The sequence below is a fragment of the Cetorhinus maximus genome, chromosome 34 (assembly GCF_964194155.1).
Source record: "Cetorhinus maximus chromosome 34, sCetMax3.hap1.1, whole genome shotgun sequence".
Classification (NCBI taxonomy): Eukaryota; Metazoa; Chordata; class Chondrichthyes; order Lamniformes; family Cetorhinidae; genus Cetorhinus; species Cetorhinus maximus.
Genome location: NC_135912.1, coordinates 1,875,105 through 1,947,193, shown reverse-complemented (window position 1 = coordinate 1,947,193; position 72,089 = coordinate 1,875,105). Strand labels below are relative to the sequence as shown.

Sequence of the window (72,089 nt, the reverse complement as noted above, 5' to 3'; positions counted from 1 at the left end):
GAACGTAAGAAATAGGCGTAGGAGTAGGCCTGATGGCCCCGTGCACTTGTTCTGCTTTTAAGCGTGTAATTGATCCTCAAATTCAATTCCATTTTCCTGCCCAATCCCCATACTCCTTGATTCCCCTCGAGCCACAATTAATCGACCATCACCTTGAATATATTCAACAGCTAAGCCAATGTAAAGAATTCTAAGCCCTCTGCGTGAAGAAATTTCATCTCATCTCAGTCCCGGATGGCCATCCATTATCCAGAAACTATGTCCCTTTAGTTTTGACCCCAGCTAGGGGAAACAGTTTCTCAGCATCTACCCTGCCAAGCTTTCTCGGAATATTGTATGTTTCAATGAGATTACCTATCATTCTTCTAATTCCTAGAGAGTATAGGTCCTCACTTTATAGAGTTAAAGATATAACTGAGAAAGGCAGAAAAGGGTAGTTTGTGAGAGTGAGTCTTTCATGAGCGTTCACTACCTAAATTCTGTCTCCCCTTTCACTAGTATATCCTCCAGTACCAACAATGCTAATACACTGCCAGGTCCACCGGTCTGTCTTCACAAAACAGTCCACAGCCTTGTAGCATTATCCTTTGCCCCAGTCCCTCAGCTTTTGCTCTGGCAATTAATATTTAAGCTCATCTATTAGCATCTTGCATCTCCCACTTGATTGTTTTGTTTGGTCTTTATGTTCCACTGGAGACCTCCTGACTGGACACAGTCCTCAGCTCAGTCTTATTCATCAGCATTACGTGTCAAGGTTACAATGAATTTCAATGCTCTTTTGTGTTGTAATATGATTGAAATGCTACTCAGCTCTTGTTATATAGCTTGATAAACGGTCTCCTTTAGTCTAAGGTCCAGCTGAATGCAAAGGGGTAATGTAGATCATATTTCACTGGAAACAATCCTTGAACAAATGTATTGCAGATAGATTAGTAAGAGTGATGCATTATTGAAAACTTGAGCAATATTTTATGATATGCTTATTTGGTGAATATTTTGCTCAACAAGATGAGGAATCTTGTGCTAAGTAAACAACCCTATATATTGTATCAAACACACCCAGGGCAGGTACAGCATAGGAGAGCTATAAAGTTCCCACTACCCCCGTCATATCAAACATTCTTTGGGCAGGTGCAACATAGGGTGATACAGTATAAAGTTCGAACACTAGCCTTTTGTTTCACTCTTTATTTCCGCATCTGACAAATTTACAACAATTTTCACCAATTCTAGAACAAGCATTACCCATCCATGAAAAGGAATTGAGAAACAAGATTGAACAACGAACAAGGTAACTACAGACATAAGAAGCTCAGCTTCTTCGAGGTACCTCTTCCTGTCCTCACTCATCGAAATTCCGTTGCTGGGACCCTACATTTTACATTGGATTGTAAGAATTTAAATTATGAATCTTTTCAGGCATTCTGGGGCAAGTTTTGTGATGTTGGCAAACAGCCTTCCTGCAATGCGAGCATGTGCTGAGAAAACAGGCTGTGAGTTCAGCACACACAATTTATGGCAAAAACTGACTTGCAAGGCTGTGAATTTGGCAATCTACTGTCTATTCCCCGCCACCTCTAGGAAATTCTGGGTAGGCATAGCCACTCACCAAAGCTCACCATTGGGATTCCTGAATAGTGACATTCACTATAGCTGTCTTTGCCATGTGTTGGTGGACAGCACTTTCTGCATAATATGCTCTGGGTGAGACAGGGGACTTTCTGCACTCTACTGGGGGTTGGAGATCAGTGTTGGTAACAGGTAATTGAAGGGAAATGGAGGGTTACAGGCATTTTTAAAAAATACATTCACTTGATGTGGGCATTGCTCGCAAGACCCTCTATTATTGCCTATCCTTAGAAAGTGATGGTGGATCTTCTCCTTGAAGTGCTCCAGTCCACATGGTGAATGTGCTTGCACAGCGCTGTCAGGAAATTCCAGGATTTTGACCCAATGATGCTGAAGGAATGATGATATGTATCCAAGTTAGAATGGAAATGACTTGGATAAGAGCTTTTGAGGTGGTCAAGTTCCCAAGTGCTTGCTAAGTACATAAGAAATAGGAACAGGCGTAGACCTATTCCGCCGTTCATAGTTGATCTTCTTCCTGCACTTTCCTGACTGCTCCTCAAATCCCTTGATTCCCTGAGAGTCCAAAAATCTATCTATCTCAGCCATAAACAGACTAAACAATGGAGTACCCATAACCCTCTGGCATTCTAACCTCCTGACATAAGAGCCAACATGCCATTTGCCTTCCTAATGCTGGCCTAGCCAGTGAAGCCCACATCCCTTGAATGAATAAAACATAAAATAATTACTTGCTGTACCTGCATACTAAATTTTTGTACTCCTTGTAAATATACCTAAGTCTCTCTGAAAGTCAACATTTAGAAGTTTTGCACCTTTTAGAAATATTCTGCTTTTCTATTCTTACTACCTAAGTGAATAACCTCACGTTTCCCCACATTATGCTCCATCTATCACCTGCCTCTTTATGTCCTCCTCACAGCTTACATTTCCACCTAGCTTTGTGTCATCAGAAAATTTGTATACATTACCCAGGGTCTCAATTGGCTAAGCCATTAATATAGATTGTAAATAGCTTGCGGCACTCCACTGGTTACAAACTACCAACTTGAAAATGCCCCATTTACCCCTACTCTTGGCTCCCTGTCCATTAACTACTCTTTCATCCATGCTAATATATTACTTAGATGGAGTCAAGCTTTTTGTGTGCTGTAGCTGCACCCATTCAAGCACTCATTTGGGAATCAGGCAGGCAGGTGGGATTAGAAAAACTGAACCAATGTAGGCTGGTTAATTCTTTGTGATGGGAAGAATGGAAAAGATTCATCTGCCAGGTATGGGAAAATGCAAAAAAACAAGTTAATGCCTGTGATAAAACAGCAGAGATATTAACTGGAATTGTAGCAGGGATGAGGGATTTCAACTATGTGGAGAAACTGGGATTGTTCTCCTTTGAGCAGAGAAGGATAAGGGGGGATTTAATAGTGATGTTCCAAATTACAAAGGGCAGAATTTTGCCTTTGATGGGCAGGCGGACCCGACCGACTTGGCAGCGGGTGGACAGCCGATCACCGCCGCCGAAACGGGCCCCACCGCTATGCGCTTCCTGTGCGGGCTGGGTGGGGGGGGATTCCCCAACTATGAGAGTGCGCTCTTTCACGCATGAGTGCAAAAGAGCGCACATCTCCCCGAGGCAAAGTGCTGCCTCAGGGAGATCGCGGAAACCCTGTGAAACTCTAAAAATAGAAAAATTAAAAAATTATTAACATGTCCCCCTCATGTGAAAATGTCACACGAGATGGGACATGTTAGTGAAGAACACAAACACTTCATTAAAAGTTTTAAACCTGATATCAAACCTCAACCCGCCACTGGATGAGGTTTGTAAAAAAATCACTTACCCGCCTGCCGTTGGGCCCATGCGCCGACCCGAAATTCGCACGGGCCCCTCAAAATCCTGTTCGATTGGAGAGTTAATGGCCTTAACAAGGCCTTTAATTAATGGCGGGCGCGTGTCCCACTACATAGCGCGCCCGCTGCCCGAAATATCGCGATGCTGAGCGCTGACGTTGGAACGCTCGCACGACACCAGCGCACAACATTTTAAGTGCTGGCGTGCGGACTCCACCATCCACACGCCAGCCAGAATATTCTGCCCAAGAAGTTTTGACAGAGTAAACGGGTAGAAACTATTTCCACTGGCAGAAGGGTTAGCAACCATAGAACACAGATTTAATATTACACAGGAAGTTGTCATGATTTGGTTCTGCGATTTTGCAAATGCTTTGAGCAGTCATACAGTTAACATCACCAACTGATTGCTGGCCCCATTTGTTGGCGTCATTGTGACAATAACAAGAAGAATTCCCTCAGGATCAGGTTTTGACACTGACTTTTCTCTCTGCATCATGGCTGGAATGTCTTGGGGTATCTGTGTTCGATTGGCACGCTCAGTTATCACGCTCCATCCAGCCTTTAGAAACCAGGCTTTCATTCAGAAGAAGCTTCCAGTTGTGCAGAGCTCTCAGTGCCAGACCAAAACCTCAGGAGCAACTGAGTTTACTTTTCCACAAACCTTTTGTTTCACTCTGGCTCAATGTGCAAAAATTGCACTTTACAAAGGATTTCTGAAGGTGTTGTTCCCAAGTGTAGCACAGAACAGAGCAGCTAATAGCCCCAGTGCAAGAAGAGGAGGAGAATGCAATGCAAGGGGGGAGACTGAAAGTTGTGGGGAAAGGGAGAGTAGTGTGAGGGTGGAGAGGGAAAGGTGCAAGGGGAGGAGAAGGAGCGTTGTGAGGAGGGAGAAAGCTGTGTGTAGAAAGGGAGAGACAGCGATGCGAGGAGTAGGAGAGAGCAGTCCAAGGAAGGGAAGAGAGCATTCTTAAGGGTGCACTGGGAATGGAGGAATAGTACATGGAGTGGGAGTTGCACATTGTGTACATTAGCATTACCATCATAGGAACATTTAGCTTATCCATGTTTAACTGATATAATAAATATCCAAAATCATAATTATGTAGAACAGAAAAACATCTGATGGAATGTAAACTTTGCCCCTTCTCTCTCAATACCTTCTCCTTACAGGAGGACTATGGGGTGAGATCAGAAAGCTCAGGTTTATATCACAATCTCTTGATATTTGAAAACTCCCCAATACTGACCCACACAGGACAGCAAAGTGCCAGGCTAGGCCTCAGCTGAGCCAGGCCAGCACAAAGGGGTACTAAAGGTGGTTCAGTCCCAGGGGTAAGGAAAGGAGCCCCTACTCATACTTTCTATCCTGTGTTCCACTGTAGGAATGTGTAGGAAGCCCCTTCTCTCCATTCCACCAATCTCAGCTGTGACAAGTCCTGTTGAGGCACTGCAAGATACATGGGGCTTTTGACCCCATGGATCTTCACCCAGGCTTCCTGACGTTGAGGGCAAAGCAAAATGTGAGAACTAATCAACCATGCTCTTTTTACTGGAATTAACTCTAAAGAAGAAAAACAAATCGAAACACAATGTGATAATCAGACTATTGCAGTCTAGTTCAGTTTGTTAACCCAAAGCATGAGAAGTTAATCAGATCAGTAGAAGGAGATTGTAGACTTTAGACAGCATGTAATTCTGTGATCTGCGGCCTCGGGATTTTGATCTGCAGAATAAAAAATCAGAATAATAAATCTTTTTTTGCCTGGTTATTTGAAGGGGATTAGATTACAAAGTGGAGAAAGTTATGCTTCCCTTTAATAAAGCTCTGGTTAGATTGGCATCAGGAGCAACTGTGTTCATTTCTGGGTACCAAATATCAGGAAAGAGATATTGGTCTTGAAGGGGGTGCAGCACAGATTCATCAAAAAGATACTCGGGTTATAAGGATCAAATTATGAGAACAGGTTACGTAGACCAGGATTGTACTTCCTCGAGTATGAAATTGCAACAACTTACATTTACATAGTGCCTTTCGTGTAATAAAATGTCTCAAGGCATTTCACAAGGGCATAATGAGATAGAATGTGATATTGAGCCACAAAAGGAAAATTAGGACAAATGGCCAATAGCTTGGTCAAAGAGATTAATGTGTGATATGATTGAGGTGTTTAAAATGTTGCAAGGATTTGATAATGGGTAGGTACAGAAAAATTATTTCCTCTGGTGGAAGAATTAAGAATGAGTAGACATAGGGCAGGATTTTTCAGAAGACAGGGTTTCCTGTCCAGCCATCGAAAAAGTCAATGGGGATATGTGTCCAGTTGCCATTTAACACCCTGTGGACCATTAATTGGCTAGAGGCAGTCTTCCACCCTTCACTTGGGGGGAAGTCTGCCTCCAACAGCTGCTAGCCAACTGATTGGCCAGCAGCTCTGTAGTGCCAGCAGCACTGCCAGGAGTGGTGTCCACTACTGGGACCAGACCTAGTCCCATGGGTCTATGTTCCAGGAGCCCCAGAACAAAGGTAAGTATGGAGGTTGTGCGGTGGGGAAGGGAAGGACGGCCGCAGCGCTGTGGGGTTGGGGAGTGTGCAGAATGGGATGGGGAAGAGGGGTCGGGACGGTGGTGGTGGTCGGGTAGGAAAGGCCTGGGGGAAGGGCCTGCACCCCAGGTCAGACCTTGGGGTGGGGAAGGGGAGGCTCCCAATTAGGAAAAGTGGTACCCATGAGGGTTCCCGAGGACTGAGCGGCCTACCTCCCATAAATTGGTCGCTTAAGGGCAATTGGGAGAGGCCTTGCCCGCACCCCACCCCCTCCATAAAATATCAGGTAGTTTGGGGCAGGTGGCTAGATGGATGGCAGGTGGCTAGATGGATGGAAGGCCGCCTGGGGAATTTTACAAGCCCACCCCCTCTAAAAACCTGCTGTCAGGGGCTATAAAATTTTGTTTTCAATCTTAAAGTTAAAACAAGTTCATACAGGAGTGAAACCAGGAAGCAATTTTGGACATAAAGGGTAGGGAAAATCTGTTACATTTGTGATCGATGTTGCTGTTGAAACTGGGGTTAATTGGCACAATAGTGAGATTGATTGAGAGATAGGAAGCAGAGTAGGGGTAAATGGAGCATTTTCCAGTTGGCAGGCTGTGACTGACGGAGTGCCACAAGTGTAGTGCTGTGGCCTCAGCTATCTACAATTTTTATTAATGTCATAGACGAAGAGACAGAGAGTAATGTATCTAAGTTTGATGATGATATGAAACTGGGTAGGAATGTAAGCTGTGAAGAGGACACAGTGGCTGCAAAGAGTGAGTGAGTGGGCAACAAGGAGGAAGATTGAGCATAATATGGGGAAGTGTGAAGTTATTCGCCTTGGTCATAAAAATAGAAAAGCAGGATATTTTTTCAAAGGTGTTAAGCTTGTAAATATTGATGTTCAAAGGGACTTGGGTGTACTTGTACAAGGAACACAAAGTTAGCATGTGGGTACAGCAAGCAATTAGAAAGGCAAATCGAATGCTGCTGGGCTTTATTGCAAGGGGATTCGAGTACAAGAATAAAGAAGCATTGCTATAGTTGTACATGGCTTTGGTGAGACTGTGTGCAGGGTTTCCATATTTAAGGAAGGATATATTTGCATTGGAGGCGGTACTGTGAAGGTTCGCTCGATTGTTTCCTGTGATGAAAAGGTTGTCCTATGATGAGAGGCTGAGTAAATTGGGTCTATATTCTCTGGAGTTTAGAACATGACCATATTAATGAAACCATGGACAGATTCCTGCTCCATTTCTGTCCAATGGAATCCTAACATTCAGATTATCGAATGAAGTCTTACCCCAAAAGATGAGTTCACTGCCTCCATTCTGGGCAAGAAGTTTTCCAATTCCTTGTACCTGGAAAGACCTGAAAATTTGAACACAGATGTAAAAAGGTATTGTAATCTCCTTATCATTGAAAGGTCTACACCTGCTTCAGGTCCACAGCACTGAGAAGGTTCTGTAGCCAGGCCTCCCCTGAGAGATGCGGGAACCAGCCTGCCCACCTCCCATACACCGATTCAACAGCATCCCAGCACCTAGAATCCGAGTGATGCAGGATCCCAGCAGCCAGGATCTGAGTCCCGCAGCATCTCAGATCCCAGCACCCAGCATGTCTGAGTCCCACAGCATCCCAACACCCAGACCCCAAGTGAAGTAGGATCCCAACACCCAGATATCTTTGCTGCTTTCAGTTCATCAGTTCATTGGGGGAAAGTTTCTGTTAACTTTTGATTGTCCAAAGTCGATTGTTAAGCAAAGCTTAAATCAATTACCTTTCTCTGTCACTTAGGAGACAGCTTCTCAGACTCTCCTCACTGGCTGTGCCAATCTAACTTCAGGCACATCCCAACAGTTTATCAATCACACAGCACGAAAGCCATTGAGTCTTACCATGGAAATTCGCAGGCCAGACGCAATCCTCCTCCTCCCACCAAGCTGATATCTGTTTTCCTCTCTTCTCCTTGTTGGATTACAAAAGTTTTGCCCTGTGTTAGTGGATGCACAGACTCAGGGTGATACTGATCAGATTTGTCCCTTGAAGGATCTCTTGGGTCCAATTCTCAGAGGAATACTGGACAGGGGAGCAGGAATCACACTCAATTTTACTTCTTATTTGTTTATTATTAAGCAGGCTTCGCTGACAAGGCCTGAGGGCAGCTAAGAGACAACCCACATTGATGTGGGATTGAAGTCTCAAAGATCAGACAGGGTTAGAATGGCAGATTTCCTTCCCTGGAGCATTAACGGATCAGCTGGGTTTTGCAACCACCCAACAACTCCATATGGTCACTGTAACCAGCTGTTTATTTTCATATTTTTTTAAACAGAATTCCAATTCTCAAACTGGCACGGTGAGATTTAAACTCAGGTTCTCTGGGTTATTAGTCCATGGATGCTAAGCCAAAGAAGGAGACATTAGAAGAGGTGACCAAAGGACCTTTTTGTTGGGCATTACTTATCCATGTGCTGGTATCTTTTGCAACATAAAATCAACACTATCGGCACGACTATGATTATCAGGGCCACCACTACCATCACCAGGATCAGCTTCAATACGTGGACTGGAAATTGGCAGTTTCCTCCAATGTACCAGTAATCCTTCAACGTGTCACAACTGAAACCAAAAATAAATGGTCAGGCTCATTGAAGTTACTGAACGAAAATACAGATCGAGAGTAAAGTTCTCTCAACACTGTCTCCAAACACTCCCAGGGCAGGTACAACATGGGTTAGGCACAGAGTGAAGTACCATCTGCACTGCCTCATCAAACACTTCCAAGCCATGGATATCATGACTAAGATGCAGAGTAAAATTTGTTGTAGAATGCTTCCTCAATTTTGTTAATCTCCAGCCTCAGATAAGTAACCACTATGGCTTGTGTGACATTTCTCCATTTCATCAATCTGCCATTTTGGTCCCTCTAAGTGTGATTGCCAATTTCAGTTTGATTGCATTGCATGTTGGGTATGTCTGACCTATTTGAGAATCCAGTTCCATGTCAATGTGATTGACATTGACATCTTAACTATCGTCTGAAGTGGCTTTGCAAGCAACTCATTTGTATCACCATCCACTCAGGGAAAATAACGATAGGCAGTAAGTGCATCAAACAGGGTACTACGGGTGGATAAAAAGTCCTTGGGAGGACTTGATAGCAGCACCTTCATCCTGAGTTTCAATGAAAAAAAGCTTCTCAGTCTTTGCTAGAACCAATCCTTGGCCAAGAGAAGTGACAGTTCAGTACCAACCCATGACTCCTCTTTAAGTTTTGGCTTTCCCAAGCTGATCATCATTTTAGCCAGAAGTGTCATGAAAGGCAATTACCAAACAGAGATCAATGCATCAACAGCAGCAAATAAAAAACTATGAGGTAAATTTTTTGAGGTCCCACACCTGGGCTGTAAGGTGTAGGGCTTTCCCAATTCTGTAGCCCACATTCCCTTCTGATGGAATTTTGGGTGTTACCAGGGTTGCCAACGTTAGTTGGACATAGTCCTGGAGGTTTCACCATATGACATCCAACCTCCCCACCCAAACAGCTTTATTCCTGTATTCCAGCATTTTAAAACTAATAAACGAAAGTGTTCAATGAAAATAAGAAAAAGCACACAGTTCTTTTTAATACTGCAATGATTTTTCTTCTTGGTTTGCTCGTGGCATTGTCCAGGAGATTAATCCTTAAATCTGGAGATGCCAAGACAATTCTATGGGGTTGGCAACCCTAGACCTCGCTAAATTAACTGCTATGAATCAAATACAATAATATCAACTGAATCTTACAAGCACTTGGGGCCTTTCCTTGAGAGTTTGCATTTTCCATATATGCACTTTAAAGCATCTTTACTTTCTTTGTGAGACCTCGACACACAGACCCATCCTGAGGGTGTACTTTCAGCTGTATAATAGTCCTTGAAATTGTCTTCAACATTCGCGGTGCAATTAACTGTTGAACAAAGTCCGTTAGTGGATAACAGTATCATCACCTTGCTAATATATCCTGCACTGCCCGTAAACGTTTCCTCTAAGCTGCACAGGTGTGCAGCCCTGCAGCAATAATGAATGTACCACGGAACACAATAAACAACCTCGCGCACAATCGATGTTCCCTTTATGCATAAGTTACCCACATGATCAATAAATATGTACCAAGGAAAATGTATTATATAAAATAGATGTCATTGGATTAAATCATTTGATTAGTTTCAGATTCTTCCAAAGTGTAATTTCCAGTTCATGTGAAACAAATTTCTAAGTTTTATAACAGAAAATGAGCGAATGTCATTAATTAACTAATCACATTAAGCACTAAAGTCTTGTACTCTCTGCACAATTGTTTTGTAACCTGTTCTCTCTAGTTATACATTCAAGAAATACATGTAGATGGCCCAGTATGAACTAGGCAGGATATAATGATCCCACAATACTCTTAAAACAATATCACCAACGCGTTGGGCTCTACAACCTGGTAATCTCCATCCCCCCAAAACTATGTCTAATTGCCTCTTTAACTAATTCACAATATTAATTTCAGGGGTCTTCCAATTGTTAAGTAAGAGTAAAGCAAATGTGCAGTAATCATACATAATCACTGTGAATGTCCTGAAGTCATGACTTGGATTTGTTTATATAATTGTGAGTTACATATGGTTGATTCAATATGGCTCAGCAACAAAGAGCATGGGGTTGAATTTCCACTGGGTCAAGGTTAGGGAATAGCTCCCAATCATCCACCATAACTCTCGGAGAGATCTGATAAATTCCTGGAGAAATAGCTTATGCGTTGTATAATCCATTTCCTTGGCGATTCAGTGGATCTTGATATTAATGCAATTTGTAATTTTGAGTGAAAATTCTTCCATGACCTCACCTCTCCCCATGCCTTTCACCTCCTCCAGCTATCCAATCCTCTGAAAACTCTGCTTTCCTCCAATTCTGGCCTCTCGTCCATCTTGATTTCCTTCACCCCACCTTTGGCAGCCTTCAGCTGCCTGGGCCCTAACCTCTGGAATTCCTTCCTTAAACCTCACTGCCTCTCTCTCCTCCTTTTACTCCTTAATAATTTAAGTACATAATAATTTAACCACATAATTTTCCTGTGAAGTACCTTGGGATGTTTCTCTTTGTTAAAGACGCTATATAAATGCAAGCTGTTATAGCCCTAAGAAAGAATTTTTATGGATAGAATATCTTTTATTATTAGTCCTTATTTTACATGTGAAATTTGAGGAGGACATCTTGTATGTGGGTTGACTTATACTTGAGTATTGTTTTAAATTATTTGTTTTCAGGACATGACCAACGCTGGCATTTATTGTGTGTCCCTGTTTGCCATGAGATGGTGATGCTGGGTCTTTTCTTTGACCTGCTGCAGATCTGTGGAGGTGCTTCCTCAATGGTGATAGACAGGTAATCTCAGAATATTGGCCCAGTAATGATGAAGGAACTGCAGTATAGGCCTATGATGGATATGGAGGAGAACTTGAGAAGAGAGAGGTGATCTTGTTTAAACTTACATGATTCTATGGAGGCTTAACAGGATTTATGCTGAGGGGAATCTAGAACTAGGGGGCACAATCCAAAAATATGGGGTCTACCGTTTAAGACAGAGATAAGAACAAATTTATTCTCTTAGAGGGTCGTTAATCTTTGGAATTCTTGTCCCCAGAGAGCAGTGGAGCCTGGGTCATTGAATGTAATCAAGGCTTATGGGGGGCAGGCAGCAAAATGGAGTTAAGGCCATGAACAGATCAGCCACATCTTATTGAAGGGTGTAGCAGGCTCAAGGGGCCAAATGGCCTACTCCTTTCCCTATTTCTTGTGATCTTATGGAATCTCCTGTGGTTCTTACTTAACTCCTCTCCTGTGGCTCCCTGGTTCTCAAACAACCGGCTGATTTATGCCACATTGACTCCTGTTCTTGCCAACTGTAAATTGCACCACTGATGTTGTAAAGGTGACATGGGTCAAGCTGAGCACTGTACCGGGGGTATGCAGTGCTGAGAGAGAAAATTCTGCTGTAATTGCAGACTGAAGCCAAATGGACATTGAACGGATGGTCAGAGGAACATCAAGCTCATGGAAGCAGGTGCCTGAGGAAAGAAAGATGAGAATTGATTAAATTGCCTGTATGGCAGAGAGACAGAGCTGGAGGGTGAAAGTACCTGGAACCACAGTGTGGGCAGTGGAATTCCCATGTGAAGTTGGAAGAAATGGACAACAGTACTAGAATGACAATGTGGGAGAGAGGGGTAGAATGTTTGGAAAATGTTACCGTGAAATTACACTTGAGAGTGCAGGGAAGAAAGGAGGCATCATGGTGGGAGTGGATAAAGCAACTTAAGTAGCTGGCAGTGAGCGAAGGTCAGGAGGCCGAGGCTGGAGAGACGTTAATTAATGCCCCAGAAGCAACTGGCACTTTAAAAAAATGTAAATGACTGGTAGGACCAAACAAGGGGAAGCAGCAGGAGCGAGATGGTGTTGAAAGACCCCGGAGGAGAACAAGAGCAGAAGAGGAGGCTATGTCCAAAGTAAAAATTTTAAAAACTAAATCGTCAGTACAGACAACTGGGAGGTCTGTAAAAAAGTGAAGGACAAACGGGTTTCAGGGAATCTAATATTGGACAGATGGATACACCAGCAGCAACTAAAATCATCGATTGAAGAGAGAGAATGCCAAGTGAGAAGAGTAGGGCAAAGAGTCAGCATTGTCCGGGAGGAAGAGCTGCTTAGGACAAGGGCCAGAGTTAAGGCTCCTAGAGGCATGTGGAGGTCAAGAAGGTAATATTAAATAAAAATCATCCAGAAACAATGAATTAAATACACAATTTAAAGAAGTACAGATGTATATTTAACCAGGAATTTACAGTTTTAAAATTCAGGTTGTACTAACCTGTACAAGCAGAGGGAGCTCCATACAAGAGGCCTAGCAGGTCAACAGGATCCTGAGGTGACAGTATCCTGGTGTGAACTGATCCTGAAGTGACAGATCCTGGCTTTATCGATCTGGGCCGCCCACTCCTAGTGTGACCGATCCTGGTGTGACAGCATTACTGCGAACATCTTACATTAAACTTGAAATTCCGATTGGAATGTCATCTATTGGTATGACTGGGAATTGCCAATAGTTAAGAGCAATTGCCTGTGGATATTTAAATATGAACATCTCCACAGAAAAATATTAATAAAGGAATGTTAACGTTCTGCAGTGTCCCAAATGGTTCCTTCCTGCATGAAACCTCCCACTCTGTTCTAGTTTGAAGGGCTGCTACCAGGGTTTATGGAGTGTGCATGCACTGTTCCTGTTCGGCATAGAGAGTTAGAGTGAATGATCTTGCTCTATGCCTGGATACATTCTGATACACATTTTGCTATCTTCCTCTGCTGGAGCCTTTCTGTATTTAGTCATGCCTTTATCACTGGACTGTGTCTCAAAAATAAAATTTGATACCGAATCACAAAGGAGGGCATTACGACCAGGGGAGAATTTTTCTGATGGCGGGGTGGGCTGGGCGGGGGCCGGCGAGGAGCTGATCGCCGCCCGTGATCAGCTGCGCGCCGCCATTTTATGCGGGCGGTCCAATTGAGGCCCGCCCAGCGTAACGCGAGGCCGGTAGAGCTCAGCGTGACCTGTGCGACGGGGGGGAGGAGGGAGAGTCGGGGCCTGTGCTCCTTCGCACATGCGAAGGCTGCCTCAGGGAGATTGAATGGACAATAAAAAACTTTAATACATGATGTTAAGATTTATGTCACATGAGTTGGGACATGTTTGTGAAGTTGGAAATTTATTTAATTGTTTTATAAAAGCTTCAAGAAACCTCATCCTGCCCATGGATGAGGTTTCCTGAAGAACGCGAAGGCCGCTTGGGCTTTAAGCCTGCCCGCCAACCTTAAGTTTGGATGGGCAGTGTTCTAAAATACTTTAATTACTTTCTTAATGGCCTTCATAGGCCATTGATATTTTGGCGGGCACACAGCTGACTCTGGTGTGCGCCCACGGAATGAAACATCAAGATGACGCATGCATGGCTGACGTCAGCGCGCATTATTTTATGAGTTACTGTGTCGGACCCACCCCCGCACGCTGACCGGAAGATTCAGCCCCCGGTGATTAAATGGTTAGTCAAAGAGGAAGGTTTTATGCATTGTCTTAAAGGAGGAGTGAGCGGCAGAGATATTTGGAGAGGGAATTCTAGAGCCAAGAGGCCAGGCAGCTAAAGGCATGGCTGCCAATGGTGGAGAGATGGCATGCCAAAGACCAGAATAGAGTGGTACAGAAACCCAGAAGAGTTCTAGCACTGGAGGAGGTTACATAAGTGGAGGGATGGTGCCATGGAGTTGAAAACAAGGATAAGTATGTTCAAATCGAGGCATTGCCAGAATGGGGGCCAATGTAGGTCATTTAGTACAGGGATGATAGGTGACTTGATGTAAGTTAGGATATTGGTTCAAAATTTGGATCAGTTTAAGTTTATGGAGGATGGAAGCCAGCCAGGAGAGCATTTGTAAAATCAAGTATGGAGGTAAAAAGGCATGGAAAACAGTTTCAGCATCAGATGAGAATATTTTGTGGCCATCACTGGCAAGGCCAGCGTTTATTGCCCATCCGTAATTGCTGTTGAGAAGATGGTAGTGAGCCACCTGCTTGACAGCTGAGTGGCTTGTGAGGCCATTTCAGAGGGTAGGTAAGAGTAAGCCCCATAGCTGTGAGTCTGGAGTCAGACACAGATCAGGTAAGGACAGTAGATTTTCTTCTGTAAAGGACATTAGTGAACTAGTTTCCTTGCCACTATCGCTGATCTTAACATTTTATTCCAGGTTTATTTAATTAAGTGAATTTACATTCCCCAGCTGATGTGATGTGATTTGAACTAATTGGCAGGAGTTTAAGGTCCTGGTGGGGAAGGCAATGGAGGCAGCTGGGCTCTAAAACTACAGTCACTGGCTGGCGTACTGGTTTCCTGCCAGCGTTTCTGCCACAGTGATTTTCCTCAGGGCAGGCAAAGGTGGGACCCAGAAGCCTTCCCAATATGGAATTAAGGCCAATTATTGTTCTTAACAAATGCATTGTCAGCTCGTTGATGGCCAGTTTAGGATTTAGTGGGGTGCACAGGTTGCACTCTGGATCAGAGGCAGACCAGGTGCTTGGAGGTGGAAATACAGCAGAGAGCCAGTCATAGCTGCACCATCAGCTGAGAGGGTATTCAGCCATTGGGTGTGCACAGGTTTCAGGGAGAGTGGTCTGTAAGCATTCGGTAAGTGCAGAGGGTTATGATTCTCCTCGAATCGTAAGGGCATAGGCAAAGGGTTTAGGCTTTCAGACGTTATTTGAAGTTGAGCCGAGAGCAAGAAAGACAGCGCATAATGGGAGCATGATTCTCAAATCTTGGATCTAGTTGCAATGAGAAACAACATCCTCAGCAACAAGGGCAGAGCCTCAGGCCTGAGGAAGGCAGAGGAGAGGCACAAGGGCACAGCAGATTCCAAACCGCCAAAGTCCGAGCTACCTGGACATCGGAAAACCAGTGCTGCACAGCCTTCATCTATCCAGGACGATGGTCACTGAGCTTAGTGCCCTCATCCTGGAAGACTTCCTAACTTGCAGCGCTGCTCACCAAGTCCAGGCAGTCGCTGTAAAAACCACTGTGCCCTTGAACTTCTTCGCTCCTGGCTCCTTCCGAGGATTAGGTGGGGACTTTGGTGGCGCCTTGCAATGGCTGTGCACCACTGCATCTCGCAGCTCACTGATGCTTATGTGAGAAAGCTGGATATCAGGCATCAGACAGATGGTGCCCCACAGGCACAGATGGCAGTATGTTTTCTCTCCATTGATGCATTCTCCCCTGGTACAGGGCATCATCATAGGGTCAGAGTCATAGAGGTCTACAGCACAGAAAAAGGCCCTTCGGCCCATCGAGTCTGCGCCGGTCAAACAAGTACCTAACTGTTCTAATCCCATTTTCCAGCACTGGGCCCATCGCCTTGCATGCCATGGCATTGCAAGTGCATATCCAAATACTTCTTAAATGTTATGAAGGTTTCTGCCTCTACCACCCTTTCAGGCAGTGAGTTCCAGATTCCCACCACCCTCTGGGTGAAAAAATTCACCTCACATCCCCTCTAAACCTCCTGCCCCTTACCTTAAATCTATGCCCCCTGATTATTAATCCCGCCACCAAAGGGAAAAGTTCCTTCCTGTCTACCCTATCTATGACCCTCATAATTTTATGCACCTCAATCATGTCCCCCCTCAATCTCCTCTGCTCCAGGGAAAATAAGCCCAGTCTATCCAATCTCTCCTCATAACTAAAACTCTCCAGCCCAGGCAACATCCTGGTAAATCTACTCTGCACTCTCTCTGGTGCAATCACATCCTTCCTATAATGCCTTCCTTCAGAACTGCATGCAATACTCTAGCTGTGGCCTAACCAGCGTTTTATATAGTTCCAGCATAACCTACCTGCTCTTATATTCTATGCCTCATCTAATAAAGGCAAGTATCCCATCTGCCTTCTTAACCACTTTATCTACCTGTCCCGCTACCTTAAGGAACCGATGGACATGCATACCAAGGTCTCTCTGACCCTCGGAACTTCCTAGGGTCCTACCATTCATTGTGTATTCCCGTGCCTTGTTTGTCCTGCCTAAGTGCATCGTCTCACACTTATCTGGATTAAATTCCATTTGCCTCTGATCAGCCCATCTGACCAGCCCGTCTATATCCTCCTGTAATCTAAGGCTATCCTCCTCACTATTTACCACCCCACCACTTTTCATGTCATCCGCGAACTTACTGATCAACCCTCCTACATTCAAGTCTAACTCGTTTATATATACAGCAAGGGACCCAACACCGATCCCTGTGGAACCCCGCTGGACACAGGTATCTAGTCACAAAAACACCCCTCAACCATCACCCTTTGCTTCCCGCCACTTAGCCAATTCTGGATCCAATTTGCCAAATTGCCTTGGATCCCATGGGTTCTTACCTTCATTATCAGTCTCCCATGTGGGACCTTATCAAAAGCCTTGCTGAAGTCCAAGTGGACTACGTCAAATGCATTGCCCTCATTTACACACCTGGTCACCTCTTCGAAAAATTCAATCAAATTGGACTGACGTGACCCCTTAACAAAACGATGTTGACTGTCCTTGGTTAATTCCTGCCTCTCCAAGTGTAGATTAATTCTGTCCCTCAGAATTACTTCCAATAGTTTCCCCACCACTGAGGTCAGACTGACTGCACCCATGTGACCATCAAGGCACCAAGTGACTGCCCAGTGAGATTCATCAACAGGAAGGCCTTCCGCTCCCTCAACGTTCAATTGGTCTGCGACTACAACAAGAGCTTTCTGCCATGTGGGTGCTTGCTTTCCTGACAGCTGCCATGGAAGTTCAGGATGCCATAGCTCTTCATTCCACCCCTCAAAGCTTTTGGATGGATTCTAGGGACAAGGGTTATCCCTTGAAGAGATGGATATTTACCCGTTTACGTGACCCTGCGACAGAGCCACAGAGGTGCCACAACTGAAGCTATCTGTTCACAAGGCCCACCATCGAGCCGCCCTGGATGGCTCTGGAGAAGGATTTCATGGTTCCCCCCTCCCACCACCATATGGTACACTTGAGACCACCCACGATCAGTGAACACCACAGGGATTGGAGTGTTTGTTGGACATGAGCAAAATATTATTATTTAAGCTATAAGTTTCCCTTTTTATGATTTAATTTTCATTAGTTGTGTCCCTTTTAAAGGGGGCACTTTTACACAGAATGATATAGAACTTTATGGCACAGAAACAGGCCTCTTGACCCATCAAGTCTATGCTGGACAAACTTCCTTCCAACTTAGTTCATCTCACTCTTGTGTGTTTTTGTTTGATGAACTTGTTGCTACCCAGTCCTCTAATTGTTTAAATTGTGAAAAGACACACACCTAAGATTCTCAAAGAAATAATTCATTACTTTAATGGTAGAGCCTCCTCATGGTATTACACCAAAATACAATTTACAAGACAAAATGAAAAATGTACATATCAATAATAAACAAAAGTAGGCAACATGAATGTATTATAATTGAGAAATGTAATCATACGTATTAATCTGTGGCCTCTGGATTTTCACCTGCAAAAGAAAGAGTTAAATCTTTTATTTCTCTCTAAATGAAAAATCTTATACTGACATGCAGTTCCTGTCATCTACAAGATCATGTGTCCATATTTATAATGGGAACTGGACGTGCAAACTTTTCATTCTGAAATTACTCTCTTCCTCTAGTGAAGGTGCTGCAGGACTAGCACAGGCATAGAAACAGCGGACTTAGGAGCAGGAGTAATCCATTCAGCCCTTCAAGCCTGCTTTGCCACTCAATAAGATCATGGCTGATCTGAATTAGATTGTGGTCTCAACTTCACTTCCTGTCTGTCCCCTATAACCCTTGCTCCCTTTCCTGAATTTTCCCGTTGGCGATTTGGGGGCGGGGCCCACTCGCCGACGGGAAGTGACGTGGGATGACGTTTGGAGGAACCCCCGCCGTCATCCCGGTCCCTTTAAATTTTTAGGAAGGCAGGCGGACAGCGAAATTAGTTGTCCGCCTGCTGACCTGTCAATGGCCAATTGAGGCCATTGACAGGCGAATTAAGATAATTAAAGACCTGCCAATCCAACCTTAAGGCTGGCGGGCAGGCCAGGAGACCCAGCGAGCTTCTGATAAAGCATGAAACCTCATCCACTGGCGGGATGAGGTTTCATGTTTGTTTTTAAAAAGTCTAATAAAGTTTACTTTTTATTAATATGTCCCATCTCGTGTGACATTGTCACATGAGGGGGACATGTGAATAATTTTTTAATTTTTCTATTTTTTGAGTTTTCTTACCTGTCACTATTCTCCCTGAGACAGGACTTTGCCTCAGGGAGCAGTGTGCTCTTTTGCCTTAATTGACCCGCCCACTCAAATGGCGGCGGGCCCCGTTTCGGGGATGGGGGTCGGCTGTCCGCCAGCCGCCGAGCTGGTGGGGCCCGCCCGCCATCCAAGGGCAAGATTCTGCCCCTTCTCTATCAAAAATCTATCCATCTCAGCCTTCAATAAATTCAATGACACCGCCTCCACTGATTTCTGGGGAAGAGAATTCCGCAGACTAATCACCTCCTGAGGGAAAAAACAATTCTCTTCACCTCTGTCTTAAAAGGGAGACCACTTATTTTTAAACTGTGTACCCAGGTTCTAGTCCTCCCCAGAAATGGGGACATGTCCCCAGTATGCTCTTTCTTTATTTTTTCATGGGAAGTGGGCATCATTGGCTAGGCCAGCCATTTATTGCCCATTCCTAATTTCCTTGAGATGGTGGTCGTGAGAACCTTCTTGCATCGCTGCAAGCCATGCGGTGTCAGTATACCTACAATGCTGTTAGGAGGGGAGTTCCAGGATTCTAGGGAGTTCCATCCTATCAAGTCTCCTTAGGATCTTATACGTTTTAATAAGGTTACGTCTCATTCCTCTAAACTTCAGTGGGTATAGGGCCGGCCTGAAACCATAAGATAAGCCCTTCGTTCCTGGAATGAGTCAGATGAACGTTCTCTGAACTGCTTCCAATGCAATTATATCCTTTTTCAAATAAGGAGACCAAAACTATACACAGTGTTCCAGGTGTGGTCTCACCAAGGCCCTGTACAGCTGCAGTAAAACTTCCCTATTTTTATATTCCATTCCCCTTGCAACAAACACCAACATTCCATTTGCCTTCCTAATCACTTGCTGTACCATCATGCTAACTTTTTGTGATTCATGTTGCAGGACACCCAGATCCCTCTGTGCCACTGAGTTCTGCAATCTCTCCCTATTTAAATAGTGTACTGCTTTTCTATTCTTCCTACCAAAGTGGACAAGTTCACATTTTCCCACACAGTTCCACATCTGCCAATTTTTTACCCACTCACTGAACCTATTTATGCCCTTTATGGACTCTTTACCCCTTCTTGACAACTTACTTTCTTACATATCTTGGTGTCATCGGCAAATTTAGCTGCCATATGTTCAGTCCCTTTACAGGTCATTGATATAAATTGTAAATAGCTGAGGCCCCAGCACTGATCCCACAGGGCCTTGGTGAGACCACAACTGGAACACTGTTCTGATGACGCTACCTTCAAAAACAGCTCCTCTGACATGTCCTCCTTCTTCCTTAACCGAGGTTTTCCATCCACGGTCGTTGACAGGGCCCTCAACCGTGTCCGGCCCATATCCCGCGCATCCTCCCTCACGCCTTCTCCTCCTTCCCAGAAACATGATAGGGTCCCCCTTGTCCTCACTTATCACCCCACCAGCCTCCGCATTCAAAGGATCATCCTCCGCCATTTCCGCCAACTCCAGCATGATGCCACCACCAAACACATCTTCCCTTCACCCCCCCGACGGCATTCCGTAGGGATCGTTCCCTCCGGGACACCCTGGTCCACTCCTCCACCACCCCCTACTCCTCAACCCCCACTTATGGCACCTCCCCATGCCCACGCAGAAGATGCAACACCTGCCCCTTCACTTCCTCTCTCCTCACCGTCCAAGGGCCCAAACACTCCTTTCAAGTGAAGCAGCATTTCACTTGCATTTCCCCTAACTTAGTCTACTGCATTCGTTGCTCCCAATGCGGTCTCCTCTACATTGGAGAGACCAAACGCAAACTGGGCGACCGTTTTGCGGAACACCTGCGGTCTGTCCGCAAGAAAGACCCAAACCTCCCTGTCGCTTGCCATTTTAACACTCCACCCTGTTCTCTTGCCCACATGTCTGTCCTTGGCTTGCTGCATTGTTCCAGTGAAGCTCAACGCAAACTGGAGGAACAGCACCTCATCTTCCGACTAGGCACTTTACAGTCTTCCGGGCTGAATATTGAATTCAACAACTTTAGATCTTAAACTCCCTCCCCCCATCCCCACCCCGTTTCTCCCCCCCACCCCTCCCCCGCCTTTTTTTTCAATAATTTATATAGATTCTTCTTTCCCCACCTATTTCCATTATTTTTAAATCTAAAACTAAAACCTCGTTAGTCTTTCCACCCCACCCCCACTAGAGCTGTACTTTGAATATCCTGTCTTCCATTCTTAATTAGCACTTTTCTTAGACAAATATCACCAACTTCAACACCTCTTTGACCCTTTTGTCTGTGACATCTTTTGATTATCTGCTCATCTCCACAATCACCACACCCTCAATGTCTCTCTCCTCCCACCCACCACCCCCCCCCCCCACCCACCTTAAACCAGTTTATATATCTCCCTTCTTCTAACTATGCTTCAGTTCTGCCGAAGGGCCATGAAGGCTCGAAACGTTAACTGATTTCTTCTCCGCCGATGCTGCCAGACCTGCTGAGTTTTTCCAGGTAATTCTGTTTTTGTACTGGAACACTGTGTACAGTTTTGGTCTCCTTATTTGAAAAAGGATATAATTGCATTGGAAGCAGTTCAGAGAACGTTCATCTGACTCATTCCAGGAACGAAGGGCTTATCTTATGGTTTCAGGCCGGCCCTATACCCCTATACCCACTCCAATACTCACAGCTGGCCAACCCAAAAAGAACCACTTTCCCCTAATCTCTGCTTCCTTTCAGCTAACCAGTCCTTTAATCATGCTAATATGTTAACCCCTACACCTAATCCTATTATGATTTAAGTGCCTGCTAAATGTTCCTTAGTAATGGATTCGAGCAATTTCCCTATGACAGATGTTAGGCTAACTAGCCTGTACTTTCCTGCTTTCTGTATCCCTCCTTTTTTGAATAAAGGTATTCCATGTGGTATTTTCCACTGCTGGGACCCTTCCAGATTATAACCAATGCATCTACTATCTCTGTATCCACTTCTTTTAAGACCCTAGGATGCAGGCCATCTGGTCCTGTGGACTTGTCCACCTTTCGGTCTAAGAGTTTTCCCATACCTTTTCCCTGGTGATGGTGATTGTTTTAAGTTCCTCCCTCCCTTTCACCTCTTAATTTTCATGTATCTTGGGGAAGTTTTCTAAGCCCTTCTGCTGTGAATATAAACACAAAATACCTGTTCAATAGTGCCACAATTTCATTATTTTCCATTATGAATTTCCCAGACTCACTCTCCAGAGGGCCAACTCTCACTTTAATTCACTCATAGGATATGGGCATCGCTGACAAGGCCAGCTTTTATTGCCCATGCCTAGTTGCCCTTGAGAAGGTGGTGGTGAGCTGCCTTCTTGCATCGCTGATATCCTTTTAAAATACTTCCAGAAGCTCTTACTATCTGTCTTTACATTTCTAGCTACCTTTCTCTGATACTCTAATTTCTCCCTCTTTATTACTTTTGTAGTCATTCTTTGCTGGTTTTTAAAATCTGCCCAATTTTTTGCTGAGTTATTAAATATCTCTTTAAATGTCTGCCACTATGTCTTTACTGTCCCGCCTTTTAACCTAGTTTCCCAGTTCATTTTAGCCAACTCTGCCTTCAGACCCTAATAATCACCTTTATTTAGGTTTAAAATACTAGGCTTAGACCCTCACTTCTCACCTTCAAATTGAATGTGAGATTCTATACTGCTATGATTGCTATTGACTAGAAGCTTCTTTACAATGAGGTTATTAATTAATCCTGTCTTATTGCACATTACCAGGCTTGAATAGCCTACTCCCTGGCTGGTACAAGAAAATATTATTCTACGAAATTGTCATGAATACACTGTATGAACTCATTTTCCAGGCTACCTTTGCCAAGCTTATTCACCCAATTTACATCTGGATTAAAGTCACCCATGATTATTGCGGTACCTTTCTTACATGCCCCATTTATTTCTTCCTGTATACTCTGTCCTACTATTCGGGGACCCATGAGGTACTCTTGTGAGTGATCTCTTACATTTCCTAATTTTTATCTCTACCCAAACTGATTCTACATCTTGCTAAAAGCTACTGCGGATGCTGGAAATCCAAAACAAAAACAGAATTACCTGGAAAAACTCAGCAGGTCTGGCAGCATCGGTGCAGAAGAAAACAGTTGGCGTTTCGAGTCCTCATGACCCTTCGGCAGAACTGAAGTATAGTTAGGAGAGAGGTGAAATATAAGCTGGTCTAAGGTGGGGGGTGGGGGGATAGAGAAGTTGAGGGTGGGGTCGTTGTAGGGATAAGCAAGCAGTGATAGGAGCAGATAATCAAAAGATGTCACAGACAAAAGGATCAAAGAGGTGTTGAAGGTGGTGATATTACCTAAGAAAAGTGCTAATTAAGAATGGATGGCAGGACACTCAAGGTACAGCTCTAGTGGGGGTGGGGTGGACAGACTAACAAAGTATTAGTTGTAGATTTAAAAATAATGGAAAAAGGTGGGAAAAGAAGAATCTATATAAATTATTGAAAAAAAAGGGGGGAGAGGGAAGAAACGGGGTGGGGATGGGGGGAGGGGGAGTTTACGATCTAAAGTTGTTGAATTCAATATTCAGCCCAGAAGGCTGTAAAGTGCCTAGTCGGAAGTTGAAGTGCTGTTCCTCCAGTTTGCGTTGGGCTTCACTGGAACAATGCAGCAAGCCAAGGACAGACATGTGGGCAAGAGAACAGGGTGGAGTGTTAAAATGGCAAGCGACAGGGAGGTTTGGGTCTTTCTTGCGGACAGACCGCAGGTGTTCCGCAAAACGGTCGCCCAGTTTGCGTTTGGTCTCTCCAATGTAGAGGAGCCCGCATTGGGAGCAACGAATGCAGTAGACTAAGTTAGGGGAAATGCAAGTGAAATGCTGCTTCACTTGAAAGGAGTGTTTGGGCCCTTGGACGGTGAGGAGAGAGGAAGTGAGGGGCAGGTGTTGCATCTTCTGCGTGGGCATGGGGAGGTGCCATAAGTGGGAGTTGAGGAGTAGGGGGTGATGGAGGAGTGGACCAAGATTCTACATCTTGCTCTTTCAAGCTAAGACCATCTCTCACTACTGTACTAATGTCCATATTAATTAACAGAACTACCCCACCACCTTTTCCTAGCCTTCTGTCTTTCCAAAATGTCAAATACCCTTGAATATTCATGTCCCAGCCTTGGTCACTTTGCAACCATATTTTCATAATATTTCATCTCATTTCTATATGTCTTAGTTCTGATGAATGGTCTCAAAACGTCAACTGTATCCCTCTCCGCAATGTTGTCAGACCTGCTGAGTTTTTCAGGTATTTTTGTTTTTGTTCTGGATTTCCAGCATCCACATTTATTTTATCTTTCATAGTGGCTGTCTGATCATACATATTTATTTCTGTGCCAGCAACTCATCTATTTTATTTCAAATGTTGCGCACATTCACATACAGAGCCTTTAACTCTATATTTTACCATTTTTGCAATCTCTGTTCTTATCTGCTGGCGTACTCTTAAGTTTGTATGCTCTGTCCGTTCCTGCCTTTAATTTACCATATCTCGCCTCACATGATCTCTTCCCCCCATTATTTAGTTTAAAGCCTTCTCTACAGCCCAAAGAATGACATTAGTATATGACTCGCCAGAACACTAGTCCTAGCACGATTCATGTGAAGACAATCCCAATGGACAGGATGGCACTATTAAAACCTGAGATGTTTATGTGGGCAGTTCCAGGTATAAATGTGGACATAAGAATTGATAATAGCCATATAAAAATAAGGACAGCATGTGCATCTTTAAAATGGGAAATGAATTACACCTGTATGCCAGGGTGTACTTATCCTCTGCCCTCTAACCCCAATTCACCTGAAGCCTATACATGGTCTGCACTCTCGTTTGCAGCACCACTGGAGATCAATTAGCATTATATTAAAAACCATGTGTAAGCATGCATTTCCTGTTTACAACTTCACTTCCTGTTGTCACAATTTTTCAGTCACATTTTTATGTTAACATTTAACATTGTGAATGCCCATGTAATCCTGTACAATGGAAACTCTCCATGTGGTCCCAGTGATACTAGGAGCAGACTAGTATCTTACTAGTCTTATTGGACCTAACATAACTGTATCCTCTGCCACAGCTAGAGAAATGTCACAGGATGTCTGACAACCAAGAGAACAGTTTTGGAACGCATCATTGCACATGCAAGTTTTTGTTCCTGAGTTTTTGAGAGAAAGGAAAGCCAATAATTTTGTGCTGGTTTTTCTGACCTTAATAACCTGTCCTGTTCTCAAAGAGTTACTAACAGTGGTCAATTTCTAGATCACTTACATTGGTATGGCAGTGGTATTTTAACTGGCCATTATTTTATCCTAGCCAAACAATGGTTCAAACACATACCTCCTTAGTAAAGAAGGCAGATTCTAGTACCGGTCTCATATTTATGATGGAATGGTCGCACGATTCTCCTCCACCTGTTGGGTCTGTATTATAAACATATACAAGGATATTAAATCAGGAAAGAATAAAATTTATATATATATATATATATGACAAATTTCTCATCCTGTGTGTCCCAAAGTGCATCACAAAAGGGAAGTACTTTCAAAGTGCTGCAAAGTAGGAAACACGAGTCAACATGTACATATTATGATCCCACAAACAGCATGTGATAAATGACCAATTAATCTGTTAATTTTGATTCAGGAAGGAACATTTGCCAGGACATTAGGGAGAACAGACAGCTCTTAGAATAGTGCCAAGGGATCCTTTGTGCCACTTGAACTGTTGGCTGGGACCTTATCGTAAAGTACCCCAAACAGGGTAATAACATGTAAGTAAAAATCATTGATCTGCAACAGTGAGATGTAAGATTGGTGATGAGATCCATTCATCTCTCTTGTTAAAATAGTGAATGAGGGAACGTCACCAAATGTGCTGCTGTATTTCACTTCCAGCATTGCGCAGTAGAACATCAGCTGCAAGGCCTCTGTCAAAGCATCTATTAGGTTAGCAACTGAATAGTTCATTGCTTTTTCAGCTTCTTGAATACTATTTGTATTTTGCTGTCGCCATCACATTCAGGGTGAACAAAACTGGTATGCTGATGTAACCATCCTGGTCCCTGAAACCTGTGGAAACAGGGTCAGTCGTCTTTTGTTTCATTCAAAATAGAAGAAACTAGAAGCGATTCTGGAATTAAATTATATGCCTAAGGGGGCCACATACACCACTGGGCATCGGTTTCACAGTAGGCTCTGGAGTGAGGAGCAGCTGGCAATGCAAGTTATACTACCAGTTGCGCACTGTCCTCCACCGAGAAAAAAAAGGAGCTGGCAAGTAGAAACAGAGAAAGTGGACGGACACGTTACTCTCTCCTTCTGTTTTAAATATTTCAATTAAAGGTTCTATAAATGTTGCAAAAGCAAAATACTGCAAATGCTGAAAATCTGAAATAAAAACAGAAAATCTGGAATATTCAGCAGATCAGGCAGCATCTGTGGAGTGAAACAGAGTTAAATGGCCAGATTTTCGCAGAGTTGGAGGTATTCGTAGCCATTTAAAAATGATGGCAGGACCCGATTGCAGGATTCCTGCCCCCATTCCTGGTGCCCCAAATTTTCACTGGCATGGGATAAAGTTGCAGGTAGAAAGCACACATCTTGCACTCCTGACATGACCCGCTTCATTGTGAATCCTGCAATTATCATAGAGTCGGGCCAGCTTTTGGTTGATTAATCATCATGCTTGGTTTAGAGCCCAGACTAAAAGAAGAATTAACTCTGTTTTTACAACTGGAGAGAAGTATTGACATTGTTTAATTGACAGCTAGGTGAGGTTGTAATAAGTTTTTTCCTGTGTCCTCGTTTGGCAATGTCTCAGTATATTTTCGCACAAAGTTAAGAGGCATCAAGTGCTTCTAGCTCCTATTATTAATACTTTAATGGATTTTGATTGACACTTTTCTAGAGTTATAGGAACACCAGTTTTTAAAAATTCAAAACAAATTATGGATGGCTGTTTTTAAGCAGCTTCACGCATACCATTGTCCTAGAGAGTTCCTTGATTCTGTACATTCTGTATACTGGGTGAATAGGCATGAAAAGATCATGAGTAGTCATGGAGGATATGAGGACCCATTGAGGGTGGGTGGGAGGCATGAATTAGCATTGAGTTGGCATCTGGCCTTGAAGCAGCCTTCGGGTGGTTGACATATGAGTTGGCTTAGAGGGTGCATGTGAAGTGTGTGGTGGGGGTGATGGGGTGTGAGAGGTGAGGAAAAGAGGGCCTAAAGCATAATCAAATAGCTGGGACAAAGTCCCAGATTTCCCAGGTAGGCCTTTAGTCGGCCACCCCTGTGGCTGCCTCCTATCTGCTTCCTGGAGCAGCGGGCCTGACTGCATCCTGCAGCACCCACCTCCCTCCCACATCGAATACCCCACCATTGGAGACTTGCTGTCCAAATTATACCCAGGTGGGTCTGCCGAGTTGAGAAATTGCCCAACCCGAGCTACCCACCTCAGTAGCGAAAATCCAACCCAAAATCTCAGATTGATGATTCTTCATCAGAAATGAAGAAAGGTAGAAATGTCATAGGTTCTGAGAAAGTGCAAGAATGAAGGGGAGGAGGAACAAAAGGGAAGGCCTCTGATAGGTTGGAGGGCAGGAGAACTGAAATGACAAAAGGTTTAATGGAACAAAAGGTAAAGGGTGTAAAAAAGCAACAGCACATCTTTCCAGGTGAGCTGTGAATGGCTGAATATCAGCCGTCCAAATGCAAGTGAAGGAATTAAGAAAGAAATGAGAAAACTGATCCAGATCATACCTCTGCCTCTATTTTGTTTCTTTTACTCTTGCTAATTCGATTTTATCTCATTTCTATTCTGACAGATTGAGAAATTGGCACCCTGGCAGTTAAATCCAGAATTGAGGATTAAAATAGATCTAAATTGGCTTTCTAATTTAATTTTTTCAATTTAATTGCTTTACCAACAGATCTAAAGGAGTACCCTGCTGACTTCAATCCTGCCCAGATGACACCTGAGAGAGGAATATCCCAATCCGACTTTAATTTCAAAGGAATTTAACACACTGCCTGCACCCAAACCTGCTTCACCATAAGTGGGAAAGTTCTTCCCACAGAGTCTAAATCAAGATGTGTAAGTTAGAAATCATTCATTCAATGGAAAGTCATGTACAGAAAGTGAAATAAAGGGAGGGAAGGAAAGGTGGGATTAGGAGGGAGTGATAAAAGTGGCAGGTAGGAAAAGTAAAAAAAAAGTTTATTTTAGCTTTTTATTTTTTAAAAACATCCAACAATCATTAAAATCTGAAGAAATGAGAGTCCATACCTATTCACGTTAGTTTTCAGTGTCAGAGAGTGTGTTTGGCAATAATTAAGTCTTAGCATGCCATTAAAAAATTACTTACAGTTGAAGGGACAAGACCTAACTTTTTTGGTATTTTCAGTGGGGATCTATCACGTAAGTATCCCAAATTCACCTGTGTTTGAATGCTCAGTCAGTCCACAAGATACTGTTACAGCAAAGCTTGTGCAGGAGCTGGACAACCCAAATAACAACATCCTAATTTTTACATTCAACTGTATATATGCAGATATTGGATTTGCTGTCCAAATTACTCTTTAATACTGGTCTGCGCTGATGATAGCTCCATTATTCTGATGAAAATCCAGAATACTTAATCCTTCACGAAAGTTTGGCCTCAGTGCTCGAGCGATTGGTTTATAATCTACTTTTGTGTTGTTGACCCATTAACTCGAATGATAATCTCCAAGCTGCTGTTTATTGTCAGTGAGTATTTTTTTTTCAAACCCATTCCCTCAACATGGCCAATGTTTCAATATCAACCAGTTCAAATTTGATAAAAGCAAAATACTGCGGATACTGGAAATCTGAAACAAAAACAAAAATCGCTGGAAAAACTCAGCAGGTCTGACAGCATCTGTGGAGAGGAAGACAGAGTTAACGTTTCAAGTCCGTATGACGCTTCATCAGATTCAAATTTGACACGTTCTTGGCCATTCTATTACAAGTACTTGCTTGTGTAAAATCCCAATAAAGTTAAAAGATATAATAAATACCAGCATTAGTGTCAAAGTCTGTGGTCTCTGTGTTAGCTACAATGATTGCCTCAGGATTGTGCCATTCAAAATCGTCATCTTCCCACGTCTCCGATATAATTTTGTTTCTTTCATCCTCCCTGTTAAAAGTCGCAAGTATCAGAGAATTGCACTTTGAAGAAAAGGGAAATTAAACTACTTTGCAGAGGATTAGTTGACCAGATGGGTTGGCACCCTGTTCTTCTGCTCCTCACATCATCTTAGCAATTTGGTTCAAGAGGCCACAACAATGGCTGGTGTGGGAAATGGAATATGCAGCATACTTCAGTCCCACTGGGAAGTATATTAGCAGCAATGACATGGGAAACATCATGGCCTCTGTGTTCCCTGCAAAGTCATACACCATCCTGATTGAACATAGATCACCATCCCTTCACTGTCACTGGACCAATATCCTAGAATTCCCCATTCAACATCAAGGAAAGGTCCAGTGGTGGAGAGCTTTGGGAACCCTTGGTCACCGATTTTCCCCAAGCATGTCGTGTCTCAAATTACTCATATATTGTATCCTAAAATATTATTTTATGATAGAAATGATCTCATTGGCATTTGAATGAATAAATAGTAACTGTTTCCACCATCTCCCTTGGGAGCCTGTTCCAGAGATTGCAAACTGGCTCACTGAAATTTCTGCTGATTAATTTTTAAATTTCCCTCATTTCAACCTCAGGCTATACCCTCTGGTTCTACTGGTCTGACTAAGATGAAACAGCTTTTCATGGTTTAAATTATCTAGAATCTTTAGAATCTGAAAAATAGCATGTAGATTGTCTCTCAATCTTTTCTTTGTCCAGTCTACGTAATTGCTCCTCATAATCCAGTTGATCCATCATTCTGGAACATCTCTTCTGTATCCTTTCAATAACTGCAATATCCGTTCTGTACTGTGGCGACCAGAATGGTACATAGTGTCCTAAAGGTGTCATGACAATGTTGTAACCCAGCACTTGGGCGTGTGTAACCTGAGCTTCTCCTGGTCTGGCTGGCTCAGATTTCAGCAGGACCAGAGGCAGTTTCCAGGGACTCGGGGTGGATTCTTCTGCACTTAATCCCCACCGTAACGGTGGGACAGTTTTAAATCAGGGACCTGTTTCGCTAATTGGTGGAATTTGCCAAGGCTGTTTCCCTGAGCCATGGCATTAGCAACTGGCTTCTGCGTTCCCTGACCAATCAGGGAGGGCTGGCAGGATGACATATCCACTCTGTCAAAGGATTTCTAGTTAAAGAGTTACAAGGCTCACCAGCACTTGGATATTTTTGAGGCTGCGGAACCACAGGAATAGAGAGGAAACCTGGGAAGGCTGCTCCCGGGTTTCTCACTCTTAGCTGGAAGCCCTGCTGCGGGATCTGAGGGGCTGTAGAGAGAGGTGAGCTCTGCTAAGGATGAGAGGAAGAGGCCAGTCTCTACAAACAAGCGGGCATGGGTGGAAGTGGCTGTGGAATTCAACCGCGGAAGTGTTTTTTTTTATTCATTCATGGGATGTGGGCTTCGCTAGCTAGACCAGCATTTATTACCCATCCCTAGTTGCCTTTGAGAAGGTGGTGAGCTGCCTTATTGAACCACTGAAGTCCATGTGGTGTAGGTACACCCACAGTGCCGTCAGGAAGGGAGTTCCAGGATTTTAACCAAGCGACAGTGAAGGAACAGCGATATATTTCCAAGTCAGGATGGTGAGTGACTTGGAGGGGAACTTCCAGGTGGTGGTATTCCCATCTATCTACTGCCCTTGTCTTTCTAGATGGGGTTTGGAAGGCGCTGTCGAAGGAGCCTTGGTGAATTCATGCAATGCGTCTTGTGGATGGTACACACTGCTGCTACTGTCCGTCGGTGGTGGAGGGAGTGAATGTTTGTGGATGCAGTACCAATCAAGTGGGCTGCTTTGTCCTGGACGTTGTCAAGTGCTGTGGGAGTTGCAATCTCCTTGGCAAGTGGGGAGTATTCCATCATACTCTTGACTTGTGCCTTGTGGATGATGGACAGGCTTTGGGGAGTCAGGAGATGGGTTACTCGTCACACGATTCCTAGCGTCTGACCTGCTCTTGTAGCCACAGTATTTATATGGCTAGTCCAGTTCAGTTTCTAGTCAATGGTAGCCCACAGGATGTTGATAATGGGATATTCAGTGATGGTGATGCCATTGAACAACAAGGGGCGATGGTTGGATTCTCTCTTGATGGGGATGGTCAATGCCAGACACTCGTGTGGCACGAATCTTACTTGCCACTTATCAGCCCAGGCCTGGATATTGTCCAGGATATTCCTGCATTTGGACATGGACTGCTTCAGTATCTGAGGAGTCGCAAATAGTGCTGAACATCGTGCAATCATCAGTGAACATCCCCACTTCTGACTTTATTCATTGATGGAGCAGCTGAAGATGGTTGGGCCGAGGACACTACCCTGAGGAACTCCTGCAGTGATGTCCTGGGCTGAGATGACTGACCTCTAACAACCATAACCATCTTCCTTTGTGCTAGGTATGATTCCAACCAGCGGAGAGTTTTCCCCCTGATTCCCATTGATTCCAGTTTTGCTAGGGATCTTTGATGCCACACTCGGTCAAATGCTACCTTGATGTCAAGGGCAGTCACTCTCACCTGACCTCACCTCGGGAGTTCAGCTCTTTTGTCCATGTTTGAACCAAGGCTGTAATGTCGTTTGGAGCTGAGTGGCCCTGGTGGAACCGAAACTGAGCTTCAGTGAGCAGCTTATTGATAAGCAAGTGCCACTTGACAGCACTGTTGATGACCCCTTCCATTACTTTACTGATGATGGAGAGGAGACTGATGGGGCGGTAATTGGCTGGGTTGGATTTACCCTTCTTTTTGTGTACAGGACATGCCTGGGCAATTTTCCGCATAGCCGGGTAGATGCCGGTGTTGTAGCTGTTGGAACAGCTTGGCTAGGGGCGCGGCAAGTTCTGGAGTGCATGTCTTCAGTACTATTGCCAGAATATTGTCAGGGCCCATAGCCTTTGCAATATCCAATGCCTTCAGCTGTTTCTTGATATCATGTGGAGTGAATCGAATTGGCTGAAGACTGGCATCTGTGCTGCAGGGGACCCCCGGAGGAGGCCGAGATGGATCATCCACTCGGCACTTCTGGCTGAAGATTGCAGAAAATGCTTCAGCCTTATCCTTTGCACTGATGTGCTGGGCTCCTCCATCATTGAAGATGGGGATGCTTATGGAGCCTCCTCCTCCAGTGAGTTGTTTAATTGTCCACCAACATTCACGACTGGATGTGGCAGGATTGCAGAGCTTAGATCTGATCTGTTGGTTGTGGGATCACTTATCTCTGTCTATCACTTGCTGCTTATACTGTTAGACACGCAAGTAATCCTGTGTTATAGCTTCACCATGTTAACACCTCATTTTTAAGTATGCCTGGTGCTGCTCCTGGTATACCCTCCTGCACTCTTCATTGAACCAGGGCTGATCCCCTGGCTTGATGGTAATGGTAGAGTGGTGGAAATGTTGGGCCAGGTTACAGATTGTGGTTGTATACAATTCTGCTGCTGCCGATGGCCCACAGTGCCTCATGGATGCCCAGTCTTGAGTTGCTAGATCTGTTCAAAATCTATCCCATTTAGCACCGTGGTAGTGCCACACAACACGATGGAGGCTATCCTCAATGTGAAAGCGCGATTTCGTCTCCACAATGAAGGTGGTCACTCCTACTGATACTGTCGTGGACAGATGCATCGTGGCAGGCAGGTGGGTGAGGATGAGGTCAAGTATGTTTACCCCTCTTGTTGGTTCCCTTACTACCCGCCGCAGACCTAGTCTTGCAGCTATGTCCTTTAGGACTCAGCCAGCTCGATCAGTAGTGGTGCTAATGAGCCACTCTTGGTGATGGACATTGAAGTCCCCCAACCAGAGTACATTCTGTACCCTTGCCACCCTCAGTGCTTCCTCCACGTGGTGTTCAACATGGAGGAGCTCTGATTCATCAGCTGAGGGAGGGCTGTACGTGGTAATTAGCAGGGGGTTTCCTTGTCCATGTTTGACCTGATGCCATAAGATTTCATGGGGTCTGCAGTCGATGTTGTGGACTCAAAGGGCAACTCCCTCCCGACTGTATACCACTGTGCCGCCACCTCAGCTGGGTCTGTCCTGCTGGTGGGACAGGACATACCCAGGGATGGTGATGGTGGTGTCTGGGACATTATCTGTAAGGTATGATTCCGTGAGGATGACTATGTCAGGCTGCTGCTTGACAAGTCTGTGAGACAGCTCTCCCAATTTTGGCACTATACCCCCAGATGTTAGTAAGGAGGACGTTGCAGGGTCGGCAGGGCTGAGTTTGCCTTTGTCATTTCTGGTGCCTAGGTCGATGCCGGGTGGTCCGTCCGGTTTCATTTCTTTTAGTGACTTTGTAGCTGTTTGATACAACTGAGTGGCTTGCTAGGCCATTTCAGAGAGCAGTTAAGAGTCAACCACATTGCTGTGGGTCTGGAGTCGCGTGTAGGCCAGACCAGGTAAGGACGACAGATCTCCTTCCCTAAAGGGCATTAGTGAACCAGATGAGTTTTTAACAACAATTGACAATGATTTCATGGTCATCATCAGACTTTGAATTTCAAATTTTTATTGAATTCAAATTCCACCATCTACACTGGGTGTCTGGATTACTAGTCCAGCGACAATACCAGCAATGATACCACTATGCCATTACCTTCCCCCTGGCCTTGGAACCCACCTTGGGGAAAGCCAGGAGGAAGGGATAATGATCAGATCCAACCACAACGTCAATTTCAGGGGATTTAATTCCCTGCGTGCATGCAAACCCTCCTGCACTTGGCTGAAAGCATTTCTTTCTTGATGTCTTTGTTAATTCTCTTCATTCAATTTAAGTTTGTTTTTCAAGATCTATTAAATGTAAATTTACAAGAAATGCAAAGACACAGAGCTAACAGTTTAGTGATTTAGATGGTTATATTTTACCATACCTTTTTCTGAGGTCTTCTTTTGTGGCCTTACGAAACCTTACCATGTATACTATTAAGGTCAAAAGGCCCAGAAGAAGCAGAGTCAATGTCACTGATACACCAGCGATCAGCCCATTCTTATGAAAGGCGATGTCACATAAATCACCGTGGTACCAGTAGTCATCACTCATGTCACAGCTGGAAGAAGTTGAGGAGAAAAATTATCAGTAAGAGCAGCTCACCCAAGCCCTTCTTCATGATACATCAGTGTACTGAGGAGATTCACACCATATCACACACAAAGGGGGCAATTTTATAGCCCTCCAGTCAGAGTATTTTCAGATGGAGGTGGGGGTACATAAAATAGGATGGGTAGCTGTCTGATGCCTTACCTGCGGACCCCTGAGACTGTCCCCTATAATACCATGGATTGGTAAGGCATCTGTCAACCTGCCCATCTTTAGACCCTTTGTGGCCTTTAAGTGGCCAATGAATGGCCAGTTAAGGGACAGTTTCCACCCACGTTGCAATAATACATGCAACAAGGGAAGGAGCAATGAAGGAGGGAGGCCAACCTGCTACTTCATCTGAGGTGAGAAGGTGGGAAGCAAAGGTGGTACCTGCTTTGGGGTTTGCCCCATAGCCATTGGGGCATTCCCACCCAAGATGTTAACCTCCACCCCTCCCCCCACAGCCATTTATGACTTAAGCCCAGCTTCCAGAACCTGACCCCAACTCCCCTCCCAGCCCACCCCTACCTAAGGTCCTTCATCCCTTCCTGAAAAAGAAACCTGGACTTACCTCTGAGTCTGGCCATCATGGATCCTTGCCTCAGGACTGTTTGTAGTCCCATTAGCAGCCACTACAGAGTTCTAGCGCTGCTTGGACTACTCAGCTGCTGGCCAGTCAGATTGGCCGGCAGCTCTCGAGATTGGGGTTTCCTTTCTCTGAGGGGCAGAAGTCCCACAATTACTTCATTAATGGCACCCCCAGTGTATTATCACTGCAGGCACCCTTTTTTTAAAGTGGATTAGCTCGCAACAGACTGTTCAGCCAGGGGTGCAAGCAATAAACCCTGCCATTAAACTCAGTCCACAATATATTATTGTGTGTTTAACCTGGAATGTCCCTTTAAGGCTCCATGGTCAAATAGCTGTTTTTCCCTGGATCAATTAGACGCTAAATATCCAGGTAAAGGTGTGTTAAAGCCTAATTGTTCTCACCTTGGGTATTTGACATCTATATGCTGCCCTTCCAAATTCACATTGTCAGTTTCCACTTGCAAGTTGATGACACCCAGCTCCACCTCACCACCAGCTGCCGTGAACAGTGTCACATTTGACCCCAAGAGGAGCTTCGGACCACATATTCACGCCATAAACAAGGCCACCTATTTCCACATTCATAACATTGCCCAACTCCACCCCTGTCTCCAGCTTATCTGCTGGAGCCCTCATCCCTTAATTACTCCAGTCTAGACTATTCTAATGCACTCCCGGCCTGAATCCCATCCTCTACTCTCCATAAACTTGAGGCCATCCAGAACTCTGCTGCCTACATTCTAATTTGCACCAATTACTGTCCACCCATCGCCCGTGTGCTTGCTGATCTTGATTAGCTCCCAGTTACCTCTTTATATGTCAAGCCTTTGTCCTTTTGTCTATGACATCTTTGGCAATCTCTTCTTTGCCTCCACCTATCACTGCCCCTCTATCCAGCTCTACCTGTCCCACCCCCCTCAACCAGCTTATATTTCACCACATTTCTATATTTCTTTAGTTCTGATGAAGAGTCATTCGGACTCGAAACGTTAACTGTGTTCCTCTCCGCAGAAGCTGTCAGACCTGCTGAGTTTTTCCAGCTATATTTGTTTATGTTTCAGATTTCCAGCAGCCGCAGTATTTTGCTTTTATCTCTTTATATGGCTCGGTATCATATTTTGTTTTAATAATCCCCCTGTGAAGTACCTTGGGACATACTATTACATCAAAGTCACGAAATAAATATAAGTTGTTGTTGTTGTATTGGTTCAGTTAGAAGCTAATTGTTCAATTACAGGCTAACTGTTCAGTTAATAGTCAGTTAGAGGCCAATATGATGATATACAGGAAGAAACGCTTAGGGCCGGCGTTGGTAGCCTGAGTCTGGAAATTTCCCAACTTGCCGCATCTGCCTCAGAAAAAAGTACACTGAATTGCAAGATTTTCATTCTGGTAGCGCCAGGTGCAGGATGGATTTGGGCCCATCAACCTCGGAAGCAGATGGTAGGATGATATGGGGGGCATTGATTCTAGCTGGTTAGAAGGTCTTCCTCAGTTCTCTGGGTCTTCATCCCACTTGTTTAAGAAGATTTTACACCCTCAAGCCTTCACCTATCACATCTTCTTACCCCCCACCCACCATGCCCCCTGATTCCTCCCATGCCAACTCAATGCCGACCCATGCCCCCCAATCCATCCCTCCATGGCCCCTCATACCCTATGATAAATCAATGCCAACTCACTCAGTATCCAGCAAACTTCAGGAGCCATGTGGAGATAAAATAAACTTCTAAAAATATAATACAGCTCTCATTATATCGACTCGATAGTGAAAAAGTTCCATTCATGAAAGCATCAAAGTTTTGAACTTCAGTCAAGTGGTTAATCTTTTATAAAAACAAACAAACTTCTTTCTGTTCATATCCTTCATCCTTTAATAATCTGTTTGACCTGTCAATCAAACTGTGAACTCAGAACTCCCTGATGAGATAATTGTAGATTTTGAAGCTCAGCCAAGCATTCATAATGAACAGCCCTTAAGGAAATGTCAGCAAATAATTGTAATACTGCACAGACAAATGCTTTTCCAGCCAGCCTGTCAATCAAAACAGAGGTGTTTTTTTTAACAATCACTGATAGCTACTGTCAGTATTTCACGGTTTAAAGAGTGGAGCATTTAAAACACTCCAGATCATGACAGTTGATCAGATCTTATCCATCCTTCAAGAGCATTTACATCTACTCCATCAATTCATGACTCCCATGCTGTAGGTTAAGGCCCTTGCAGCAGCCAAAACGGGATCTGTTTGAACTCAGCACTCAGATCAGATGGGCTGCTGAGTTTGGGTTTCCTGCCTGCTTGAATCACCCTCCCGTCTGCTTTCCACTACCAGCAAAAATGTGATCTGTTGGAAGTGGGGTTGGAATTCCGCATCCGGGCCCCACCCGCCATTTTTAATTGTCAGTGGAATCTTCCCAACAATGTGAAAGACCCTAGATTATAGAATACCTTTCACTCACTGAGGGCATCCAAAAGTGATTTACAGACAAAGAAAAACTTTTCAAGGGCACTTGTTGTTGTGATTTAGAAAACACAGAAGCCAATTTGTGCACCGGAAGATCCCACAAATAGCGATTTGATGATGAGCAGAAAATCTGTTTTATGGTGTTGGTTGTGGAATAAATATTAACCCAGGACACCGGGAGAACATTCTCCTCTTCCTGTCGGATATAGTGCAATAGAGTCTTTTAAATCCACCTGAGAGGGCAGTTGGGGCCTCGGTTCAACATTGCATTCTATAGATGGAACTTCTAGCAATGCAGCAATCCTTCAGTACTGCACTGAAGTGCACTACAATGTGGCTATAAAGATATATAAGGCATGGTGAATGAGATTTAATTAATTGTTCAGTCTTACTAGCATCTGGGTCCATCGTTTTCCATTCCACACTTTCCATTCTCACATTTCACAGAATCGTTTCTTGCTTCATGACAGATTGAAGCACAGATGGCCTTGTTTTTGATAAAAATCAGTTGATAATATTGCTTTAAATTCTCAGGAACCCGTGAACCACAGGGATCTGTTGATGGTAAAAAAATACAAGTTATTATCGATCTCTAATACAGTAAAAATCTTACACCTGCACTCACTCCCTGTCACCTGTTTCTGATATCAATTCCTACATCTACATTTATACAGTGTGGCAAAAAAGTGACAACAGGAAGTCCGGTTTTGTAGATAGCAAGTGTGTGCAGACAAAAAGGGGCAGAATTTTCAGCCTCCGATGGAGGCGAGCACGGAGGTGGGCAGACAGCAAGCCAGTTTTCTGGCAGCATCCCATCCTGGGCCATTTTCCTGGAGGTGGAGTGGGGGACTGCAAGGTAGCCATATAATGGGAATTAAAAACCAGTTGAGGGATATATAGTCAGAAGCCAAGTGGAATTTTCCATTTGGCCTCCAGGCCCCCCAAGGCATCAGGGCCTAGGCCAATGGCCTGGAGGTGCCCCCCACCCCCACCCCACTCCCCAGTAGCAGACAGAGGGGACCCGTGCTCCAGGTGGGTATTGAGGCCCTCCCCTGGGTTTCCCCTCCACAATGGGGGCCTGGATGCTTAGTCTGTTTTTCAATTAAAAGTGAAAAAAATTGAAGAGAGGGTGCATCCATCTTGGGATATCCTCTCTCTCATTCTCTCTGTCTTAACTGAAAAGCAGGCTGCTGCTTCCTCTATGCAGGAGAGCCACATACTGGAAAATCACTGCCAGGTGACTGTACTCCACACCGTGCAGGGTTGTGACCTCCAATTGACCCTGACCTCAGGGTCCTGAAGCGCGTGGGGAAAATTCCGCCCAAGATTTTAAACATTTAATGGACGCCTCACATCCTGTATATACCTGTCACGTTTAGAACCATGGGAATCTACATCGCAGAAGGAAGCTATTTGGCCTCGAAAAGAGGTATTCAATTCATCCCATTGCCCAGCTCTTTTCCCATAACTGCAAAATTTTTCTTTTCCGGTAGTTATACAATTCATATTTATAAAGTTATTATTGAATCTGCTTCAGGCAGTGCATTTCAGATCATGACAAGTCAAAGCGTAAAAAATAAATTCTCTTCTCTCCCCTCAGATTCTTTTGTCATTACTCTTAAATCTGCATTTTCTCCTTATTGATTCTTCCCCAGTGGAAGCAGTACCTCTAAATTCTCAAAAATATTTTGAAAATATGTGCCCATATAGATTTATATTCCGAGCATGTTATCCTATAATAGGAATACAACATTAATACTGAAACAGTAATGTACAAAGAATGCACCTCTTACCAGTCATCACTGGTTCTTGAACCATTACACAGGAAGTGTCAAATTTGAATCCAGTGCAGTTACCTGCAGTTTAAAATAAAAGATCACATGAATCACTTCTTATCACAAAATATTAAAGGATGATCCACACTCTAACTGTGTTGGACTGAGAGTTTTCTTTTCTGATTTTGGTGCTTCTCAAAGTAAAGCATATTAGTGCTGGGGAATGGAACACAGGAGAGCTCCCTCTACACTGACATTCCCAGAGCAGACATGGGTTGGAGAAGTGTAAAGCTCCCTTTTATATTTTCCCATTAAACATTACCAGTTCAGGTACTGCACAGGATACCAAATAAAGCTCCTTTCTGCACCAGCAGTTCCCAAACTGTGGGTCACGACCCCTATTGGGGTTGCAGAAACAGTGAACGGGGTTACGAGAAATAAAATCACATTAATCTCTCTCCCCCTTGCATTGATCCAGCAGTGGGAAGTGACCAATCACAAGGTGAACTCCCAGCACTGGGCACTTTGATTGGCTGCGGTGGCTCTAATCAGCTGTGCTGTGATGAAACTATGCGCCTTCAAAAATATGTCAAGTGGTTTCCTGGAGCAGCCTCTCAGAGTGGCAGTGATCGAGGCAGATGCTGATTTAATGACCAACAGCAGCCTGGTCACTGAGGGCACAGGATTTTCATCACAGATTTTCATAGTTATACTATTTTTGCTATAATTCCTGAACTTTAATAATGTATATTTAATGTTACTATGTCGTTATATTTCTGTTTTGGTTCTGTTGGTGCTTGAAGTTAATTTTCAAGCGTTAAAATGGGGTCATATTGGAAAGTATTTTGGGAAACACTGTTACACATTCTGCTATTAAACACTCTTAAGGCAGGTATTACAGATATAGGATTTGTCCAGAGTAATGCTTATTCTATGCTGTTCCATCAAACACTCCCAGGCAGACACAGTAATGGATTAGATACAGAGGAAAGCTCCCTCTACACTGTCCCCATCAAACACTCCCAAAACAGGTACAGCACGGGGTTAGATACAGAGGAAAGCTCCCTATACACTGTTCCCATCAAAAACCCCCAGAACAGGTACAGCATGGGGTTAGATATATAGCTCCCCGTATACTGTCTCATCAAATATTTCTAGGGCAGGTCTGATGACCAATAGCAGCCATTTTTTCTCGTGAGACTATTATTAGCCCCTTGGTGGTTAGCTCCATGTTAAACAATGCCTAGTGTGGCTCAGGAGTCCCAAGCTGGCATTGCAGCCCCCACTACATTTGCTGCAGATGAAGAGAGTGATGCAGGACTCGTTGGCCTCTGCTTTCTCTGGGCAGATTCAGCACAGGTTAGATACAGCAAAGCTCCCTCTACACTGTCCCATGAAACACTCCCATAGCATGTACAGCACAGTTTAGATAGAAAGGATCCTTATACACTGAGTTTAAAGACCGTTATTTCGGATACTTGAGCTTCAGGTTTGACTCCTACCTCCTGTTGAATTGTCGCAAGTTGTATTTTTCAATTTGTTTTCAATTTTTTTCGCCGTCTCATTGAGGTAGCTTGGAGAAAGTTCTGCTGAATTGGTTATGTTGATGACTACATCATGATCAACAATGATGCTGCCATTACTATGGAGCAAAAAGGAAGACACTTTAAACCCACTGAAATTTCATCTGCCTGGCTTACAAACAATGAAGGACATGGCTGGGTAACTGTTGAAAAGCATTGCATTTGTTCTCTAAGGAGTGGAATGTTGGCAAGGGTGAAGCTCTGGTTCTCCTTCAATGCTATAATGAGACCGTCGATGTCAAGGGAGCTGCAGTCTAGGTTAATATCTCCCTCATTGGCTCTCCCTTCGTGCTGCACGTGAGTTTCATCCTGATTTGGAGCTGAGTTCCAAGGCCTGAATTCTGGTAAGGACGGGAGAGTTCCAGGCCTTAGCCAAAATGGTGCCAGAGCCTGATTCTAGAAGTCCCACGTGTGAACCCAGCACCCACCATTTTTGTTGGGGGTAGGAATGGGTCTGGGATGTATTTTGAACATCGGCGGTTCATGGAGGTAGCTGCACATGTAAAAGTGCATCTACCTTCAAACAGAAGCAATTTTCATTACTGGGATTTCCAAAATGTGACCCATGAACTTTAAACATTTGAGGAAAAGGTCTGAACCTAGGGTAGTTCTTTGGAGAGGTCAGGTACACTTTGGGATTGTTAAGAGTTGACATGAATGTGTGTCAAAAGTGGATAAACTCCCTGGAACTATCAAGCTGTCAAGTCATCTAAATCCCCAATCCCTGTAAATTTTTGAAAGAAACCATTTAGCCTGCAGTTGAAAAATATCGGTGCTTGCTATTTCACTGCTTGTTAACAGGTTCAGTGCTGTTTGACTACTTTCACAACTGATCATTATTACAGTTTTATTGACAGCTCCAAGTGGTTATGAAGAGATTAGCTGGCATTGGTGTTGGTGCTATGAATAGAAATGGTTGTTTTTATCAGGATTATGTACTTGAAGGAAATGTTTGTTTATATATTGGATTAAGTACTTGAAGGAATTGAAATGTTATCAGTGAGAGATTTTTTAAAAATCTCGTGAAGTTCTACAACTTCATTTGAATTTTATTGTATTTCACCTCACCATGGCTCCTGAGCTCTTTCCATGGCGGATATTGGGTGAGTTGGCATGGAGGGTGTAAGGGCAAAGGGTGGTGGGTGGGGGGTCATGGGTTGACACTTAGTTGGCATATGGGCTATAAAGGACCATGGGGTGGTTAGAAGGTCATAGGTTGGTATGGAAGGTATCTATATGGGGGCAGGCAGTGGCAATAGTGGTATTGTCGCTGGACTAATAATCCAGAAACCCAGGGTTATGCTCTGGGGACTGGGGTTCGAATCCCACCATGGCAGATGGTGGAATTTGAATTCAATAAAAATCTGGAATTAATGATGACCATGAAACCATTGTCAATTGTCATAAAAACCCAATCTGACTTACTGATGTCCTTTAGGGATAGAAATCTGCTGTCCTAACCTGGTCTGGCCAACATGTGACTCCAGACTGACAGCAACATGGTTGACTCTTAAATGCCCTCTGAACGCAATGCAATGGGTGCCCACATCCCATGAGTGAATTAATAAAAATGGAACCATGGGAGTGGGTAGAGGGGCATAGTTTGGCATAGAGGGTATGATGACCCTGCAGGTGAAGCTCATGAGTGGGCCTGGGAGTGTGTAGGGGTGAGGGATGGAGGGCTGTTTCATTGTTTTTATTGTAAATGGGACAAAGTCCCAGAGCACCAAGGTCGGCCTTTTAACCAACCCACCTCAGCACCTGGAACCCCTGTTCACACTGTTTCTGGATGTGGCTGACTCTTGTTTGCACCCATCTCCCTGGACCAAAAATCTAAGGATTTGGGCCAATTTCTCCCGAGTCAGGTTTATGGTGTCAGGAATTTCCCTGGATCTGCAGTCCCGGTTTGGAAATGAAAATTCAGGTTCAGGTGGGACTTGAGTACAGGACACCATTCAGAGGAAAGATTTTAAACCACTGGATCAAACTGACAAAGTCCACCTACACAACAATCAATCAGCTCCAGAGTATTTCCTTGTTAACTATGTACTGATGTTCCTGGAACTCTTGATCAGGAAAGTGTTTGTTTTCTAAATTTATTTGTTCTCAGGATATGATCGATGCCACATTCATTGCCCATCCTTGGGCTCTCTGATGATGTGTTTTATAACTGACTGACTTTTGCTAGGTTGTTTTAGAAGACATTGGGTGAACCTCTTGGTGTGGGACCAGAGTTGTATGTAGGTAAAAACTTGAGTGAAATGTTGAAGGAAGATGCAACCTTTAGTCTTAGAACAAACTTGCTCAGTGAGTAGCACTCTTTGTCTTTTGAGTCAGAAGGCCATGGGTTTGAACTTCACTGCAAAGACCTGAGCATAGAATCTTGACCGCAACTTCCAGTGAGGGAGCACGGCACTGTCAGAACTGTTCTTCAGATGGGGTTTTAAACCATATGCCTGTTGAAGTGGAAGTATTGCAAGCAAAGCAGGGAAGAGCTCCACCATGTACTGTCTAATAGTTATCCCTGAACCAAAGGCTTTGTGTTGCTGGTGGGACCTTGCTGTGTGCTCATTGGCTGCTGGGTCTGCCTAAGTTATAACAGTTAGGCCACTTCAAAAGTGAGATAACATGCTTTAAGACACTCTAAGGGGGTGAAAGATAATGCCAACTCTTTCCTTTCCTTTCCTGAGATCATTTATGAAAATGTTCAGTTCATGATAAGGAGTCTTTTGAAGCAGCCCAGTGAGCTACAAACTGAAACCATGTTACCTTATTTTTATAATCCTCACGCCTTTGTATCCCTTTATGCCATTATAAATGATGTTCATCTTGAAAAGAGAGAAAAAAAAGACAGAATTGTAAATGTTCCTCTATCTATATGTACATTTATTTTCATTAAAAGATGACGATCAAGACAATGTCGTGGCATTTCACAATTGGTCAGAGGAATTAGCGGTTCCCCCAACAACCCGAAAAAAATCTGTATCTATGTGGAAATTCAGGGCAATAGTCTCACTGCGACAATCTCGCCTCCTCTTCATTGTGTCATGCTCAGTACAAGCATGAGGAAATTGGATATTATGAACTGTAAGATCTTACTTGTCAAAGTGGCCACGAAACCTGTTAAGATGGCTGCAACTTAACTTATAACTATGGGCATTTAGACTGTGGAGAGTTCTGTGGACAATATTTAGTTAATTATGTCCTGAATAAGGGTACTGCGCAGCCACCCGTGAAGTTTAAACATCTCAGTATGGTTTGAGGAATATAGGATGTCTAGACTGTGGGTCTTCGAGTGCCGTATTGAACAAAGGAGAATATTTGAGGTCAAGTTGGGGCAGAGATAAGAGTGAATGACCATTGTCAACTGCCATTGTATTGTAGTGATCTTGACCCCAGAAGCGTTAACCCTGCAGTCAGGTGATTGAAACTAACTTTCAGAGACTGCAATATAATACAACCTGAACAAAGTAAATCCAGCAGATAAACATCTGAAACTCCAGAAATATCTGAAACAGCAGAACCATAACAGAAAGACTTGTAATGCAGCCAAAGTACTCCAGCTTCCAAGTCCACCTGAGAACCAATCTCCTGGTTATTCGTCAACAAAAGGCTTCACAGCTCATGAGAACCCTTTGTTTCTTAAAGACCTTCCCTCCAATTAAAGTATCAACTTAACTAAGAATGCATCAGAACTGCATTGACATAGAGACTGAGTTATAAATTACATTTTTATAATTACGGCTTTAAATGCATCTGTACCTAATCTTTGCATATGTGATCATGTGAGTGGAATAAATGATTGAGATGTTATGTTTTAAGCATCCAGGGCAAGTGTGTGATAGTAAATAACCATCTTTATTTTTTATATCAAAAAAGCCTGGATTGGAATTTATTTTAATTTAGGGAAAATCACTGTGAGTGTAAGGAATTACACACACCTGACTTACCAACATCCTGATTATGGACTGGAATGGACCACACGAATTGTGTCCATTGTAACAATGGTGTGGTGGAGTGTCTGGGGGAACCACAGTGGGAAGATCCCATCTGTGCCCATTTTCACCCAGCTACACTGATGACATGGGCCCTTTGGTCGCAGGATTTATGCCAAAGAACTGGAGGCAAAGGTAAGCCCAATGTTCAAGGAAGGGGCAAGTCATAATAGTTTACCTCAGTTGCGAGTAATTTTTGAGTCCATATTACATTTGACTATTTGAGAGGAATGAGTGAGTTGAGAATAACACCTTGGATTTGACCTGATTTACTTAACTTTTATTGATTAATTTTCTTCTCAAGAAACAACAGTGTATGCATAACGGGAATGGGTTGGGTGTTATATCCATAGATTTTCAGAAGACCACATGGGAGATTTCAGTGCAAATTGAGGTCAATGATATTAAACGAAATGGAGCTGTATTAGTAGAGAGTTTGGCTTGAGAGAGGTGGAAAGTAACTATGTTTTTGAATGGGAGTTTATTTGTTTTCATAAAAAATTATTTGGAGCTAGGCACAAAGGAATAATATTAGAGTGTGATAATAGCAAATTAGTAGCAAACTGCAAACATGCATGAAGTCCTTAGACAGGTTAGTGGATAGATGGATAATTGTCAACCACCATTCAAAGAGAGAAACGTGAAGTAGTGGATCTTGTTGATAGAGAAAAGTCAATGGAAGTATATGCTAAATTATAAGACTTTTAACGGACTGGGAGAATTTAGAAAGGAAAGGATTTTAAAAAGTCAAATGAAGTTGTATACATAGGGGCAATGCATGTAAAAGCAAGGAAGTAATGTTCAACAAGATCACAGTTGGAATATTATGTGCAGTGTGCAGTCCTGGGGCCCAACCTGTTGTTTAAAGTCACGCGAAAAACTTTTGAACTCCTCTGTTGTGTTGTTGTTCAGGTTGTCAGAAAATTTTTCATTCGTTATCCTAACAGCAGCATTGACAGTGGCTTCAACAGTTTCTGTAAAACATCACATTACAGTTTCATTAATCATTCATCAGCTAAAATCTGACCTCAGAGGAGTGAATTCTTCAGGAGAATTTTTTTTGACGCAGTGAGTTGTTATGGTTTGGATTGCACAGGCCAATAGGATGATGGAAATTGATTATATAGTAACTTGAGCATTGGATATAAAGTTGAATATTTTTTAAAAATGTAGAGCTATCAGGCAATGAACGGTGGATTGGTTATATTGTTCAAGGAGCTAGCACAGGTGAGGTTGTGGCGTAGTGGCATTGTCGAACCCGGGTTTGAACCCCACCATGGCTGATGGTGAAATTTGAATCCAATAAAATCTAATGATGACCATTGTCAGTTGTTGTCAAAATCCATCTGGTTCACTAATGCCCTTTAGTGAAGGAAATCTGCTGTCCTTACTTGGTCTGGACGACTTGTAACCCGATACCCCCAGCAATGTGGTTGACTCTTAACTGTTCTCTGAAATGGCCTAGCAAACCACTCAGTTGCATCAAACCGCTACAAAGTCACAAAAAGGAATGAAACTGGACGGACTACCCGACATCAACCAACGCACCGGAAACGACAATGACAAACTCAACCCTGTCAACCCTGCAAAGCCGTCCATACTAACATCTGGGGGCTTGTGCCAAAACTGGGAGGGCAACCTCACAGACGAGTCAAGCAACAGCCTGACATACTCATACTCACAGAATCATTCCTTCCAGACAATGTCACAGGCACCACCATCACCATTCCTGGGTATGTCCTGTCCTACCGGCAAGACAGACCTACAGACCCAGCAGAGGTGGTGGCACAGTGGTATATAGTCAGGAGGGAGTTGCCCTGGGAATCCTCAACGTTGACTCCGGACCCCATGAAGTCTCATGGCATCAGTTCAAACATGGGCAAGGAAACCTCCTGCTGATTACCACGTACCGCCCTCCCACAGCTGATGAATCAGTACTCCTCCATGTTGAACACCATTTGGAGGAAGCATTGAGGGTGGCAAGGGCACAGAATGTACTCTGGGTGGAGGACCTCAATGTCCAGCACCAAGAATGGGTGTGTAGCACCGCTACTGGTAGAGCTGGCCGAGTCCAAAAGGACATAGCTGCTAGACTGGGTCTGCGGCAGGTGCTAAGGGAAGCAACAAGAGCGAAAAACATCCTTGACTTCATCCTCACCAACCTGCCTGCCTCAGATGCATCTGTCCATGACAGTATCAGTAGGAGTGACCACTGTGCAGTCCTTGTGGAGATGAAGTCCTGTCTTTACATGGAGGATGCCCTCCATCATGTTGTGTGGCATTACCACCATAATAAATGGGATAAATTTTGAACAGATCCAGCAGCTCAAGACTGGGCAACCAAGAGGTGCTGTGGGCAATCAACAGCAGCAGGATCATATTGAACCACAATGTATAATTTAATTGCCTGGCGTATCCCCCGCTCTGCCATTACTAATAATCCAGGTGATCAACCCTGGTTGAATGAAGAGTGCAGGAGGGCATGCCAGGAGCAGCACCAGGCATACCCAAAAATGAGGTGGCAACATGGTGAAGCTATAATACAGAACTACTTGCATGCCAAACAGCATAAGCAGCAAGTGATAGAGCTAAGCGATTTCACAAGCAACGGATCAACCTGGAAGTTCCCCTCCAAGTTATTCACCATCCTAACTTGGAAATATATCGCTGTTCCTTCACTGTCGCTGGGTCAAAATCCTGGATTTCCCACCCTAACTGCACTGTGGGTGTCCCTACACCACATGGACTGTAGCGGTTCAAGAAGGCAACTCACCACCACCTTCTCAAGGGCAATTAGGGATGTGCAATAAATGCTGGCCTAGCCAGGGAAGCCCACATCCCTTGAATGAATAAAAAGAAAATGTACACCCATAGTGAGGGGTGATTTTATGTTTTTTAATGTCAAAAGGATTTCAGAGGATAATAAAGACAATCATCTCCTCTGGTGGGTAATCCAGAATGAGGGAGCATGAGGGGAGGAGCTGGTGTCGTGGCATTGTCACTGGACTGGTATTCCATAGACACAGGGGAATTGTGTGGGGACCCAGGTTGGAATTATGGCAGATGGTGGAATTTGAATGCAATTGAAAGTCTGGAATAAAAAGTCTGATGATGCCGATGAAACCATTGACGATTGTCATAAAAACCAAACTGGTTCACCAATCTCCTTTAAGGAAGGAAATCTGTCATCCTACATGTGACTCCAGACCCACAGCAATGTGCTTGACTCTTAAAAGCCCTCTGAACAAGGGCAATTAGGGATGGGCAATAAATGCTGGCCTAGCCAGCGACACCCACATTCCATGAATGAATTTTAAAAATCTTAAAATTCAGAAGCAAAATCAGGAAGCTGTTTTTCACACAAGGTTATTAAAAATCTGGAATATTCTCGCTCGGGGGTTGGGGGGGTGGTCAAGTGGATACTGTGAAAACTGATACAGATGGCTTTTTCATTCGTTAAAAGTATCGAAAAAGGTGGAGTAAACACACAAAACGATAACATCAGAAAGTAAAACTAGTCTTAAAATAAACTCACCAATTTCAATGTTTTCAACTACAAATTCACAATGGTCCCCGTAGTAGTCATCCGGGCAGTCACATTCCTTGTCATCTTCATCCCAAGTCCCTCCATTCTTACAACGATGATCTAGAAATAACAATAGTATTTCAAATAATACGTGGTTATTGAATAGGCTCATGAAATAAGAACATTCAATGTTTTTGATTTTCCAATTCCTGTCTCCCTCTACTGTAGGAACGTATTTGTATTGGGGCCTTGCTCAATGGTCGCTGTCATCATTCCCTACCAACTAGCCATTGTTCACATATGAACTTGGACATTGGCTTTGACTGACTTTTTGACACTGGAGGGTATCAGATAATGGAGGACAAGCTGAATAATGGAGGTCAAATTGAGTCAAACTGGATAATAGAGGGCAAGATGGATAATGGAAGACAAATGCGATGCTGGAAGGGAAACCGCAGGAAGTCAAACTGGATAATTAAGGTTGAATTGGATAATGTAGGACAAACAGTATAATTGAGGACACAGTGTATAATAAGAATTTTTTTTGACGCAGTGAGTTGTTATGGTTTGGATTGCACAGGCCAATAGGATGATTGAAATTGATTATATAGTAACTTGAGTATTGGACATAAAGTTGAACATTTAAAAAAAATGTAGGGCTATCAGGCAACGAACGGCAATTGGTTATATTGTTCAAAGAGCTAGCACAGGGGAGGTGGTGGCGTAGTGGCATTGTCGAACCCGGGTTTGAATCCCACCATGGCTGATGGTGAAATTTGAATCCAATAAAATCTAATGATGACCATTGTCAGTTGTTGTAAAAACCCATCTGGTTCACCAATGCCCTTTAGTGAAGGAAATCTGCTGTCCTTACCTGGTCTGGAAGACATGTAACCCGAGACCCACAGCAATGTGGTTGACTCTTAACTGCTCTCTGAAATGGCCTAGCAAGCCACTCAGTTGTATCAAACTGCTACAAAGTTACAAAAAGGAACGAAACTGGACGGACTACCCGGCATCAACCAACGCACCGGAACCATCAATGGCAAACTCAGCCCTGTCAACCCTGCAAAGCCCTCCTTATTAACATCTGGGGGCTTGTGCCAAAACTGGGAGGGCTGCCTCACAGACGAGTCAAGCAACAGCCTGACATAGTCATACTTACAGAATCATACCTTCCAGACAATTTCACAGGCACCACCATCACAATACCTAGGTATGTCCTGTCCTACCGGCAAGACAGACCTACAGACCCAGCAGAGGTGGTGGCACAGTGGTATATAGTCAGGAGGGAGTTGCCCTGGGAATCCTCAACATTGACTCCGGACCCCATGAAGTCTCATGGCATCAGTTCAAACATGGGCAAGGAAACCTCCTGCTGAATACCGTGTACCGCCCTCCCTCAGCTGATGAATCAGTACTCCTCCATGTTGAACACCATTTGGAGGAAGCATTGAGGATGGCAAGGGCACAGAATGTACTCTGGGTGGAGGACCTCAATGTCCAGCACCAAGAATGGGTGTGTAGCACCGCTACTGGTAGAGCTGGCTGAGTCCAAAAGGACATAGCTGCTAGACTGGGTCTGCGGCAGGTGCTAAGGGAAGCAACAAGAGCGAAAAACATCCTTGACTTCATCCTCACCAACCTGCCTGCCTCAGATGCATCTGTCCATGACAGTATCAATAGGAGTGACCACCGTGCAGTCCTTGTGGAGATGAAGTCCTGTCTTCACATGGCGGATGCCCTCCATCATGTGTGGCATTACCACCATACTAAATGGGATAGATTCTGAAGAGATCCAGCAGCTCAAGACTGGGCAACCAAGAGGTGCTGTGGGCAATCAACAGCAGCAGGATCATATTGAATCATAATGTATAATTTAATTGCCTGGCGTTTCCCCCGCTCTGCCATTACTAATAATCCAGGTGATCAACCCTGGTTGAATGAAGAGTGCAGGAGGGCATGCCAGGAGTAGCACCAGGCATACCCAAAAATGAGGTGGCACATGGTGAAGCTATAATACAGAACTACTTGCATACCAAACAGCATAAGAAGCAAGTGATAGAGCTAAGAGATTTCACAACCAACGGATCAACCTGGAAGTTCCCCTCCAAGTTATTCACCATCCTGACTTGGAAATATATCGCCGTCCCTTCACTGTCGCTGGGTCAAAATCCTGGAGTTCCCACCCTAACTGCACTGTGGGTGTCCCTACACCACATGTACTGTAGCGGTTCAAGAAGGCAACTCACCACCACCTTCTCAAGGGCAACTAGGGATGGGCAATAAATGCTGGCCTAGCCAGTGAAGCGCACATGCCTTGAATGAATAAAAAGAAAATGTACACCCATAGTGAGGGGTGATCTTATGTTTTTTAATGTCAAAAGGATTTCAGAGGATTAATAAAGACAATTATCTCCTCTAGTGGGCAATCCAGAATGAGGGAGCATGAGGGGAGCAGCTGGTGTCGTGGCATTGTCACTGGACTGGTATTCCATAGACACAGGGGAATTCCCTGGGGACTCAGGTTGGAATCATGGCAGATGGTGGAATTTGAATGCAATTGAAAGTCTGGAATAAAAAGTCTGAAGGAAGGAAATCTGTCATCCTACATGTGACTCCAGACCCACAGCAATGTGGTTGACTCTTAAAAGCCCTCTGAACAAGGGCAATTAGGGATGGGCAATAAATGCTGGCCTAGCCAGCGACACCCACATCTTATAAATGAATTTTATAAATCTTAAAATTCAGAAGCAAAATCAGGAAGCTGTTTTTTACACCAGGTTATTTAAAATCTGGAATATTCTCGCTCTGGGGTTGGGGGGTGGTGGCGCAAGTGGATACTGTGATAACTGATACAGATAGCTTTTTAATTAGGTAAAAGTATCGAAAAAAGTGGAGTAAACGCACAAAACAATAACATCAAAAAGTAAAACTAGTCTTAAAATAAACTCACCAATTACATATTCACAATGGTCCCCGTAGTAGTCATCAGGGCAGTCACATTCCTTGTCATCTTCATCCCAAGTCCCTCCATTCTTACAACGATGATCTAGAAATAACAATAGTATTTCAAATAATACGTGGTTATTGAATAGGCTCATGAAATAAGAACATTCAATGTTTTTGATTTTCCAACCCTGTCTCCCTCTACTGTAGGAACGTATTTGTATTGGGGCCTTGCTCAATGGTCGCTGTCATCATTCCCTACCAACTAGCCATTGTTCACGTATGAACTTGGACATTGGCTTTGACTGACTTTTTGACACTGGAGGGTATCAGATAATGGAGGACAAGCTGGATAATAGAGGTCAAATTGAGTCAAACTGGATAATAGAGGTCAAATTGAGTCAAACTGGATAATAGAGGGCAAGATGGATAATGGCAGACAAACGCGATGCTGGAAGGGAAACCGCAGGAGGTCAAACTGGATAATTAAGTTTAAATTGCAAAATGGAGGACAAACAGTATAACTGAGGACACGGTGTACAATATAGTTTTAAAGGAGGGCAGGATAGACATTGGAGAACAAGTGTGGCTATTGGAGGTCAAACTGAATTATTGAGGTCAAACTGGAAAATGGAGGAGACGTGGATAATTGAGGTCAAACTAGATAATGGAGGCAGCAAAAGATATTGGAGAGGAAAATGAACAATGGAAGACAAGCTTGTTAATGGAGGACAAACTGTATATTGGAGTCAAACTATATAACGGAGTGAAAGATGGATAATGGAGGACAAACTGGAAAATCTAGGCCAAACTGCACAATGAAGTCCAAAATTGGATAAAGACAGAAAAGATTGACAATGGAGGTTGATCTGCATAATGGAGTTCAAACTGGGAAATGGAGGTAAAATTGGATAATGGAGTTCACTGCGGATAAGGACTCGCTTGGTAATGGAGCTTAAAATGAATATGGAGACATAACTGCATAATGGAGATGAAATGGATAATGGAGGCTCAGACAAAAATGGATGTCAAAGTGAATAATGGAGAACCAAATGGATAATGGAAGCAAAAATGGATAAACAAAAAAAAATTGGATAAGAGAGGTAAAATTGTTTAATGGAGGACAGGATGGTCAATGGCAGTCAAACTGATAATGGAGCTAGATATGGATAATGGAAGAAGGATTAGATAATGGAGGACAAGGTGGACATTGTTGGAAAAAATGGACAGTAGTAAAACTGGACCCGGGAAGACAAAATTGATAATGGTTATTAAACTTGATAATGGAAACAAAACCTGATAATGAAAGGCTAAATGGATAATGGAACTTGATAATGGAGGACAACTTAATAATGATAAAACAAACTGGATAATGGAAGTAAAATGGATAATGGAGACCAAGACAGATAATAGAGGTCAATCTGGATAATGGTGAACAAACTGGATAGTGGTAGACAAACTGCATTGTTGACGAAAGAATGGCTTATGGAGGTAATCTGCATAATGGAGGATAATGTGGATAATAGAGGTAAACTGCAAATGGAGAATGAGCTGGATATTTGGAGAATTTGCTGTGTGCGCTCCTGAGTAGAACAAAAGATATCATGACCAAAGAAATTGCCCTGACTGGACTCTGGAAGCTGCTCAAATGTTTTTGAAAACCAAATTCTACAATTAATTTTGAGGAAGCAAAGATAAATCAGACCTACTGACCGATTTCAGTTGTCTTTCCACTTTATTCTGAAGCATACAGTTCCATTTTATGGAACTACATTTGGATTTCCCACACCACTTCCTCAGAGCGTTGGTGTTCATTAATCATTGGCAAGTTGCCATGCACATTAAAATGCTGTTGAAGCACAAAAACTGATTGGGCCTCTTTTACCAGGCGGATGTAACCAGTGCTGTTACCCATCCTTATTCCAGTGATAATCAGGTATCGTGTCTAAGGTTACTCTTTGCAAACCCTTAAAAATACTGAACTTCATTAGAAAAATTTAAAACACGTGAAAGTAGAACATGGGCAAAACAAAGTTTTTGGGGCACTCTGTATTGAGCCAAACAGTTCAAAAATAAAGTTAAGTTAATACCGTTACCATGTTCATTGTCATCAGTTGTTGTAGAAATTCTGCTGGTAGGTGCAACAGTTGTAGGACGAGTTGTGGCAGCAGTTGTCTTGATCTGTTTAATGGTTGCAGTAGTAGGTACTGTGGTAGGGGAGGTGGAGGTGTAGGCTTTTGTGGTAGTTGTTGAGGTGGTTTTGCTGGTTTCCGTAGGAGGTGTTGAGGTGGTTTCGCTGGTTCCTGTGGTAGGTGTTGAGGTGGTTTTGCTGGTTCCTGTGGTAGGTGTTGAGGTGGTTTTGCTGGTTTCTGTGATCGGTGTTGAAGTGGTTTTGCTAGTTCCTGTGGTAGGTGCAGAGGCGGATTCGCTGATTTCTGTGGTAGGTGTTGAGGTGGTTTCGCTGGTTTCTGTCATAGGTGTTAAGGTGGTTTTGCTTATATCTATGGTAGGTGTTGATGTGGTTTCACTGGTTTCTGTGTTAGGTGTTGAGATGGTTTCACTGCTTCCTGTGGAAGGTGCTGAGGTCGTTTTGCTGGTTTCTGTGGTAGGTGTTGAGGTGGTTTTGCTGGTTTCTACTGGAGGTATTGCGGTGCTTTCGCTGGTTTCTGTGGTAGGTGTTGAGGTAGATTCATTTGTTGCTGTGGTAGGTGTTGAGGTGGTTTTGCTGGTTTCTGTCATAGGTGTTAAGGTGGTTTCGCTGGTATCTATGGTAGGTGTTGATATGGTTTCACTGGCTTCTGTGTTATGTGTTGAGATTGTTTCACTGCTTCCTGTGGTAGGTGCTGAGGTGGTTTCGCTGGTGTTTGTGGCAGGTGTTGAGGTGGTTTCGCTGATTTCTACTTGAGGTGTTGAGGTGCTTTCGCTGATATCTGTGGTAGGTGATGAGGTGCTTCCGCTAGTTTCTGTGGTAGGTGTTGAGGTGGTTTCACTGGTTTCTGTAGTAGGTGCCGAGATGGTTTCGGTGGTTTCTGTGGTAGGTGCTGAGGTGGTTTTGCTGGTTTCGATGGGAGGTGTTGAGGTTATTTCGCTGGTTTCTGTGGTAGGTGTTGAGGTGGTTTCGTTGGTTTGTGTCGTAGGTGTTAAGGTGGTTTTGCTTGTATCTATGGGAGGTGTTGATGTGGTTTCACGGGTTTCTGTGGTAGGTGCTGAGGTGGTTTCACTGGTTTCTGTGCTAGGTGTTGAGGTGGTTTCGCTGATTTCTACTTGAGGTGTTGAGGTGCTTTCGCTGATATCTGTGGTAGGTGATGAGGTGCTTCCGCTAGTTTCTGTGGTAGGTGTTGAGGTGGTTTCACTGGTTTCTGTAGTAGGTGCCGAGATGGTTTCGGTGGTTTCTGTGGTAGGTGCTGAGGTGGTTTTGCTGGTTTCGATGGGAGGTGTTGAGGTTATTTCGCTGGTTTCTGTGGTAGGTGTTGAGGTGGTTTCGTTGGTTTGTGTCGTAGGTGTTAAGGTGGTTTTGCTTGTTTCTATGGGAGGTGTTGATGTGGTTTCACGGGTTTCTGTGGTAGGTGCTGAGGTGGTTTCACTGGTTTCTGTGCTAGGTGTTGAGGTGGTTTCACTGATTTCTACTTGAGGTGTTGAGGTGGTTTCACTGGTTTCTGTGGTAGGCGCTGAGGTGGTTTCACTGGTTTCTGTGGTAGGTGTTGAGGTGGTTTCACTGGTTTCGATGGGAGGTGTTGATGTTATTTCGCTGGTTTCTGTGGTAGGTGTTGATGTGGTTTCATTGTTTTCTGTGGTAGGTGTTGAGGTGTTTTTGGTGCATTCGGTAACAGGTGTGTAGTTTGTTTCGCTGTTTTCTGTTGTAGGTGTTGAGGTGGTTTCACTGCTTCCTGTGGTAGGTGTTGAGGTGGTTTCGCTGATTTCTACTTGAGGTGTTGGGGTGCTTTCGCTGATTTCTGTGGCAGGTATTGAGGTGGTTTTGCTGGTTTCTGTGGTAGGTGTTGAGGTGGGTTCCCTGGTTTCTGTGGTCCGTGTTGAGGTGGTTTCACTGGTTCCTATGGTAGGTGCTGAGGTGGTTTCGCCTGCTTCTGTGGTAGGTGTTGAGGTGGTTTTGCTGGTTTCTGTGGTAGGTGTTGAGGTGGTTTCGCTGGTTTTGATGGGAGGTGTTGAGGTTATTTCGCTGGTTTCTGTGGTAGGTGTTGAGGTGTTTTCGGTGCATTCTGTGACAGGTGTGAAGGTTGTTTCGCTGGTTTCTGTGGTATGTGTTGAGGTGGTTTTGCTGGTTTCTGTCGTAGGTGTTAAGGTGGTTTCACTGGTTTCTGTGGTAGGTGTTGAGGTGGTTTCACTGGTTTCTGTGGTAGGTAGTGAGTTGGTATCGCTGGTTTCTGTGGCATGTACTGAGGTGGTTTCGCTGGCTTCTGTAGTATATCTTGAGGTGGTATCGCTGGTTTCTGTGGCAGGTGTTGAGGTTATTTCACTGTTTTCTGTGGTATGTGTTGAGGTTTTTTCGGTGCATTCTGTGATAGGTGTGAAGGTTGTTTCGCTGGTTTCTGTGGTATGTGTTAAGGTGGTTTCGCTGATTTCTATGGCAGATGTTGATGTGGTTTCACTGGTTTCTGTGTTAGGTGTTGAGGTGGTTTCACTGGTTTCTGTGGTAGGTAGTGAGTTGGTATCGCTGGTTTCTACTTGAGGTGTTGGGGTGCTTTCGCTGATTTCTGTGGCAGGTATTGAGGTGGTTTTGCTGGTTTCTGTGGTAGGTGTTGAGGTGGGTTCCCTGGTTTCTGTGGTCCATGTTGAGGTAGTTTCACTGGTTTCTGTGGTAGGTGTTGAGGTGGTTTCACTGGTTTCTGTGGTAGGTAGTGAGTTGGTATCGCTGGTTTCTGTGGCATGTACTGAGGTGGTTTCACTGGTTTCTGTGGTAGGTGTTGAGGTGGTTTCACTGGTTTTTGTGGTAGGTGTTGAGGTGGTTTCACTGGTTTTTGTGGTAGGTGTTGAGGTGGTTTCACTGCTTCCTGTGGTAGGTGTTGAGGTGGTTTCGCTGATTTCTACTTGAGGTGTTGGGGTGCTTTCGCTGATTTCTGTGGCAGGTATTGAGGTGGTTTTGCTGGTTTCTGTGGTAGGTGTTGAGGTGGGTTCCCTGGTTTCTGTGGTCCGTGTTGAGGTGGTTTCACTGGTTCCTATGGTAGGTGCTGAGGTGGTTTCGCCTGCTTCTGTGGTAGGTGTTGAGGTGGTTTTGCTGGTTTCTGTGGTAGGTGTTGAGGTGGTTTCGCTGGTTTTGATGGGAGGTGTTGAGGTTATTTCGCTGGTTTCTGTGGTAGGTGTTGAGGTGTTTTCGGTGCATTCTGTGACAGGTGTGAAGGTTGTTTCGCTGGTTTCTGTGGTATGTGTTGAGGTGGTTTTGCTGGTTTCTGTCGTAGGTGTTAAGGTGGTTTCACTGGTTTCTGTGGTAGGTGTTGAGGTGGTTTCACTGGTTTCTGTGGTAGGTAGTGAGTTGGTATCGCTGGTTTCTGTGGCATGTACTGAGGTGGTTTCGCTGGCTTCTGTAGTATATCTTGAGGTGGTATCGCTGGTTTCTGTGGCAGGTGTTGAGGTTATTTCACTGTTTTCTGTGGTATGTGTTGAGGTTTTTTCGGTGCATTCTGTGATAGGTGTGAAGGTTGTTTCGCTGGTTTCTGTGGTATGTGTTAAGGTGGTTTCGCTGATTTCTATGGCAGATGTTGATGTGGTTTCACTGGTTTCTGTGTTAGGTGTTGAGGTGGTTTCACTGGTTTCTGTGGTAGGTGTTGAGGTGGTTTCACTGGTTTTTGTGGTAGGTGTTGAGGTGGTTTCACTGGTTTTTGTGGTAGGTGTTGAGGTGGTTTCACTGGTTTCTGTGGTAGGTGCCAAGATGTTTTCGCTGGTTTCTGTGGTAGGTGTTGAGGTGGTCTCACTGGTTTCTGTGGTAGGTGCCAAGATGTTTTCGCTGGTTTCTGTGGAAGGATTTGAGGTGGTTTCGCTGGTTTCGATGGGAGGTGTTGAGGTTATTTCGCTGGTTTCTGTGGTAGGTGTTGAGGTGGTTTCGCTGATTTCTATGGCAGATGTTGATGTGGTTTCACTGGTTTCTGTGTTAGGTGTTGAGGTGGTTTCACTGCTTCTTGTGGTAGGTGTTGAGGTGGTTTTTCTGGTTTCTGTCGTAGGTATTAAGGAGGTTTCACTGATTCCTGTGGTAGGTGTTGAGGTGCTTTCGCTGATTTCTGTGGGAGGTGTTGAGATGGTTTTGTTTGTTTCTGTGATAGGTGTTGTGGTGGGTTCCCTGGTTTCTATGGTAGGTGCTGATGTGGTTTCACTGGTTCCTATGGTAGGTGCTGAGCTAGTTTTGCTGGCTTTTGTGGTAGTTATTGAGTTGGTTTTGCTGGTTTCTGTGGTAGGTGTTGAGGTGGTTTTGCTGGTTTCTGTGGTAGGTGTTGAGGTGGTTTTACTGGTTTCTGTGGCAGGTGTTGAGGTGGTTTTTCTGGTTTCTGTGGTAGGTGTTGAGGTGGTTTTGCTGGTTTCTGTAGGAGGTGTTGAGGTGGTTTCGCTGGTTCCTGTGGTAGGTGTTGAGGTGGTTTTGCTGGTTTCTGTGATCGGTGTTGAAGTGGTTTTGCTAGTTCCTGTGGTAGGTGCAGAGGCGGATTCGCTGGTTTCTGTGGTAGGTGTTGAGGTGGGTTCCCTGGTTTCTGTGGTCCGTGTTGAGGTGGTTTCGCTGGTTCCTATGGTAGGTGCTGAGGTGATTTCGCTGGCTTCTGTGGTAGGTGTTGAGGTGGTTTTGCTGGTTTCTGTGGTAGGTGTTGAGGTGGTTTCGCTGGTTTCGATGGGAGGTGTTGAGGTTATTTCGCTGGTTTCTGTGGTATGTATTGAGGTTTTTTCGGTGCATTCTGTGATAGGTGTGAAGGTTGTTTCGCTGGTTTCTGTGGTAGGTGTTGAGGTGGGTTCCCTGGTTTCTGTGGTCCGTGTTGAGGTGGTTTCGCTGGTTCCTATGGTAGGTGCTGAGGTGGTTTCGCTGGCTTCTGTGGTAGGTGTTGAGGTGGTTTTGCTGGTTTCTGTGGTAGGTGTTGAGGTGGTTTCGCTGGTTTCGATGGGAGGTGTTGAGGTTATTTCGCTGGTTTCTGTGGTAGGTGTTGAGGTGGTTTCGTTGGTTTGTGTCGTAGGTGTTAAGGTGGTTTTGTTTGTATCTATGGGAGGTGTTGATGTGGTTTCACGGGTTTCTGTGGTAGGTGCTGAGGTGGTTTCACTGGTTTCTGTGCTAGGTGTTGAGGTGGTTTCGCTGATTTCTACTTGAGGTGTTGAGGTGCTTTCGTTGATTTCTGTGGGAGGTGTTGAGGTGTTTTCGGTGCATTCTGTGACAGGTGTGAAGGTTGTTTCACTGGTTTCTGTGGTATGTGTTGAGGTGGTTTTGCTGGTTTCTGTCGTAGGTGTTAAGGTGGTTTCACTGATTTCTATGGTAGGTGTTGCTGTGGTTTCACTGGTTTCTGTGTTAGATGTTGAGGTGGGTTCCCTGGTTTCTGTGTTAGGTGTTGAGGTGGTTTCACTGGTTTCTGTGGTAGGTGTTGAGGTGGTTTCACTGGTTTCTGTGGTAGGTGTTGAGGTGGTTTCACTGGTTTCTGTGGTAGGTGCTGAGTTGGTATCGTTGGTTTCTGTGGCATGTACTGAGGTGGTTTCGCTGGCTTCTGTAGTATGTCTTGAGGTGGTATCGCTGGTTTCTGTGGCAGGTGTTGAGATTATTTCACTGTTTTCTGTGGTATGTATTGAGGTTTTTTCGGTGCATTCTGTGATAGGTGTGAAGGTTGTTTCGCTGGTTTCTGTGGTATGTGTTAAGGTGGTTTCGCTGATTTCTATGGCAGATGTTGATGTGGTTTCACTGGTTTCTGTGTTAGGTGTTGAGATGGTCTTGCTTGTTTCTGTGATAGTTGTTGAGGTGTTTTCACTGGTTACTATGGGACATCTTGAGTTGGATTCACTGATTCCTATGGTTATAAACAGAAAAGCATAAATCAGTCCTCCAGCTGAAGTGGATTTTAATCCTTGGCCCTTTTTGGGACTATTCTGGGTCAGGCGTGCTCCTCGGATGATCACTCTCACTTAATGGTGAGAATGACAGGCCTCACACAGACACTTAAATGGGTCTGAAGAACTGATCTAACTATGCCAGAAGGAAAGGAACCACCAAAGAATATTACCATCCTCCAGATAGTTTTTTTAACTTTCACAGTTCTAGGAAAAGAAAGTATAATTTTATTTGTATGAGAGAATCTAGGTCTTAATGATATTACAGAGATATATTCAAGATATCCATCAATATTTAAAGTAGTATTTAAGTTAAATCCCTGAGTAGAAGGCTACAGAGTTAATTATGGGGAGAACTATTATATCTACACTTCAGAAGCCATACTTTTACATGTGAGAGACGCCATGTGGTTCCAATATTTATACCATGAAAGAGCTAAACCAGTAGGAAACATGTTGAGCACACATGCTGGGCAGCATGCTTTGTTTTAGTCAATATCCTTCGCTTTAGTCAACATCCTTCAAGCAAACAGGATACTGAGGAGCATGGGTGGTGGTCACTATACTCAATTTCCAGGATTCATTTAACAAGTTATTTCGGGTCATCCTTAAGATAATCTATTGTTAGATTGTGGGATCTAACAATTTATCAATGCCTTGCTGAGATGCTGTAGAGGCCAGTTTCTGTTTTTATGGGGAACTGTCTTGTGTTAGAGGATATAACATACCCTATGTCATACTATGTTAGTGTCCTTGAGCATATAATTATGCCCATGCATGTTTATAGTTTCTGAACCTTTGTCCAGCAGATGAATTCTGCCTTTAATTTTTAATCCCTACTTCATAGGAGAATCACTCTTCTTAATCTTATAATTCTGAATTTATTGCTGGATTCTCTTAAAACTTCATATTTATAGCTGCATTCCTTCACATGGCCCTCACCCCTCACACTCCCTCACCCCCCCACACACTCTTCCATGCCCGATCCATGCCAACTCATGCCAAACGAATCCACAAGGTTCAGCGCTGCTGAAGTCAGAAGACTTTTAAAAAGGCATACAGACTTCTTTCTATCTTTCAGCCTCCCCGTTGTTGTCCATTGACCACCTGATATGATAGTCAGGTGGCCCTCTGAATGGGTGAGCAGCCCACCTGCTTGAAACAGCTTTAATTATATAAATCCGGGGATTTGATGCCAGTCCTCAAAGGAGGATCACTGGTGTCCGTTCAAAAGACAACAGCTTACGGACAGAATTTTTAGGTCAGAGTGCGGGTGCTCAAGCGTAAAACAGCGTGTGATGACGTTGGGTGTGCGTCCCGATGTTATCACGCGCTCGCGCGATATTTCAGTCAGCGGGCACGCACGATGTCGGAAGCGCGCTCACCAACAATTAAGAGGGCAATTAAGCCCATTAAAGTTCCAATTGTCCCCGATTTTTCATGGTCCGTCCAATCGGACAGGCAAATCTGTCAGGCGGACATTTTTGATGAAACCTCACCCAAGAGTGGGATGAGGTTTCCGTTATTAAATAGAAATAAAATAAAAATGTATGGACATCATTTTCATCATGTATGTGTCCGTTGACTGATTCTGATGTGTAGACATTTTTTCCCGGATTTTAAAATCTTTATTTATTGGTTATAAATTCTTCAGCTCCCTGAGGCAGCTGCCCCACGCTCACGTCAGCACTTGCCCTCCTCCCGCCCCCACCCTGGCAGCCCTGGGCATTTCAGCGCGTGCTTCACGCTGGCTGCCCACTAATTGACCAGGGAACATGAAATTGCAGCCAGTGGCCGATCGCGGGCGGCAGTCGATTCCCTGGACACTCCCGGGCTGGCCGACCTAAAAATCCTTCCCTATGTTATTTTCGTGGGGCAAGGAGTGACTGGTGAATTTTGCTTTGGAATCTCATCTCACTCCACACCCACACAGCTCACCCCTCCAATAAACTCTGACCCATTACCAGTTTGAGGATATTTCACCCCAACCCACCCACCCACCCTTGCCCCAGTCCCAGGTTCTCTCTCCTCCTCATCCTCTCAGGCCAGCCAGCTCAGCGTGTGAACAGCTGATTTCCTTCCCTTCAAGAATCATCAAGTCCCAGCAAGGGTAAACCTGTGTCTCTCCCCCCCAACTCATCTTAAGTGTGTCGCCAAGATCCAAGCCCTGCACTGGCACCAAAGAATGGACTGTGTACCTGACTTTTCAATACTTGATACTTGAATATTTTCAATATTTGAAAGTTGCCCTCCTCAGAGACTTGTATAATATAGATCAACCCTGTAAATATGCCAGGGTAACATTTGTTTGGGGAAATGGGAAAGATGTATTGGTTACTACTACACCTATACTACTACGGTCAAGATGAAACCAGGACAAAAACACTTGTAAACCACACTTCACATGTCAAATTTAGCAAGACAGTGCAAATCCAGACCTTGGCAATGCATTTAAACTTTAGATTAATTGAGCGGTAATTCACTTAATAGAAAGAATTATCATTGGAAAAGATAGAAAAGGAATTTGTTCATGTGGAGTTTCTGCACTTAAACTCTTAGGGCAGAATTTGTCCGTCGTCGGGCGGGCACGCACCTGACCCGAATGAGAGTAAAATAGTGCGCGATGACATCGGGTGAGTGTCCTGATGTCATCGCATACTCATGCGGTATTTCGGTCGGCAGGCGCACACGAGAGTCGGCAGCGTGCCCACCGAAAATTAAAAGGCCTATTAAACATCGGAGTTTCCCCTACCCGTCCAACCTGACGGTTGTCGGGCGGGCGAAAAGTCCAAGCGGCTTCTGGATTTTTGAGGCAACCTCATCCTCGGGCAGGATGTGGTTTACGATGTTAATTAAAAATGAAATAAAAATGTTCAAATCTCATTATATAACATGTCCCTGCTCATGTGGGGGACATGTTTACCTTATTTTTTAAAACTTTATTTTTAATGTTATAAATCTTCAGCTCCCTTCTACTTTATTTTTAATGTTATAAATCTTCAACTCTGTGCCTTCAGGGTGCTTTCATTGAGCTCACCCACACGCGCATGCTGAAACTTCCGCGCTTGCCCCCCTCCCCTCACCATCCCGGCAGCGTTGAGTCTCTGAGCGCGCCTTTCACACTGGCTGGCCGTTAATTGGCCAGCCAGCCTGGAATTGTGGTGGGGGCCCGATTGCGGGGGGCGGTCGGTTTCGCAGCCGCTCCCGGGCTCGCCCGCCGCACCCACGCGACGAGGTAAAATTCCTGCCCTTCTACTCTTTTTGCCTGGATGTAAAAATTGGCTGTAACAAATTCCATGCTGTTTCAAAGTCTTCTTCTCCTCACCAGATGTGAATGTTCAAGCTTTCTGATACTTCTAACTTGCCTGTGTTTTAACAGCACAGAAATCCTTTGGGCACAAACTGTCCCAAAAACTCTGGCTGAAAAACTCAACTTTGCAGCAGCTGGTTTTTTGGCATTTTGAAGACCATTTTGCCTTCAAAATGTGTTTTGCATGTTGCCTGTATTGGAAGCATCGGGCACAGGATAATTGTGTATCAGAATCCCCAAGGCCTGAATTTTTTGGATGGCGGGTCTCCCTTCCAGACTCCGAGTGCCCCGCAGCTATTTCACACTCGAATGAGCTTCAGTTGACTGAAAGCCCCTCACTCAATCTGATTGGCCAGCAGCTGTACAGTCCTTGCAGCGATATGAGCTACAGTGAACTGAAGAGCAAGTGCATCAATATGCCTGAGCCTAAGTCCCAGGACCAGAGGATAAGGTAAGTTTAAGGGGTCCCAGGAGGGAAGGGAATGCCTAGGGGGTGCAAAGTGGGCGATTGGGGTGTCAGGGGAGAAGCTGGTACGGGGGTTTGTGGTAGGTCCAGCGGCCACTGGACCTTAAGGGGAAGGGGAGCACCCGCAGTCAGAAAGGGGCTTCTGATGGAGATGCCCCAACCCGCTTCCCACCTTAAGTCTAAGCCCGTTCTTTATCAGGCTTCCCCCATGCCTGGTAAATCCTCCCATCAGCCTCAAAATTGAGACTGGTTGGGAAACAGCCCTTAAGTGCCCAATAATTGGCCACTTAATGGCCTCAATTGGGGCAACGGTGGGCTTCCTGTCCGAGGCCTTGCCCGCCCCAGTGTAAAATCGCTGCGAGGTCAGGGCGGGCGGGAACCCGGAGAGGATCCCGTTCCTTCAATTTCATGCTCCTCCCCCCACCCGCCTAAAAACCCACTTACAAGGGAGTGTGAAATTCAGGCCCAAGGTCCTACTTTTTCGGGGTTGGGCGTGGAAGTGTTTAACGAATTTCACGGTTCTGTCTCTGAAGAATTGAAACACCAAGATTCCTAACCTCGCTGATAGAGGAAAACTAATTATGATGCTGCCTGAGCCTAATGTTTCCCAGGGTGAATCCACTAAACAGTTTGGTGTATCAACTTTATCTTGCTTATCTTCCCAATAGCTAGAAGACCCTGAGACCCAGTCCTTTCAGGTGGAAGGGGAACCTTCCTTCATTCTCACTGCATGCATCTCCAGGGCATTACTGGACCATACGCATTTTGAGGCTCCTGCCTAATGAGAGGAGAATTGACACAATCTATAACTGTCCCGTTCCCTCTACCCTGTGTTTGGGTACTGGGTGCATCCCAGGCACAATGGGGAGGAAAATCTATGGCAAGTTTCGGGGAAACATGAACTCAATTTGCAAACATATTACTGAAGAATATAACATATCGAGACTCACCTGCAACTATAGCAAAAACCAGGCAGCATAAATATATAATAGTCCTCATTTTGTACATTGTGCTTTTTGTTTTAAAATCCCAGTCAAAAGAAGACTTGCAAGTGACAAAAAGATAGAAGAGTTAAAATAGTTGAAGTTCGAATGTCATTTGTTTTTCAAGGTACCTTCAGGTAAAGTTCATCCCAATTCAAAAGATTGGCTAGTAATCCACAGGAGTAAGCAGTGAAAGTGTCGGAGGCAGTTAAACTGAAGAGTGATATAATGTTCCAAAAGGGAACTTTGTAACTCTAGATAAATAAATTATCCCATAAAGCACCTGACCTTGCCCAAAGGGCACCTGACCTCTCCAAAAGGTAGTCCGGGACCATATCAAAAGGGGTATGTTACCTCTCAAAATGGTTATCCTGGCTATCCAAACGAATCCACAAGGTTCAGCCCTGCTTCTAACAGGTCTAATCTGTGCACATCGGGCTTCAGACACCTCTCACACCAAAATCAGACGTGAACGGAGGGAGCTGCTGATTTCTATGAGCATGCGCAAATCCAGACCTTGGCCCATTCCTGCCCCATGTGTAAATGGTAGCTTCCGTGTTCAGGTATGGGACTTCCAGACTTGGGCTTCTTTTGCCATTTTCACCATGAAACGGCCTTCGTCTCTTCATGCTATCATACACCTTACCTGTGTTCTAATCCTCCACCCCATTCCCCATTTCCCTGGCTCTGCACTTCCTTAAAAACTATTCAATCTCTGACAAGGAGAGGCAATATAAACTACAACGCACAACTTTAAGGGGAATGTAAGAACAAAAAGCCTTGGAAGTGTGTATACACAATCTTTGAAGATGCCAGGAGAAATTGAGAAGACTTTTAAAAAGGCATACAGACTTCTTTCTATCTTTCAGCCTCCCCGTTGTTGTCCATTGACCACCTGATATGATATTCAGGTGGCCCTCTGAATGGGTGAGCAGCCCATCTGCCTGAAACAGCTTTAATTATATAAATCCGGGGATTTGATGCCAGTCCTCAAAGGAGGATCACTGGTGTCCTTTCAAAAGACAACAGCTTACGGACAGAATTTTTAGGTCAGAGTGTGGGTGCTCAAGTGTAAAACAGCGCGTGATGACATTTGGGGTATCAACTTTATCTTGTTCATCTTCTCAATAGCTAGAAGACCCTGAGACCCAGTCCTTTCAGGTGGAAGGGGAACCTCCCTTCATTCTCACTGCATGCATCTCCAGGGCATTACTGGACCATACGCATTTTGAAGCTCCTGCCTAATGAGAGGAGAATTGACACAATCTATAACTGTCCCGTTCCCTCTACCCCGTGTTTGGGTACTGGGTGCATCCCAGGCACAATGGGGAGGAAAATCTATGGCAGGTTTCGGGACAACTTGAACTCAAATTTGCAAACATGTTACTGAAGAATATAACAAATCGAGACTCACCTGCAACTATAGCAAAAACCAGGCAGCATAAATATATAATAGTCCTCATTTTGTACATTGTGCTTTTTGTTTTAAAATCCCAGTCAAAACAAGACTTGAAAGGGACAAAACGATAGAAGAGTTAAAATAGTTGAAATTGGAAATCAGCTGTTTTTCAAGGTATCTTCAGGTAAACTTCATTCCAATTCAAAAGATGGGCTAGTAATCCACTGGAGTAAGTGGTGAAAGTGTCGGAGGCAGTTAAACTGAAGAGTGATATAATGTTCCAACAATGAACTTTGTAACTCTAGATAAATAAATTATCAGACCAAGGTCATGTATTCTCTGGGAGTTTAGTGCCCCATAAATAAAGGAGAAGTTTTCCATTTCTTTGGAACAGAATCAGTGGTTCCTGTACTGATTTTGCTTCATGTGTCTTAAGGAAGGAGTTACACTGAGAATGACTTTCAGTGCACATTGTCTTGCTTGACAATACCTAGGACTTTTGAGTATTTCAATGTTATTTTATGATCATCATTTTTAGCTAACTCCATTATACAAACATACGAATTAGGAGCAGGAGTAGGCCACTGATCTGAATGTAACCTCAACCCCACATTCCTGACTACCCCCCGATAATCTTTCAACTGTTGGCTTGGTCTCCATGGTGGAGGAGTCTACGCGGATGATCGCCGATTCAATGAGCCACATGTCCGAACGCCATGCGTCCATGGAGAGAGTGGCGAGTCTCGTGGAGACGCTCCTCCAGGAGACCCATCAGGGCTTCCTGGGGATGCACCCTGACCAGCAAGCCCTCACATTGGCATTGACTCAGCTGGTCAGTGCCAGTGTGGGAGATGGTGTGGGCACCAAGCTTCCCAGCTCGGTGCCCATCCATCCACAGTGAGCAGGGAGGTCCGAAGCGACCTCACATTGGCGCAGTAGCTGCCTGTTGTCTCTGCGGGCACCTCTCAGGGCGCTCCAGATGAGGGCGGCAGCTCCTCCACCCCTCCCCCAGTGACCGTAGCATCCATGAGGCTGCAATGACTGGGGAGATGTCAACTGTGGAGCTGGCAGATCCCTCCCAGGGGAGGTCAGCACAGACTCCACTGGCCAGAGGACGACCGTCAAGGTCATTGAGTCCAACAGGACAGCAGAGTTAGCAGGCTATCTCAGATGCAAACTCCTAGCGAGGGGGCAGCACCAAGACGTAACACCTGGAAACGTAAGCATAAGGCACCTTAGGCACACCACGGGTTTATCACTAGCACTTTTGTGTTGGCCAGAGATGAGGTCTTTATGATTTGCTTTGAATCATCACGCGTCATTTTACGCGCAGATGTGCGGGGCCTGCCCCCATACGCCAACAGGAAAATTCTGCCCTCTATGTTTCAGTAAGGCCCCCTCTCATTCTTCTAAACTCCAATGTGTACAGGCCCAACCTGCTCAACCTCTCCTCATAAGAAATTCCCTCCATACCCAGGATCAACCTAGTGAACCTTCTCTGGACTCCCTCCAATGCCAGTATATCTTTCTTTAGATAAGGGGACCAAAACTGTTCGCAGTATTCTAGGTGTGGTCTAATTAGTGCCTTGTGTAGCTTTAGCAAGACTTCCCTATTTTTATACTCCATTCCCTTTGAAATAAAGGCCAACATTCCATTTGCCTTCCTTATACCTGTTGAACTTGTATGTTAGCTTTTTGTGATTCATGCACAAGGACCCCCAAATCCTTCTGTGCTGCAGCTTTCCACAGTCTTTCTCCATTTAAATAACATTCAGCTCCTCTATTCTTCCTGCCAAAGTACATAACCTCACATTTTCCCACATTATATTCCATCTACCAAGTTTTTGCCCACTCACTTAAGCTGACTATATCCCTCTGTAGACTCTTTGTGTCATCCTCACCACTTGCCTTCCCACCTATTTTTGTGTCATTTGCAAATTTGACAGTAGTACATTCACTTCCCTCATCTAAGTCATTGATAGATATTGTAAATAATTGAGGCCCCAGCACTGATCCCTGTGGCACTCCACTATTTGCAGGTTGCCATCCCAAAATGCCCCCGCTAATCCCAACTCTCTGTCTTCTATTAGTTAGTCAATCCTCGATCCGTACTAATATACTATCCCCAACACCATGGGCTCTTACCTTATTAAATATCCGTATGCATGGTACCTTATTGAATGATTTTGGAATCCAAATATATTACATCTACTGGTTCCCCTTTATCTCTCCTGCTTGTTACTTCCTCAAAGAGTTCTAATAAATTTGTTAGGCATGATTTCCCCTTCATGAAGCCATGCTGACTCTGCTTGATTAGATTATGTATTTCTAAATGCTCTGCTAATACATCCTTTATAATAAACTCCAACATTTTCCCAATGACAGATGTTAAGCTAACTGGCCTATAGTTACCTGTTTTTTTGTCTTCCTCCCTTTTTGAATAAGGGTGTTACATTGGCCGTTCTCCAATCCTCTGGGACTTTTCCAGAATCTAAGGATTCTTGGACGATTACTACCAGTGTATCCACTATCTCTGTAGCCACTTCCTTTAATATCCTAGGATGCAACCCATCAGGTCCAGGGCACTTATTGGGCTTTAGCCCCATTAGTTACCCTAGTTTTCTCTAGTGATAGTTATCGTATTTATTTCCTCCCTGATTTTTGCTGAACCTTTCTGGCAAGCTCCCATTACCTCTTCTTTTATACTCTGTCCTACCGTGTGGTTACAATTAGGGGACCGGTGCGCCACTCCTACAAGTGACTTATTGCCTTCAGCATTCCTCACCTCAACCCAAACCGCTTCTATATCCTGGTTTCCTGAACTTTGATCACCCCTCTCTAATGTGCTAATGCCATGATTAATTAACAGAGCCACCCCTCCACCTTTTGCTAACTTCCTGACCTTCCTAAATGTCATGTACCCGTCAATATTCAGGTCCCAAACTATGTCATCCTGTAGCCATTTCTCTGTAACGGCTATCAGATCATACTTATTTATTTCTATTTGCGCTATCAGCTCATCTGTTTTGTTTTGAATGCTACGTGTGTTTAGATACAGAGCCTTTAGTTTTTTTAGCATCTAGCCTTATCTGCTGATTTACTCTTAGAAATGTACTCTCTTGCCCTTCCTATCACAGCCTGTTTTCATTCAACAACTTTAGATCTTCAACTCCCTCCCCCCATCCCCACCCCGTTTCTTTCCCCTCCCTTTTATTTTTTTCAATAATTTATATAGATTTTTCTTTTCCCACCTATTTCCATTATTTTTAAATCTACAACTAATACCTTGTCAGTCATTCTACCCCACCCCCACTAGAGCTGTACCTTGAGTGTCCTGCCATCCATTCTTAATTAGCACTTTTCTTAGATAATATCACCACCTTCAACACCTCTTTGATCTTTTTGTCTGTGACATCTTTTGATTATCTGCTCCTATCACTGCTTGCTTGTCCCTACAACCACCCCACCCTCAACTTCTCTCCCCCCGCCCCCCACCTTAAACCAGCTTATATTTCACCCCTCTCCTAACTATACTCATTTCTGTTGAAGGGTCATGTGGACTCGAAACGTCGACTCTTTTCTTCTCCACCGATGCTGCCAGACCTGCTGAGTTTTTCCAGGTAATTCTGTTTTTGTTTTGGATTTCCAGCATCCGCAGTAGTTTTTTTGTTTTTATTACAGCCTGTTTTCTCTTGCCTTGTCTCAACTCTTTGGTTTACAACATCTTTACAAATTTGACCCCTTCCCCCTTATATTCAGTTTAAAACTCTCGCTACTTCGCTAGTTTTGTGGCTTGCGAGGACACCAGCCCCAGCACAGTTCAGGTGTAGACTGTCTGAATGGTACAGATCCCACTTTCACTAATACTGATGCCAGTGCCCCATGAACCGGAACCCACTTCTCCCACATCAGCCTTTGAGCTATGCATTCATTTCTCTAATCTTATTTCTCCTATGCCAATTTGCACGTGGTTCAGGTAATAATCCAGAAATTATTACTTTTGAGGTTCTGCTTCTTAAATCGGTCTAACTCCCCCACTCTCACAGAGGAATGCTGAAGTGTTTTGCATTCATGAAGTACTCAGGATGACATTCAAGGGGTAAATTTAGGAATTTGCACTTGCCTTAAGAGTTTTGAACATCTGAAGCTTATAATGAGGATTTCCTGTTCCAAATGGATGGACCCAAATTCCTAATGTGTGGATCCAGCAGTCAAGTTCTGCCTGTAACGTTATCTCAAGTAAACTTTCAATTTTAGCTATGGTTAGGTCAATAGGCCTGATGCCAGTAAGCCAGAAGGTTGTGGGTTCAAGCTCCACTCCCGAGATTGGAGGACACAATATCGCCTGACGCTTGCACTGCAGTACTGATAATAATCATGCTGCCTGATTGCCAACTATTATGACACGGCAGATGATGTGTGCTGGATCAAATCCATGAGGGAAACGTGATCTCGCTATCAGAACAGTTTCGCAATTTGTATTTAGTTCGAGATACGAGTCCTGAATTCAGTCATAATGAGTCCACCAAGACTTTAAAGATTTTTTTTAGAAAACTAAATTAAACATTTATTTACAAAAGAAAAGATTTCAAGCACATATATAGGTCTACAAATTACTACTATAATAATTCCTAAAGCCCCTAATTAATCTGGCTTCCAGTTACATCCCTGTTAAGGCAACAGTAAAAAAATAGATTTAAACAGATGCAGACAAGTTAACACAATACCCTGGACAGTAGAATTCAAAGTGGCTTTTCCCAGCTTCGGTTTCTGTAGGCAGCAGCTTAACGCACAAATAGTGGAGGCTTTCACACTTCTGGTAGACCTTACAATACCTTCCTTGACACATAGCTTCAATCTCCTTTATACATGTTTCTCCCTTTTAATGCAAACTCCATTGATCTCATACGTCTTTTGTACTTTACTTTCCTCATAATGTAAATCTTTTTATGGTGCTAATATTATCAGTGACCTTTGGGAAAAATAAACACACTGCTTGGCCTAGCCTCTGTGGCTATGTGCAACATCCTGCCATCTCTTTGAAATTCAAACTACCCTGATTTATCTAAAAATGCAAATTCTCCTCACCTCACATTCTAAAACTTCAGCCATGTTTACTTATTTAGCATTTCAAACCTAGCTTCCATTTGATGAATCAAAGCTTCCAGACGAGCTGTCTCCAATTCAATTAAATCACACACAAACACACACAAACACACACTATCCAAACACCACAATTAACCTACTTTTACAATAAATCACATCAATATTATGAGAGTTATTATACTTTCATGACACAATCCACCCACCAGGTTAAGCATCTATTTCCTCTGCCACCAGCACAATATGGCTGCAGTGCATACTACCTGAAGATTGCTCACTAAACTCGCCAAGGATTAAATGGCAACACTTCCCAATCCCACGATTTTCACAAAAAGACAAAGACCGCAGACCTGTGGGAAAACCATTATCTCCAAGTCAAACACCATCCTGACTCGGACACATATTGCCATTCCATCACAGTCGGTGGGGGCAAAATCCTAGCATTCCCTATCTAACAGAACTGTGGGAAAACTTTCACCTGCGATACTGCAGTGGTTCAAGAAGGAGGGAGACCACCACTTCTGAAAGGTAACTAGGGATGAACAATAAATGTTGGCCTTGCCAACAACGCCCAGATCAGGAGAAAGAATAAAAAAAGAATTGCAAATTGCCAGTGAGAAAGACAAACGCAATTGAGTTTCCTACATTTCATGAGCAGAACGGTCAGGGTGATTAGGTTATGCTTTTGGATGCCCCTGGTCTCATTATACTTACAGCTTTGGCACTGAATGGTTAGGATGGAAAGATCCCGGATTGATTTTGTGTTCTGCTGAGTTAACTGCACTCAGTGTGGGGGAGGGGAATATTACTGGTCTCGGCCTTGTTGAGCTATGGAGGGAAGATCAGCCATACTTGGTTAATGTATACAGGGGTTTCTTGCCATAAAGTGCATGTTTGTGGAAGTGGGATGAAGATAATATTGGAATTTATTTTTTTAAATGTTGTTGCATGGGAAGCAGATGACACCAGTAAGGTCACATTTATTGCCCATCCTTAAATGTCACAAAGCCATTAAGAGTCCCCACATAGAGTGATAGCTAGAGTTACAAGTAGGCCAGACCAAGTATAGAGGCAGATTCCATTTCCAGAAGACATTAATGAACCAGCTGGATTTTATATGATAATTTGGCACCATCCATGGCTATTTTCCAGTACTATCCCACAAATTACCTGATTTTATTCAATTTCTCAACTTGCCATGGTGGGATCTGGGCTCATGACAGCTGGGGTCCTAGTACCATTCAAGAAGCACCAGGCTAACATACCCATTCAACTTATCATTGATTCCCTCAGGAGTCTAATAGCAGGCGCACGATCACTAGCAAGCTCATATTCCCAAACCAAGTGAGGTAGCAGGGGGCAGCTGTTTTCAGTAGGACTGATCAAGTCAAAATCTTCTGGAAAAGATGGGAGCAAACAAAAAGGGTAAATCTATACAGCAAAACATGCTCTGGTTGAGATATTAGCCATGACTTAGTGGTAACTCTCTCTTATGATTAGAAGGTTATGGGTTCTAGCCCAATTCCATGAGACTCGAACATAAAATCTAGGCCAAAACACCAGTGTAGTAGTGAGGGAGTGCTGCACTGTCAGAGGTGCTGTCTTTCAAATGAGATTTTAATCATGAGAGGAGCCTGTCTACAATCTTGGGTCACCGTAAATTAACCCATAGTGCTATTTTAATGAAATGCAGGGGATATCTCCCTGGTTTGGTGTCTACTGTAAATAAAACATTAACTGGTCAGGATCTTATTACTGTTTGTGGGGGCTTGCATGTGCAGATTGGTTGCTGTGT

At 44.1% G+C, this 72,089-nt stretch overlaps 1 protein-coding gene across 1 annotated transcript; it reads right to left on the bottom strand.

Annotated features, from left to right (window-relative positions):
- Window positions 1–17,923: 17,923 nt before the first annotated feature.
- LOC144671704 (uncharacterized) lies at window positions 17,924–64,421 on the bottom strand. The gene is made up of 13 exons (XM_078533718.1): window positions 64,250–64,421; window positions 53,111–54,538; window positions 51,022–51,117; window positions 48,075–48,185; window positions 45,395–45,513; window positions 43,314–43,372; window positions 40,464–40,603; window positions 38,980–39,042; window positions 37,579–37,741; window positions 33,922–34,098; window positions 28,931–29,049; window positions 25,228–25,310; window positions 17,924–18,103 (listed from the first exon to the last, which is right to left on the bottom strand). Exons 1-13 carry the CDS (start codon window positions 64,419–64,421, stop codon window positions 18,050–18,052), a joined length of 2,784 nt encoding a protein of 927 aa, XP_078389844.1. The 3' UTR covers window positions 17,924–18,049.
- Between the last annotated feature and the right edge of the window lie 7,668 nt (window positions 64,422–72,089).

Excerpts from the sequence above, each read along its gene's own strand:
- LOC144671704 (XM_078533718.1), bottom strand. The coding sequence starts at position 64,421 with ATGAAGAGACGAAGGCCGTTTCATGGTGAAAATGGCAAAAGAAGCCCA. Across the intron at positions 34,099-37,578 it reads AACGATGGACCCAGATGCTA|CTGTGACATGAGTGATGACT; the intron begins GTAAGACTGAAC and ends AACTTCTTCCAG. Across the intron at positions 29,050-33,921 it reads AAAGAAGACCTCAGAAAAAG|GGAGGATGAAAGAAACAAAA; the intron begins GTATGGTAAAAT and ends GACTTTTAACAG.